Source organism: Lygodium microphyllum, chromosome 11 (assembly GCF_053477565.2).
Source record: "Lygodium microphyllum isolate KBCC chromosome 11, Lygodium_microphyllum_v1.1.10, whole genome shotgun sequence".
Lineage (NCBI taxonomy): Eukaryota > Viridiplantae > Streptophyta > Polypodiopsida > Schizaeales > Lygodiaceae > Lygodium > Lygodium microphyllum.
In genome coordinates, this window is record NC_141145.1 from 153804216 (window position 1) to 153876304 (window position 72089).

The 72089-nt window shown below is 39.5% G+C and overlaps 1 protein-coding gene across 1 annotated transcript; it reads left to right on the top strand.

Moving 5' to 3' along the window:
• The first annotated feature begins 18582 nt into the window (after positions 1-18582).
• Positions 18583-58641, top strand: LOC148029549 (auxin response factor 12-like). The gene is made up of 14 exons (XM_087688408.1): positions 18583-19494; positions 39602-39714; positions 40074-40172; positions 40263-40319; positions 40471-40623; positions 40792-40876; positions 54029-54119; positions 54425-54589; positions 54723-54845; positions 54917-54992; positions 55369-55522; positions 55655-57372; positions 57583-57767; positions 57866-58641. The coding sequence occupies exons 1-14, from the start codon at positions 19434-19436 to the stop codon at positions 58056-58058; spliced, it is 3273 nt and encodes a 1090-aa protein (XP_087544534.1). The 5' UTR covers positions 18583-19433; the 3' UTR covers positions 58059-58641.
• The last annotated feature ends 13448 nt before the right edge of the window (positions 58642-72089 follow it).

The following is a 72089-nucleotide window of genomic DNA, read 5'->3' on the forward strand; positions in this document are numbered from 1 at the left end:
ATACATAGTCTAGTGGGGATCATTGGCTTCACCTTTCTAAGTTATGCTACAATAATACTTATCACTTGAGTATTGGGATGTCACCATTCAAAGTTCTTTATGGATATGAGGTTTGAATATCTTTAGTACTATTTCATGATTATGCCAATCCTCAACAAGCTAAATATGAGCTTAAGTGCATGAAGTAGCAATGTCAAAAAATATTCAAAAGGCCTACGGCATAATGAAGTCTTGTGTGGATGATAAGAGAAGACATGTGGAGTTCCAAGTGGAAGATTGGAATTTTTAAAAGTACCTAAGTCTCATGTGCATCACTCAAGGGAGGTCACAATAAGTTAGCCCACTATTTCCATGGTCCATAATAGCAAGTGTGTCAAAAAGCTAGATATCTTGGTTATAGGCTTCAACTATCCTCTACTAATCTTATACATGATGTCTTTCATGTTTCTCACCTAAAGCCATATGTTAGACCTAAAATGCAAGTGCTTGAGGAGTTGCCACCCATTGATGAGGACAAGCTAATCATTTATGAACCGAAAAAGATTAATGGCAAGTGTGAGAAGGTTCTTCACGACTGTCCTCTTATAGAATATCTCATCAAATGGAAGGATTTTCCAGATTCTACTTAGTAGTCATCCACTTATTTGGATAACTTTCCATGGCTTCTTTAAGAATACTCTTGATAGCAAGATAGGAAAAACAACAATCTGTATTAAATTTTCGCATTGAAAATATTTAGCATAACTTCACAAATTTGGATTTTTATGGTGTAGACAAGTACTACTATGGAGTGTCTTCTATCTTTAGACACCTCATTTGTCTTATTCCGATGAGTATATCCACATTTATAGCTATTTTTCTCTGGCATGCATGTTCTAGTCAGCACTTGGGATTTTTTTTTTTTACAGATTGTTACACTTGACTTTTCTTTTCATGGGAGATACTTCACCATCTATTGATTCCATCCAGTAGAATTCATTGTGTTTCAATTTCTATCGATTCCTTTTCCATCATCCAAGCTTCAAAAACAAAGTCACTTCAAGAGAAAATGGTCTATAATGAAGGAAAAATGAGTACCAAATATTATTTCAAGTGCCCATCATTAAATTGGAAAGATGATAATAGTTTGCAAAGGGAGAATAATTCAAATAATTTTATTAGGAGTATTAAAAAGGCATTGGAGCCACTATAAATACTTTTGGCTCATTTTATAAGAATCCAACAAGAACTCTTAGTCTAGTATTAGCTCTTACATCTTTATACTTTTCTTGTACTTTGCAACAACCATGGATTCCATGGAGCTTAGACTAATGGAAACTTATCATTTTCTTGTTACATTTCATGTTTTCTAGGAATTAAGTGCTAATTTACTTCAATAGAGCTTGCCCTCTTTCCATTGAGCCCACATCTAGATGAATGCAAACAAGACGACTTGCAAATCACATATGAGATCCTCTGAAGCTAGCAGTGAAGGGCATCAATGTGTTGGTGCACACACTATTCCCAAATGGGATTTGCTTACCAACAACAATTGCAAGCATGGCTAGGTCTTTCTCTCAATCTAAGAAGAATAAGCTAAATATCATCATGCAATCAACTTGATCCAAGTCACAATGCTAGGAGCTAGATATCATAGCAATGCAATAGTTTCATCTTAACAATGCACTTCATGTGCTTGTTGGCCAACTAGAGGGGAGGCCAATCTTGTTGTTTGAGTTGTTGGTGAGAGGTGATACCCAATCTCATACCACAAACATTATGCTGATTAGGCCATATATTTAGTGGCTTCAACCATGCCTCATAGGATTACAATAGATATTGGAGACATAAATAGTTATCATCACCACAAGCAATCGATAAGTCAATAGTCACAATAGATCTTATAGTGATGAATCCAAGTTGGAAATTGTGTTACCCTCCCTCTTTTTAATTGAATTCATCAACCAATCAATCTCCAATGTAATTTTCTCTCTTTTTGCTTGGATCGCCAACACCACAAAATGCAACATGAAAGTTACATTACATGGCTAAAAGAAAACAATCTAGTCTACAAATTTGACCCATATATTTTCTTGTGACTTGACATCAACCTATCTCACAAGCTTTGAAATCCAGTACTTGCAATAGACGTGCAACATCCATTGCAATCTGAAGCAAGATGCATACCAATGGGAACAAATATGGGATTTCTACATTTATCATGGCTTCTCAAAGCCATGCTAAATACTTGACCTGGCTTCCCCCAAACAATGACTGCATGTCCAAAAGTCCATGTCTAGATACTTTGCTACTACATCTAGTTCATACATCAAAATACCCTATATAAGAGTAATATTATCCCTTTAAAACATCACAAAACCTTTCCTCCTTGATCTTCGGGTTACCATACATCCAAGAAGACCATGTAATTGTCATAAATTCTTTAAGGTAGTAGTCATATCCTAAGCTTGCCTACAACTTATTTCCACCATAACTTTCACATACAAACTCTAAATAGGGTTGTCCAGATATTCAAAGAAGCAAACACATCTAGTCAATAAGCCAATCAGGCAAATTTATGAAAATCCTTCAAAATTTTACCATAAACACCATTTTTGAAAAATGTGTTAATTTTTTTATATTTTTAGACTTTAACACTTGTAGCACTCAAGATAAGTCCTTGGATATGTTTAGATTCACCCAAACTTCTCATGAAGTTATTTGAACTTAATAATGCAAAACTTAGGCAATTTCAATGGACCAAATTTGATCCTAGAAAAACATGTTAGGAATAAGTATTCTATAAGCATATCTCTAAAATACTTGCATAGATGTCTTTCCCTTGTTTTTCCTTCACTAAACATGTAGCCATATGACAATGTCTCAAGGCATTTGGAGCCATACATTGCCAATGTCATCCTAGGATTCTGGAAGCAGTGGCTCAAAACCATGCTAGAGGAGAGTGCTTACATTTGCTGCAAGCACGAGAGAGAGAGAGAGAGAGAGAGGAGAGTAGTTTATTATCCTCCATGAAGGCCAAATTATGACCCATGGGACCTTTCTAGATATACAATGATTCTCCTCCCCCATAGTAGGAAAGGATAGCTATGGTGAAAGAACGATCTATGCAACATGGTTCTCCCGAAATCATAACATGCGGGTGATGAGAGCCCCTAACTTCAATATAGGAGTAGTGGTCAGAAACTGGTGAAGTGGCCCTTGTAAAGGGATATCAAAGTCAGCCCATATGTGTGCATATTCTAGGCATGTCATAATCATGTGCTCCTCTGATTCTACACTGTGTAGTCCACACAGCTTGCATAACCTCATCTCTCTTGCATGTCCACTCCATGCACTTGTCTTGATCAATAAAGTGTGTGATCGAGTTTGAAGTCATGCAATACTCTGTCTAAATACCAAAGAGAGAGAGAGAGAGAGAGAGAGAGAGAGAGAGAGAGAGAGAGAGAGAGAGAGAGAGAGAGAGAGAGAGAGAGAGAGAGAGAGCTTGGCATGAAGGAAATATGCAATTGGAGGGAGAGAGGGGGAGGGAGGAAGGTACATGTCTAGAATGATTGTACTCTTGCCACATAGGATAGAAAAGCACCTTGGTATTTGTGTTGGTATGTGTGTGTGTGTGTGTGTGTGTGTGTGTGTGTGTGTGTGTGTGTGTGTGTGTGTGTGTGTGTGTGTGTGTGTGTGTGTGTGTGTGTGTGTGTGTGTGTGTGTGTGTGTGTGTGTGTGTGTGTGTGTGTGTGTGTGTGTGTGTGTGTGTGTGTGTGTGTGTGTGTGTGAAGAATCCAATGCATTCATAGGAGATCTATAGAGCTTAGTATATCAATCTTGCACTTTTGTAGCTAATAATAATACTTCATGGTTATCATTAGAAGTGGTATTACTTATGTCCATATACAAAGCTATAGGCAAGACAAAGTATCCCAAAAAGATTAACATTGAACATACTTGCCTATTGCTCCCATAAATAATTCACGGTTATGAATACTTGTTGTAATTGAGTGATCATATCACTATTGACTAATAACAAACATTAGATGGTTTTGTGTGTGTGTGTGTGTGCGCATGTGCGCGCCCACACTCCTTATTGCAAGACACTATACTAACTTCATACATTTATTTTGTTTCATCCACATCATATTAACATAAGCAGACCTTACTTATAGAATTGAATATACAAAATATTAAAGCAAAGTACAAAGAAGAAGCTAGTTTTTTTTTTAAAACAATCATAGTTACTACCCAAAAAAAAAAAACGAATGAGTAGTCACAATACAATTTCTCCAATGAAATGTCCTATGATAGGGGTAAAGGGGTGATCTATTACCTTATTGGCATCCTTGTGTGTGTGCACATGCACACACGTGTGTGTGTGTGTGTGTGTGTGTGTGTGTGTGTGTGTGTGTGTGTGTGTGTGTGTGTGTGTGTGTGTGTGTGTGTGTGTGTGTGTGTGTGTGTGTTTTGTGCAATTTGGGACAAAATTTATGTCGTACTTGTAGTAATGCAAAGAGAGGCCAAAATGAATCCAAATAAAAAATCTAACAATGCCAAGCCTCATGGGTTGTCCTATAGTATTTATCAACTTGATAATGTTCACTAAATCTCATTCCAATTAGAGAAAACCAAGTAAAGGGTGTTGATGACTCTACCCAAGAGATTGAAGTCCGCTCTTATGCCAATTGCTAGATTTAGGGTTGCAAGAATGCACATTCATAACTTGAAGAAAAAGAAGCTTGAGAGAGCACAACAAAAAGTGTACTGATAGAGAATATATATAAGACTAGGTACACCCTAAAATGAATAGGTATAACAAATTGTGTTGATAGAGAATGTATACAAGACTAAGTATGTCCCAAAGTGGATAGGTATATACACAAGGCTAAGGGAACAAACCTCCTAGAGAGGGAAAAAAAGTGCCCATACAATTGTAATTGTAATTGTATTCATACACTTTACTAACAAAATATGGTATAGAGTATTAAGTACAAAAGGGGAATTAAGGAAGGTAGGTGGAGACAAGGTATGGGGCAAAGAGAATCTAAGAGGAAGATATGGCTAAGGAGGTAACAATGGAAGGATTCCTAACATTGTATATTATGACTCAAAAGAAAGGAATGAAAATAGGTGGTGAGCTAATGCTCATTCATATATTTTACTTCTAGCTACTAATAGTTAGGAAGAAGAAACATATGGATGTAGAGTCAAATAATTAATAATGGGTGTTCTTTGGCATTAGTATCAAAAAAGAGGAGAGGAGGACAACCTTTTTGGAAATTGCACCAAGTTTCAAAGAGAACGATGAGGATCCTAAGGTAGCTAATAAAAGTTATGAAGGGTAGATCTAGGTGATAAGTATATTATTGTACAAATGTCCTAAAGGGAGGGATGAGGATATCAATGTGGAATAGATAAATGGACTCAAGGTTAAAAGAAAAAACATTTGGGAATTTAGAAAAGTTTCAATGCCCATTCATCTTTAGATCAAAAACATTTCTAGATTGGTGGGGTTAATGGAAAAAAGTGAGGCTTGACCGATTGATGGATGTGGTCACATAGTATGCACACCATACTACGTTATCGGATTGTAAGAGAAGGCATAACAAGGCTAGCTACTATCCATATGCTTCAATTGGCTTAGCTTTATGGTTCTCTTGGCTCCTCTAGGCATCACAACAAAATTGGAAAGAAGCTTCCATATCTATCTAGTCTAAGTGTTTATCAATGTGCCTAGAACAACCAATAGAACTATAGAGCTAGGTTTAATCATGCATGAGGCAATGGATAGGAGGAGAAGCATATGTAGCTTGGGATGGATCTTGAATTCAAGGGTGATAGGGACACCGATCTTTGATTTCAAGCCCTTAAAGTCCTTGCATGCAAGTTGAAGCTTTTTAGTGTCTTGCTTAGGAGCTCAATGTGGGGGGACATGCAACATGACTAAAGTAAAGAACCTTTTCATATCCAACAAATGTGTGGATGGCATGGTTAACAAGGGCTAAGTGACTAGTGCTTTTGAGGGAGAGGTTGTTCATGTGTTTTTGCTTCTTGTTGAAGGGGCTATTGCTCTTGTGGGTCCTCCTCTAAGTCTTCTTTGGTTAACGTTGGATGTGAAGAAGTGGGATAGGGAGGGTCTCATTCTTGCATTGTGTTGTCCTCTATTGACACCCGAAATCTCATGTGGAATTGGTCCTCTTAAAACTCCCCTCCAAGTAATGCTAGGTGTGAAAGTGGGACAAGAAGGGTCTTGGTCTTACACTATTTTGTCTTCCATGGACACCCAGCAGCTCACGTGGTAGGGATTTAATCTTTCTTTAAAAGAAAGAAGCTAATATCTTGGATGTTGTCATCATTATAGCCTACTTCCCTAAGTTAATTAATAGTAATCTTGTACTCCTCATAAGCACATGGGAATAGAGTAGAGGCAAAGTTACGTTAGAGTGCAACCATAGCTTTGTGTAGCTTGAATCTTGAGGTTGCTTCATCATTGTGCTCAAATAGGAGTGATGTTTCTATGGATTGTGGAAAAAAAATTGTGTTTCTCTAACCATTAGGTGGCCAACAACTATTATTTGCTTTATAAGAGCGTTTTGCTCACATGTTACACAAGTGACATCAATGGCTAACATGCTTGTTGAGTCTTTTTTTGTTCAAGGCTTATGTGAGTGAGGTTAGTGACCAACATGTTGAGTAGGGATTTATTTCTTTCTTCAAGCTTCTTCATCTAGGCCTCAATCGCTTTAGATATGCACTTTCCCTCCTCATCAATACTCTATCACAATCCATTAACATCAAGAGCTTGTACATGCTTTAAAGCAATATTTTAAACTTATAGCAATGCCTTTCTTCTCTTGAGCAATAATTTAAACTTATAGCAATGTCTTTCTTTTCTTAATGTAGATTTTGATTTTAGATCATTGATCTGGCCCCTTGCATCTTGCAGCACCTAAGTGACTGTAATGGAGTCCTACTATATTGTTATTTTTCTACTCAAAGAAGGCTCATGTGAGATGGCTTCAATAGTTTTGAGAGCAAATGCAATGCTCTTGAGCCTACATACTATTTAGGAGAAGAGGAGCTCATGTGGGATGGCTTCAATAGTTTTGAGAGCAAATGAAATGCTCTTGAGCCTACATACTATTTAGGAGATGAGGAGGGTGATAGTCCCTTGTTGCACTATAGGAAATCAAGAGATAATCTTGAGACTTTCGTGGGTCCACTATTCGATGCATGATTCATCCATTGACTCCTTTCCTCTAATTAAGCTATGTGGATTCAACCTCAAATTGGATTTGGGTTACGTGGAGTCATCATCTACAGTCCTCACATAGCTACTCCTCATCATAGGTGCCATTTTTCTCTTCTCACTCAATATTTTATAGGACAACTTTGGGAATTTTCCATATCTACTCTTTCTTGCTACTTAATGCATTATTGCTCTATTCTTTATGCTACCAACTAGAGTTACAAAGCTTCTAGGGCTACTAGGAGTTCTTCCTTCTCTTATCAATCACTAGGTGATGTAAACTTATGATAATCACCTTAATCATGCTCTTCCTCTTCCTACATTATTTTGGCTTATTCCTTTTGCTTCTTCTTCTTCTACAACTCTTACACTTCTTCATGCGCTCTAGTTCTTCTTTTTCCCTATCTTGATGGGCCTTTGTTCTTTTTTGAATCATTAATTGGAAGTTACTTTCCCTTACATCTACTTTGGAAAACTCTATGATCATGGTTAGCACAGGGACAAAATTAATGATGAGGTCTTTTGTGTCTTTCTTTTGGAGCTTCTTGCTCACTTCAACAATTGATATTGAAGTTGGTGGCCTATATTGGTATACTAGGTGTCTCTAAGAAACACTTCATCATGAGTGTGCTAGTTGGGAATTTTCTCAAAAACCTCTAATATATCTTTGCAATTCCCAATGTAGGTTAGGCTTTGGCTTTATAATATTCCAAGGACATTCTCCACAATGCAAGAATCTAGGAGGAGTGCAATATTTTTGGGCTCTCAAGACATATTTACCATGAGTTCTTGTGTGGATTTGGGGGTTGTAAAGGATAGAAACTAGTTGCACTTGGCTACATTGATGGCATGGTTAGAATTGAGGTAGGTTTCCAAGAAACAACGCTTGAGTGGATGGTGAGCATTGACAATGTTATCCAAGTGTTTTGGATATCCAATACTTGATCTCACCATGATTCTTGAAGTACACTAGTAGATTGCATTTGCATTGATCAACTAGACCAAAGCTAGATTTTCATAATTGTCAACACTAATTTATGTGATGTTGCTTCAACTCCAATGCAATCATCATGAGGATCGTGTCATTGGTACATAAAATTCCAATATTGAGCTAGCAAAAATTAGGCATGATTGGGAAGAAGATAGTAAGAAAAGAATGAAAATAGTGCTTTCACTACAACCACAATATAAGGTATGTTTAGTTTGTTGTGTACTATGAAAATAGTACACTACAAATAGTATATAAGGTATGTTTGGTTTGATGTGTACTATGAGCTTGTAGTAAAGCATAGATTTGCATTGTTGAAATTCTCCTTACTTAGGATTTTTCACTTGGTAAAACATAGATTTGCATTGTCGACAACATTTTGCTTAAATCTTTGCACTTGGTAAGCTTGTATTGTTCAAGCATTGTTCCTTGAAGTTGCTTGCCAATCACTTGCTAAGTTTAAAGAGAGATAAAGGTTGTGAGTTGAGAACTTTATTGGTGCTAAGACAAAGGGTTAGTATTGCAAAGACAAACGTATTCTATAAGATCTAAAGAAACATCAATTATTGGATATATAATTGTGAATGAAAGAAATTTTCACATCCAATTCATCTTTACAAACCAATGGCTCAAGTGCATAGTAAATCTATTCCAAAGGAGCTAGAGAAATATCAATTATTGGATATATAATTGTGGATGAAAGAATGTTACACATGGCAAGTCATCTTGACAAATCAACAATTGTATAGTGCATTGTCTTATACCTCAATTCACTACTACTATAATGTTGTAGTGAAACCTTTTATAATATTGTGGTGTTCAGAAAAATTATGACATCATACTAAAAATTCATGCACTTTCATTTCTACATAACTTTTGACTCCAAACTTAGAATAGGGATGTGTACTCAAAAGGATTTAAAAGATGCTAGTTTGGCAAGCATTATAGGTAGAATCACAGAATAGCTTTAAATTGGAAAGCTATTTGGGAATCTCAAGTACAATATACAATTTTTTATATAAACTTTGCTACTCGGGCTTAATCTTAATGAACCCTTGTTGTGTGTGATCGAAATTATCAAGGGCATACTCTATTAGCCTCCTCACATTCTTCATCAACAAATAGCTTTGTGGCATCATCTTCCTCACCACTAGTACCTAAGCCATATAAGTCAAAACACAAAGGAAATTTGGGGCCATCGACTAGACCAAACCCTTGTGGGGCCTTTAGCAAGAAACAAGCTAAGAAACATCATTTGTAGTTTTCCCCTACAAATTCAACATTCAAACTTAAAGACGATATTTTTTTTCTCTATCCCATGGTTTAGTAATTTAACTCATACTATATTCCATGTCCTAACTAAAAAACCTCATAGATCCTAAAAATTATGTACACATTTAAGTGTTGAGCTTCATTGGTTGAAGAGAGAAGATAGAGAGAAAACAAGGGAGATAAAGGAGAGAGAAAAAAGAGAAGATAGAGTGGAGATAGAAAAGAGAAGAGGAGAGAGGAGAGAGTAGAGAGAGAGAGAGAGAGAGAGAGAGAGAGAGAGTTGAGAGAGAAGAGAAAATGCAACAACCACTCGTATCACTCGACCATTACTGCTCCTGTCTGGACCACAATATGTGCCTTCACTCAACCATAGCCATTTTCCACCTTCTTCACTTAACCACTTATGCCATTTTTCCTAATTGACCACTTCATATACACTCAGCCCACCCCCACAAGTTAATTACACTAGTCTCCACTTGCTTTAACTACACCACCCTCACTATAGCACTTGATCATGTGGCTTGCCCTCAACTACCTCCTACATCTACTCAACTACATGTGGGTGCACACAAACTTATTGAGCTAGAAGCACTTGTTTGCATAGAGACAAGGGTATTCCACCACACAAGGAGGCACACCTTTGCATATAGAAGAGTATGTATAGGCACATCACACACTAGTTCATACATAGGCTTAGATTTGACACTAAGATGCTTAGGCTACATAGCTTGCATGCACTCGAGGCACGCTAAGTGCACTCGACCACCTATGACACATAGCATTCAACTACTTCAACACTCTAGAATATTTTACCATGTGGACACATTAGCTCACACACTTACTTTAGGCACCTAGGCAATGCACTCAAGGCATAGAAGAGCAGTAAACTCGTAAAGACCTAGGGTAGGTAGTCCTACATGTCACGCATTATAGGAGATGCATCCAAGAGTTCTTCTTTGATATTGTGCTTCATGCATATGCAATGTGTCATTCCCTAGCATGCTCAAATAGTTTTGATTTAACAATCAACCACGTGTTGTGCAAAGACATTCTTTTCATGCTTTTCCCTAATGTAGTGCGGCGTTGAGAAGACAGAACCGAGCTAACCCGTGCTTTTGCTCCTTAAGATATTCATGAAAAAAGTTAAATACTACACTTCAATGCAAAATCATTCATTTTTATTTATATAAAACTTGGCATTTCAATCTTCATTGCCTATCATTCTTTATAGTATACGACATTTCTCCATAGAAACACCCACTAAACGAGCACTTTAAAATGCAAATGGGTGTAGACTGAGGCTAAACCTCATGCCCTATAACCCACCATACATTAAAACATGTTTTAATAATTTTTTCCATTTTTAGATTTAAAAAACATTTTCTCTAAATTTTTACTATTTATCCTTAAATTTTCTTAATTATTCATCCAAATACAACATTACTTTCCACCAATTCTATCAAATTTTCTCATATTTCTCAATTTTACATGTTTTGCATGTACTAGATAATTAATTTGCATTATGACAGTCACACATTCCAAGATTTTGGGCTTATAGGCCTTAGGCACAACACATATCACTTCCATGTCAAATTCCAATCCATATGCATCTCAAATTCATGACGAAAACAACAATAGAATTGAATTTCCTTTAAAACTACGACTTACTATAGGAAAAGCACTTAATTTTTCATGATTTTGGAGACACATAGACTGCCTATTTTCACACTCCACACAATCGCTACCGACCACCTTCGTGCTCCCTTGCTCAATTATTGCATCTTGTCACAATCTAACATCCCTTCCCTCTCATGCTCTCACCCCACATGAATAGCAATTATGGTGAAAGAGAAAGACTAGATTTGGATTTCTTCAGTGATGGAGAGCGAAGAATTGTTGCATCTCATGCTCGTGAGGTTCATACTAATTCCACTCGTTGCAAAATCTTTCTTTTTTTCCAAAATGAAGAGGCATTCTACCATGGGTATATTTTTCTAGTGAGCTTGCTTAGGCGAGCTTCTCAGCTAGGGAAGTAGGCAGGTGAGCTTTTAGATCAAATGACTCTAAGTCAATGTTAAGTCAAGGTTACTCATGTTGGTGTACTACGCCCTCATGAGCCATAAAAGGCCTATCTCATCCATGACAACTTGGATTATGAAGGTCATAAATCAATACTACTTGTAACTTACACTTGCAAACATAATCAATCACAATTCATAATAACACAATCAAATATGTTTGGTTGTAAAAAGAACCTTATCCCCATGTATTCAGATGAAATTGTGAACTAATGGTGGTGACACATAATAATAAACACAAACCAACCCTCGATCACAAGTGAGTTAGGAACTTGAACACACCCAATTTAAGGCCACATGATGGCTATTTAGGCACTCTATTACAATTCACCTTAGACACTGCAGATACAATACTTAAGAACCATAAATGCACGAGTCTTTAGGGCAATATAAGGCACGAATATGCACATACTTACTTTAGGGCACATTTCTTGCACCTGATGTATAAGCTCATTGTATAGTACACTAAGGCATCATTGAGAGGCACATGGTGCAAGAAACCCTTAGGTGAACTTAGGCACATGATATGAGCACCTTCGATGCATTTGGAATACCCCCTCACACCAACAGTAGTCTAATGCACCACATGCACCATAGGGTAGTCTCCACCCCACACAATTACCATGGCACATTGCATATAGTAATATTAAAGCACCTTACACATGCTTAGGGAACCAACTTGTCCACACGTTGGCAGCACCTCATGCACATTAAACACATTGCACATAGAAAGCACGTAGTCACACATTGCTTTCTACGCACATAAAAAAGCACACAATGGACTCCATGCACTTGGAAGCCACAACCCATAGTGATAGACATCATTAGGTGTATCTAGACAGAATAAGATTGAGTATTCACATAAACACTTAGTACTTAGGTATATGCACACACCTTAGCATTAGGTAATGGAGCTCGCATTGTCTTCCTTGCACAATTTTCTTAGAATATCTCCACACTTTAGGGTACCACACACACATTAGACTTTGCACTCTTGTGTAGCCCTTTTGTCACTAGTAGTGTAGTGCATTTAGGTACATTTGCACCTTTGTAGAGCACCTAAAGTTGTTGGGATTTGGTTTACATTATACACTCAAAACCACCCATCCTAGAAGTACCTATCCCTTGCCTTGAGGCACATTTTTAGACTACACAAACTTTTTGTGAAGATATTACACCTTCTTCGTAAAATATAAGGGACAAGGGTTTAACCCTTGCCATTCCATAGTAGGATATCCTTTACATAAGTTAGACTTTGGCTTTTCTTGCACTCTGATATCCTTTGGAACTGCCTTGAGGTTAGTTGGGGACCCTACTTCTAACTATGTACATTTCGTATGCTTTTCTAAGCATTCTAGGATCCGCACTCCAAGGATAGAATTTTTCTCTTAGAGCATACTCACGTTAGGGCACATAGGGTAGTACTCTTACAATAGGATACCCTGATTCATGTGTAAGGGAGGGTTAGGAAATATCTTAGGTGTGTGTTTAGACACAAACACTATCAAACCCTAACTCACTTGGTTTAGGCATCCCTTGTGTAAGCTCACTAGGTCCTTAACCTTAGCATACTTCTACCATACCTAAGTACAACATGTTTTGACATTAGATCATTCGGAAATAACTCATCTTGTGATTAGGCACAACACACTTAGCCAAGCCACCTAGAATCATTTAGGACCACACTTCACAACACATTAGAGTCTCTCAAGCACTAAACTTAGGACACACTACAAGTTGGGGGGGGGGGGGGGGGGGGGGGAATCATCCAATCAAGTTGCTACATGCTAAATTCCAATCATTGCAAAATCATCACAAGAGAGTAGCTGTTGATTGGGTGGTCAAGAGTGTTGAGTTGAATTCAACTCATTGCCAAGCAACATTTAAGAGTACATAGAGATAGAGGGTTTTGAGGAGAGAAGCCAACATTTGAGTAAACAATTTCAAACATCAATAAAGCCTAAAACCCAAGTACTAAATTGCAAATTCCAAGCGAGACCTAAAAACTACGACTAATGGGAGCAGGAACTTAAGGGGCAAAGTTAGCCAAGCACATGGGCATATCAAGGAAAATCTAAGGGCAATTGCACTTAGTGCAAGATCAAGAGAAAGAAGGTCATAGAATTCACAATTCAAAGAGAAAATTTTGAGAGATAGAATCTTGAAGAGATTCAATTGAGAAACCAAGGAAGAATTGACAAAGCTTAGATATTCAAAGAGAAGCTTACATAAGAGACCACACACAAACTTGATATTGCAAGAAGAGCCTAAGAGTTTCATCTAAATATTAAGAGCTTGATAGACAGTTAACATGCTTAATACCAAACTAGACTAAGAAGTCTAGAAGTCCTAAATTCCAATCCAACTATCCATTAATAAGATGATGGAGTTAGTAGCACAAAGGGCACAACCATAGCTACAAGAATGGATGGAGACAGATAAATCCAAAAAGGCTCACCTAAGCTACATATAGTGCAACATCACTCACATGTATGATGATTTTCTGATACACAAAGTGTTTAGTAGCACCTAAAATTGGTCTACTTAGACTAACATCCGAAAGGTCAAAGCCACAAACTAAAACCTTCATGTATGAGAGTAGACTATTTAGTATTTAGGTCCACTATATTACCTCCTAGGAAAATGTAAGATTCTCATGGTTGTAGAGACCTAAAGCATGTCCATAATTTTCTATGTGCTTACAAATCAAGAGGATATGGGCAAGGATGTCCTACTTAGAAGACATTTCAAGCATGCAACCTAATGAAAACTAGACTATGTAGCACATTGAATACACTTGAGCTTGATAAGCATCAAGTCAATCATTGCTTTAGTGAAGAAAACCTTGTATTTTCTCCATGCAAGAGCAAGCAACCTACCTTAAAGTTTGACAAGAAACCTAGTGAGGATAGTTGGAAAGTTCTAAAGGAGCTACCCAAGGCCAAGATTTGGGAACCACTTAGTAGGAATCCTCTTAGAACTAAAAGAGAGAACACCCAAGTTGCTAGAAACCATACAATAGATTTTCAAGTTATTAAGAAAAGGACTACATTTGGAAGGAAGAGGAGACCTATGGCATACACTTAGAAGTGTCAATGGGGAGTTGGCAGCGAGCCGCGATGGGTTCCCAAAGCATTATTGCATACATGAGCCCACAATTTCGCAAGAGAAACCGCTTGAGGCAGTTGCTAATCCAACAAGGAACCTACTGTATCTAAGAAGTCATCGATCCAAGAGGAGGAAACAAAGTAGCCACTTCCTAGTGACACTACTCAAGCTAAAAGAGAAAGTTAAAGGAAGGACAAAATAGAGCTATCAAGCTTTGACAAGCAATGGCATGAGGCTGTTGTTGTTGGTTCAAGAAAATGGCCAAAGTCTCCTAAAGTCAAAGAACTTTTGTGGCCAAAGCTAAAACAAAAAAAAAACTGATAATGGCAACCTAGTATAGTTGCTCAATTTTAAAAAAAAGGGATTGACAAGAAAACATCCAAAGATCGGTACTAAGGGTGTTGTCAAAAATAAATCTAGAAATTTCAAGACATACACTACTTCCAAGTGCACAATCATATTTGACTGCCAAGATTGACCAATCCACAAAATTAGAAGTTAGTACTTGTAATTCCAAGGTAGAAACCACTTAATCATAGCCCTTGGTTGGGACGACAAACTTATCAATCTTGCTGATGAATAGGCCTCTCATGCTTTTGACTCACAAATGGATGCGAACTCTAACATAGAGAGTACAATGAATGTGTTGATTCGCAAATATTGTCCTTCTCAGCTAAAACCTCTAGAGCATTCGAAGCATAATCCAATCAAGTGATCTATCAAAGAGGAGTTAGAAAAGATGGGTTAACAAGAAGTTCAATTAGTGGGCTAAATGCCCCATGGAACTAGATGTGACACTAACTTCACTTGCTCATTTCACACTGAGATTGGAACCCCTACTAAGGAACATAAGAAGATTTTGGAATTCATTGACATGGGCATAGCAAGAATCCATTTGCGTGTGTTAACCATGATCCATATTATATGTCATGAAGCCCATGTCCAAAGCTGAGCAAAAGGAGCTTTGATTCATTCCCTTATTCTATATTGGGCATTGTGAAACCAACAAGGAGAAACTTGAAGCACTAGCATGGAAGGAAGAAGGACGAGTGTCTTTAAACAAAAATGGTATTCTAGTCATTGTTTGGCAACTAGAATTGGTTGTTGGCTGATGAAAATAGTTGAATAAAGAAGGGTGCTCTGGACTTCAAATGTATGATCCTAAATATGTAGCTCCTGCTTCTCTTAGAGTGCTTGCAATAGTAGAAGATTCAAGCTCCCTAAATCGATCCAAGGCCACCCTCTACTAGATAAACTCCTCATAGAGGAAGAACTATCACAAGGGAGAAAATTCTAGTTCAAGGAGATGACACAAAACGTCTAATAAGGGTGGAAAGAATGTGTTGAAAGTTGATTAGAATAATGAAGACAAAGCTAGGAATCAAAGCCCAATATTTAATGCCAAGAAGTTCACAAGAAAAAGTTTGAGCTTGATGTCTACCATCCATTAAAGGGGATGGAATTTGAGGGACGATTCTTTTCATGATTGGTAATTTACTAGTGTCATTTTGGAACATTATGGGTATTTGCTCACAAGATGGCATTAGGGTTTTTTTTTCCCAAACCATAGAACATGGGAGCTCTAAAAATGATTAAGGATCATAGACTTTGACATTATCAAGGTTCAAGGGTCGAAGATGTAGTGTGGGAATGGCATTGGTCACATACAGAAGATCCATACACACCTTGCTCACAAATGCATCCATTATGGGGATCTAGAGGTGTTCTTTTACTTGGAAAAACATTTTTGAAATCTCTTGATGTTATCCATCAAGGGTACTAGGAAATTGTTTCAACACAACCAAACTATTCTAGAAGTGCACTAGAGGTATTCTCAATCCATGTTTCTATTCCTCAATTGGACAAAAGTGAGTACTAAAGCAACCTCATATAGATTCAAGCATATCCTAATTCCTTGCTTAGTGCACATTCATATTATTAAATATACTATTTTCTCTTGAGGATTTAGGATGATTATCTTTTCCAAAACTAAGTCCCCTAGAGAATATGGTTTTCCTGTAGAGTCTTATCAAGAATTTTGGGAGGTATGTGGCTTAGACTTATGTAATGGTACTGAAGCTAGATGGACTAGAGTTCTTAGTCATGTTTTCAATTTTGGTATCATCAAGATAATCCAGAAATGCCCAAGAAGACATTTATGCAAGGATTGAAGGTAATTAATTATACTTAATGTCTGTTATAAGGTGTTTATGTCTTAGAATTTATGTTTTATTTTGTGTAGGCTAACATAATCCATTCTCATAAGTTTGGCTTTGTTCATAATCGAAAAACTTGTGAAGCGAATTAAAACCTTGCCTTTGCATTGGACCATGCCATCTTCTAGGACAAAAAGTTTGTCGTGTAGAACGTTGACTTAAACAAGGCCTATGATAGGGGGAGAATGGGACTTTATTTTGATTATCCTAAAGAGGATGGGAGTTGAGGATTCCTTTTACGAAATGGTTCAAGGTCTTTTCTCTAATGCCTATGTGAAACTATAGAGAAATGGATACTTGTAGGAATACTTCCTATTAAAAAGATTAATAAGGCAAGGATGTACTTGTGCACTCTTGTTATTTGCTCTTCTTACACATCCTCTAGTTAGGAATCTAGATTACTTTTAGTATTGCCATTAAAGGTCTTGACCTTCGTAATGGCTTTGTTATTAGTGGTCAAATGTTTGTGACACTACAAAATTCAAATGTCCTCCAATAAGACATGGATAATATTGCTAATCTATTAAAACTCCATTATAAATTCTCAAATATCTTAGGTTCAAAAGTAAGTGTTGATAAGATTGAAGTCCTGTGGTTGCAACTAAATGGGAATAATGGTAGTGGCATTGTGGAATAATTTGATTTGAAGGACATTGGGTATGGTAAAGTTATAAAGTGTTCAGGTTAACTTGTTGGAATACTTATCACCTTAAACACATTTTTATGTGGCTCTTTGGAAGGGTAAAGGTTAAAGCAAATGCTTGGAAGTGGTGTATGCTTTCCTTTTTTGGATGGACTAACTATCATCAAACATATGACTCAACCTATGATTGTTGATGTGCCAATTTTTCTTTTTCCCCATTTTTCTAGGCATATGTAGGACAAAGCGCATAAGTTACTTGGTGACTTTTCTTGGTCTAAGAAGGACTTGTTAGTTGTTGGTGTTCCCTTAGTTGGAGGAAACTTAGAGCTAGGACACGCCTAGGTTTATTGACATAATGCATGTGTCTGTGATGCCATGAACTTCTATGATCTCGAGGGCCCATTGTTGGCATATTTTATTACACTACACCTAGTTGATCGAGTACCTCCATTTTTGGTGGTACTTTGTTAACTAGTTAGACTTGAGTTGTGGTAGCTATATATTGGATGTTGCCACACATTATGGCTACTCTCTCCATTTCCAGTGCAAAGCATGTGGCTTCTCTGTCCTTACTCGCCTTGGGTTTCACATCCAGTTAACTTAGATGTGTTTGTAATGCATTCACTTGACAAGGTAGGATGCACAAGCTCATTTGCTTGTGCATGCCCTGGCTCCTAGCATGTGGTTAACTTACGTGTGTGTGTGTGTGTGTGTGTGTGGACGATGCATTCACTTGACAAGGTAGCACACAAGTTCATTAACTTGCACGTACCCCAGATCTTAGCTTGTGGGTTGGGAAATCATTGACTTGTATTTAAGCAATATTCGGAGTCATGTAGAGTAGTTGGGGTGGATTTTGGGCATCCCCTTGGAAGTGTATTGAATCCCTTGATTTGGCAAAGGAGAACTCCTTTTTGAGCAAAGAGCGGAAACTATAAGCGCGTCCGGGGGAACAAACGCTGTGAAGAAGGCTCTCGACTCCCGAGCCGCATCCATGGAGTCCGGTCCACTCCCCCTCGATTTCAGAAGGGCGGTAGCGAGCGTCCCCAGAAGAAAAAACAAATCACAGAAAGTCAAAAAACAAAAGGCACGAATGGGAAAAAGAGGGGCCTTTGGTGCGCAGGCCATCACGCATATTTTTGCAGGGGGGAGGAGGAAGAGATACTCTCCCCTCTCTGGCACGCTGTGCTTCGTCTCCAATTCATGATATCCGTAACCCGTCCTTCGTTCATTGAATACTTCCAGTAGAAGTGGACTGTGGTACCATCAAAACTACTTCCGCACAAAACAGGAAATCTCCTCTCATTACTGACTGCTCTTTCTGCCATTCTCTCTCTGTGTGGCCACACGAAGTACTGGTACGAAGTCGTTTCTCATACACACAGAGTTACAGACTGTGCACACATACAGAGTCCCTCTCCCTCCGTTTCCCAAACACCCACCACACACACACACACACACACACACACACACACACACAGAGTCGGGCACTAGCCATCTCAGATCAAAGCTTCGCACACACACATTCAACCACCCTTCCACCACCATTTGAACTTTTAAGCCGGCCCATTGCAAGGAGAATTGCCAGCAAAGAAGGCGGTGATGCTCTCATGGAAGCGGAATTGAGGAGCGCCCCAGTGATACTGCCTGGCTGCTCCTTGACCCATCTCATCTGCTTCACTCATGATTGCGCACCACGGCTTACACGTCACATGTTCCCAATGCCAGGGACCGGAAGAAGAGATGATGACTCTGGGTCTGCTGCCGCTGGCAGCTGGATCACCAAAATAGACATTAAGCCCTTCTGTCATCATGGCCAGTACCTAATTGAAGCGCCAGGACTACTGTGCATCAGTGCAGCAACTGCTGTGGTCTCGGGACACATTTTGTAGCGATGGTCGATCTCGAACCGATGAAGCTTCCGGCGGCGGCTGCTACACAGCCACGAGCAGAAGGTATTTGATCACTACTGTCCGGATGATCTTTCACCTGACATGACGACGTGCTCTTAGTTCACGTGTTTAATTGTGGTGTGGGCGCTCTTTTCCCCCTTCACTGCCTGAGCGTTTACAGGGCACGTATTCAGCCTCAATTAATCATATGTCATATGTCATGTCTTAAAGCATGATTCCCGATGTGCGCGGCTCATCTGACAGGATTGTAGCGATTTCACTAACCAAAAGAGGAGCCTATTTTTGTTAGCATTGCCTTTTAGGATTCAGGGCATATGCTTATTTAGGTGCCTTGGCAACTTCAGTTAAGTGGTCCATTTAACTTTGAAAATTGTGGATATCTTGTTTTTCTAGAAAGAAGAGTGTATTTTAGAAGATTCAAAAAAAAGGGTGTTTTCTCTCTCCCTCTTTTTCTCTCTCATGTAGAAAAAAATGCTAATACTTTTGAATGAGAAAGTCTCCTATTGTTTTGCTCAAGGTTTGTGATTGTAGAAGCCAATAAGAAAATGATGGTATAACACTAGGATGATAGTCCTTTTATGCTTTGTGCTCCCTTGTGCCACCGTTGCTATAGCTGCACAATATGCATTCTTAACCACAAGGATGATAGTTCTTTTTTTATGCTTTGTACTCCCTTGTGCTACCATTACTCTAGTAGCACAATGTGCATTCTTAACCTTGCACTTGCTCCTCTTAGAGCCACAACATGTGTAGGCAAATTTTACTTCTACAAGTTTATGTAGTTGAGCTTAGTAATGTGTGGATGGTTTACTTAAGCACACGTAGCTTTTCTATCATAACTTTTGGAGTTGGACTCCATGAACTAGCTAGAGTTGAAATGACATGGTGGTCATTCATTGTGGTAGGTTTTGCGCATACACAGACATAGGCACACATGTCTCTCGTTCTCTCTCAAATGACCCTCAGCCAACCCCTATAGCCCTCTCCTAGCCTTACATGGGAAAGTTTGATAAGTGGCATCTTGTTTTGCCACTTGGTAGCTTTCCAAATGTAAATTTTGACTTTAATTAATTAAATTCTAAAATTTATTTTTTTGAAGATTAATTAATTATTCTATTGAGCTTGCCCAAGAACTAGCCAGTGCCCAAAATCCCATCCATAATTAATACGCTAATCCCCAAGAGACATTTAATGTTCCTATTGGCCTTGGACGTAGTATTAATTTAGTCCCTCTAATGTCACCACCGGACCTTCAATGGCCCAATTAATGGCCTAGACCCAAGTTGACACTAGGTACCCACAAATACTTGTTCAGCATTACTTTGTACAACTTTTGCCAATGTCACCCACTGTTTGACTAACTAATGCAGATTACTATTATTTAGGCACATAGTCGCAAGGATCTTGTTTCTATTAAGTCTTATGTTAAGACCCATTGATCGTTGAGGTTACTAAGATCTCACTGTCACTTAATTGACTTGCATTTCACATGTGCACCTTACATGTGCACAAATTAATAATGCTAGCACTAAGCATTAAAAGTACATGCTATTGTGATAGACCTCCCCCTTGAAATCCTTGCAATTGTCCTTGATTGCATTGCTAGGAGACAAATGCAAACTAATATTGAATTAGAAAAAGCATAGACATCATAGTCAAAGAACATCGGCCGTAGCTATTCTATTGTGGTACCGTCCAATTCATGCTCAAATTACGTGCCCACATAACTAAGTCACAAGTGAGCAAACAAAAACTTTGATGGCTGGTAGACCGTTGTGGATGCATCCATTAACTTTACATCGAAAGTGTTCTGACTGAACAACCATAGTAAAGCATAAACTGAGCATAAACCATGGCCCCCTTGAAATCCTTGCAATTGTCCTTGATTGCATTGCTAGGAGACAAAAGCAAACCAATACTGAATTAGAAAAAGCATAGACATCATAGTCAAAGAACATCGACCATAGCTATTCTACTATGGCACTGTCCAATTCATGCTCAAATTACCTGCCCACATACAAGTGAGCAAACAGAAACTCCGTTGTGGATGCATCCATTAACTTTACATCGAAAGTGTTTTAACTGAACAACCATAGTAAAGCATAAACTGAGCATAAACCATGGCAACACTATTAGTGGCATTACTTCACATGCTGCTGTACCACCTAAATACCATTGAAAGTTAATGACCATATGCAGAACTCCAGCAATTGAGAATCAGCCTTTGATGATCATAAATTGAAGTATGAGCCAATCATGATCCAATGATGCATATCCAATCATACTTTGCAATAATTTGATGCAAATGTACTGCTTTAGAAGTGCAGTGAAAACCATATGCATCTTTATGCATATTACAGTGACTAGTACACTAAATAGTGATCTCTTGGCAAACATACTATTAGCAAATAGTACCTTAGATGCATGTTGAATACATTTGAGCTCCACTATACACTAGAGCTGTCTATCACTAGAGAAGTGGAAGTGATATCTGCCCCTTGAGCATTAGGTACTGCTCTAGACCTTTGCTTTGCTCAACTTGAACGAGGCCAAAATTTAAAGTCCACTCAAGCTAAGATACCTCTAGGTAAAGCTACAACAACTAAGAGTGGTCCACTAAGTTACTCTCTTCTATCCATTTGGCATCCATTGGTGAGTAGTTTCGAAACTTCACAAAGTACCTCTTAGAAAGCTTACCTCTAATTTTCCCTTCTTTGTGTGCAAAAATCTACTTTGGCACTAAAATTTCATCCAATTTCTCAACCTTTGGCTGAATTTCAGCAAACATATCCTCAATCACATTACCATGAAAAGACTTCAACAAATTGATATGAAAAGCATTATGTATGTGCCAGTGTGATGGTCGTTTTAGCATGTATGCCACATTAACAATATTTTTCAACACCTGAAAGGGCCCATAACAGCGCATATTCAGCTTTGGATACATATGTTCCTTGCCTTTTATATTTTTTAGTTGCATCTTTTCAAATCATAGTAACACACAATCGCCCTCTACTAACTGTAAAGTTTATCTATGGTGATCACTTGCTCTCATTTACTTTTCTTGTGACCTTTGAAATGCTTGCTTGATCTTTTGATAGGTAATATCCATGCTTTCCACATACCTATCAGCCTTAAAAGTTTTGTCCTTTGTATGTAAGATTGGTGAAACTTTCTTTCCATCCTCCACAATCTCAAAAGGAGCCTTGTGAGTGGAACTATGCACTATATTGTTGTAGGCAAACTCAACCAAGGGCAAAGACTTTCCCACCGAGTCTTAGGGTTTGAAATATAGCACCTCAAAAGATGCAAGATTGTAGAATTAGTTCCTTCGGACTGACCATTTGTTTGCAAATGAAAGGATGAAGAGAATTTCAATGTATTATCCATATTCTCAAATAATCCCTTCCAAAGTAAATCGGTCATCTGAGGATCTTGATCACTCATGATTAACTTAGGCATGCCATGATACGTAAAGTATTGCATAAATAACCATGCCATATGATCAACCTTTATCTTCTTCCTCACTAGAATGAAGTAGACTCTCTTGCAAAACTTGCAAATAATAGTCCATATTCCATTATTCCCTGTAGATGTCCTTGGAAGATTAAAGATAAAGTCCATAGCAATGTTTTGCAAGGTCTATCTGGTATATGCAAGGGCTGCAATAACCTTAGCATCTTTTGCCTATTATACTCGACCTTTTGTCATACCATGCATGTGCGAATATACTGATCTACATTATGTCTTAAAGCTGGCCAATAAAAGAAGTGCTCAAGTGCCTTTATTGTAGCATCAATACCTCTATGTCTTGCATAAGGAGGACCATGACTTTCTATAATCATTTTTGGCCTTAACTATGTTGACATATACTACCCATGTATCATGAGAAAGTTGATTCTCAAGACAATGTTCATGTTTCTGGCCGTTGCAAAGCTAATCATATACATTGCCAAAGTTTGAACCAATAGCATTCAATTCAGTGTGATGTACCATAGTAATTGCTGAAATTTGAGGCTTCCTTGACAGTGCATTAGCCACCGCATTCTTTTTGCGATAAATATGCATAATCTGAAAATGGAACATGGAGAGGAAGTTTTGTCCACCTCATGTGATTTTCATATAAATTGATTTGTGTCAGAAAAGAATTACAATAAGTAATTCGTTTTCATAAACCTGCAAATTTCTTTCAACCCCATGGAGAAAATGACTTTCATTGCCTATCAAATCACCATCTTGCATTGAAATAGCCCCTATGCTATTACCACATGCATCACACTATATTACCAAAGACTTCTTAGCGTCTCGCAATATAAGCACTGGATTTGAAGTTATCTTTTCCTTTAGCTTTCCAAATGCTGAAATTTCCATTACTTTCCACCTAAAGAGAATGCCCTTCTTTTGCAAAGCATGCAATGGAGAAGAAATTTTAGCAAAGTGCCAAACATACCTTTTGTAACAGGAACATAGGCTTAAAAAGTTGCGAACCTCTTGCACATTTTTCAAGTGTGGCCATGATCATATGGCTTCAACCTTTGCAAGATCCATGCACACCCCATCAGCCCATATTATGTGCCCAAAAAGTGGATCTCATGTAAAAAGAACTCACTCTTCTTGTCAATAATAACTAACCGATGCTTACGCAATTCATGAACACAATGTTCAAATACCTACTAAGTTCCGTCTCATTCTTTGAAATGGCAATCATATCATCAAAGAATGTACCCACAAAAGCTCTATGTAGTCTAAATACTTTGTCCATCATCTGATTAAATGTGGTAGGAGCATTTGTAAGCCGAAACAGCTTGACAAGAAAGTCATAAAGCCCAAAAGATATGTTAAATGCTGTCTTTGGTACATTTGCTAGCTTAAGTGAATCTGATGACACCTACTCTTTAAATCAATATGGCTGAAAATGGTTTCCCATGCAACCTATCCATAATGTCATGGCTCTTAGGGATTGGAAAATGATTCTTAATCATAATCTTATTTAGTGCACAGTAGTCAATATATATACGCCATGACCTATCCTTCTTCTGCACTAATGAACAAGGCGACAAGCTGGGCTGAATAGGCCCCTTTTCCAATAGCTCACTAACTTGGCTCACGGGCTGCACTCACCTGATATGGTGGTTTATTAGGAGGGTTGTTGCTTGGAATTAAATCTGTGGCATGATCCTTTGGTCTCTTAGGTGGTAATTGCCCTAGGAGTGACTTTGAAAAGGAACCAACGTACATTTTCAAAAATGAAACACGATCTTGATCCAATTTAGACACATTCTTAACCTTTTCATTCTTATCTTTATCCTTAGTAAAGACCAATTATGCTAAAAGATGATTTTTCATTACTTGGGATATTATAGAAGCTAATACAATAGGGAGAGATTCCCCTTTCAATTTTGCATCCAATGCATCGACTTTGCGTGTATGATAAAGAGTAATAATTTTATCACAAGTATCAACCACTGCATACACAGGCAATGGCACCAAGGCATCCCAAGCAAATTGCAGTACATAACTAACATCCTTTCAAAGCTGCAATAAAAACTCTTTGCTGTCCACATAGCTATGAATGTGCAAGTGAAGCTTTCCAATGATAGGAGCGATTGGCTTTGCATGCACCATGGTCCTTACATGCCATGCCAATCTCACCTATGGGCCTCATCACATCCTCTCTAATACCTATGTGGGCAGCCATGTCATTGGAGATGAAATTTGAAGGTGCACCAGGATCAAAGAAAATCAACGTATATTGATCTCTAATCTTGCCCCATGCTCTGCATAACTTAGTAGCATCATTGGGTTGATCTACCACTACATTAGGGACTAAAACAGCTAAGGTTTTGTGCTTTTTCCCCTTGGTATCCCTTATTTTCAGCTTGCTGTCTATTTGGGCAGGCCTTTGCCATGTGACCCTCTGGTTCATCTGCAAAGCATTTGTTTGAACTTTGCAGCCATCAATTCTTTGTGTTATGCCATAGATATCCAAGTTTTTCCTTCTTGTTTTGCCTCTTTCAGTTCTGTTTTCTGATTTGCCCCTTTTCTCAGCCTTGGGAGACTTTTTAGATGACCAGTCTCTCATCATCATTTTGGAAGTTGGAAGCCTTGCCACACAGCAAAGCATTGGCTGCACTTGTTTCTATAAGCTATGACATGCGAGTCACTGTGGTCTTTATGCAAAAATCTCAGATCCCTTTAGGTAGCCCATAACAATACTTCTCCACTTTCTCATGAAGGGAGACACCTTGATAAGAAGTAACTGGTAGCAATGCATCCCAAAACTTCTTATTATACTTCTCCAAGTTTTTGCACTATGATGCATCTAACTTGTTCCAAGTTGTCATATTGTCCACTTCAAAAGTGCTTGTCAACCAATTTGAAGCAAACATTTGCTTAAATTGTACCCACATTGATGGTGCTCTTCCTTGTATGAAAAGTGTGGACTACCATTGCAATGCATTTCCCTTCAAGAAAGTTGTTGCCTTTTCGAATCTTAGAAGACTTTGTGAAATTGCCTCCCAAATAGGTTGCATCAAATTGTTGAATGAAAGTCAGAGCTTGCAGCCTATCTTTTGTACCACCAAAGGATTCGAATTTGACCTCTTTACCACCTTCATCATAGTCCTTTGTTGGTCCTTTCGGAGTCAAATTATCATAAATTGGCGGTTGTAAAGGGTGAATTTGTTGTATTTGCATTATAACTAGCACCATATGAAGCATTTGCATGATAACATTCATTCCTTGAGCCCCATATGTGCCAGAGGGTGCAGATGCATTTCCATATAGGCCACTTTGTGCCCTAATCATCATGCCAATACTCCCATACATGGGGTGTTGCATTCCACTAGCCACCCCTTGATACATTGGGTTTTGCATTCCATGCAACAATTGTAGCATACCATGAGGAGTTGTGCCATACAATCCAATATGCAGTCCTTGAACCACCATAGCTTGGAATTTTGTGCCACCCCCAAAGTATCTAGGCTGCCCCACATTTGCATGCATGCCTTGTTGTGCAAAGTTCATTGGATCGGTACTTCTAGGATGGCCTTGCATTTGCATATTTTGCCCCATTAACACTACTTGCTTGTGTTGCTCATCAACTTTATGTACATCTTGGGGCTTTGGTGGGCTCTTCTTTGAAGGTGCTTGGCTGTCCAAAAGCTTTAGGAGAAGACATCTTCTTTTTGCCCTTGTTGTCCTTTGTTGGAGCATTCAAGAATCTCGTAAATTGAGGATCCTTGGCCAATTGAACAAAGATGTTTGCTATTGTCCTCAAAGGAGCCTTAAACTGGTCTTCATATTCCTCATCCCCTTGTTGGTCTGATCAGCATTTTGTGGTCTTGAGGGACCCGCTTCTTGCCCCAAGTTGACATTTTTTCCTTGTTGCCATGCTTGTTCCCATTCCTAGATAAGGCATAACATTTCCTCTAGTACTTTGTGTACCTTCAGATGGTGAGACATCATTATAGCTTGAACCACTAAATGAAGACATGCTTGTTGTAGTACAGTTAGCTGATCACAATTTCAGCAATATGCAACTTCATTGACTTGCACACAAGTGTCTTGGCTACAATTATCAGAGGATTAGAGAGGAAGATGCAGAGAGAGATGGTTGATTTCTGTTGCCAGAAAGGAGGGGAATCTGCTGCTACCTTGATCAGGGACAGCATTGAACATCGTTGCCAGCTGCTTGATGCCTCCAGAAGGCCATTGCCTGCCTCATTTCCTGTCGCCTACAGCTGATCCTTCCCCAGCAGTAGTTGCTTGCTGTAGATGGTCTCTTGACTGGCCGGAATTGACCTGCTTCTGCTGGTTCCTACTAAAACAGCCTCTCTATCCCTACCCCCACAATAGGCTAACTACTTGGGATGATCCTCTGTCAGCCCCTATAGCCCTCTCCTAGCCTTGCATGGGAATGTTTGACAAGTGGTCTGTTTTGCCACTCCACAGCTTTCCAAATGTAATTTCCAGCATTAATTAATTAATTTTCAGAGTGTAATTTCTGAAAATTAATTTATTATTCTTTTGACCCTACCCAAGAACTAGCTGCTGCCCATCCCCAATCAGTGTGCCAACCTCCATGGGACATTTGATATCCCAATATTATTTGGCCTTGGACTTAGCATTATTTATTAATTAATGCCTAGTTGCTCTAATGTCACCACAAGAGATTTAATGGCCCATTTGTGTTGGTAGGATTGTTAGCTCATGTATGAGTCTGTGCATGCATGATAAGCTGGGCACATTGTAGTCATTTTAGGGATTTTTATTGGTGTCATTTCATGTGGTTTTTGGCATTTTATGCCAGTCAGCCAGCATGTAATGCTGGCTGACCAGCTGCTGGTTATGGCCTGTTTTGGACCTATTTATTATTCAGCTCCTCCTCCTCTTCAATTATCATCATTCTTCAGGTGGTCTTCCTGTTGGAGAGAGGAGCCGAGGCCAATGCCCACGCAGCCAATGATTCATTGTTGTATGCCACTATCTCATGTTTGGTATTTGGATTCCATTTTGGGAGCACATCTCTGAGTTCTCTTTCTTTGCAGTGTTCTTCTGTTTTCTTCCTCTTCTAACTTGTGTTCAGTAGCTTATTTTAGCAATTGTCTATGCTTCATTGATTAGGCGACCTGTTGCTGATCATTTTCAGCCTGTCAAGGGGTCCATTGCTGCCTGCGTTTTCAGCCTGTGCCAGTATTACAGCTTGCAATCGTCAATTTGCCACATTAAATACTCAACCAGCTTGTGTTTTTCATTTTCTGCCCCTAATCGTGGTTGGGCGACTCTTTTTAATGGCTGTTTTTGGTAGTTTTTAATTGGGTTTTCTTCATTTTGCAGCAATTTGCCCTTTGTGTTTTATTAGATGTTTGGTTTCATTGTATGTGAACTCTCATTTTTTGAAGTTGTTGCTGTTGGTTTGGTTGTTTTCTCTCTCTGTATACCTTTTATCTTCTATATTCTCTTCTTATTCTCTCCAGATGGCTTCTCCGTGCACTTCTATAGATGATAAGTTACATGGATCTTACTATCTTACATGCAGTGTTGTGATGAAAGCGTGGTTTGTGCAGAAGCGGATTTGATACATTGTTAGTGGAGCTATTCCTTGGCCTTAGCGTCCTTTTCCTCTTCCGATGATTTTGATGAGGGCAACCATGAGGAAGTTGTGATTACATGGGATTTGGATGATGTGTGTGCCTATTTTGCACTACTTGCCAGTGGTTACCTTCTGCAGGACATCTCTAGAAGTATGGTCAAAGCATTAGATGTTGTACGAGGCACCTTCCACCATGTGTGTAGTGACCCTTTATGGCCAGCTTTAGTAGATGAAGGTCGAGCCTAAGGACATCATTCAATCGTGTTTGCTCTATGTTACACAGGTATAGGACCAACTTTGATACATGCAATGTGTCCTTCTTGAGACACATCTCATGGAAACTGTACTCTACAAGCTCCCCTCTGAGTTTGATGGAGTGGCAAATGCTTTGAGGGTGCAAACATTATCTACACCTGTGAGCTTCACACATATTTCCTTGATGTTGCTCGAGCATGAGGCATCTTTGTGTTTATAAGGGAGGCATCTATCTCATTATGGAGGTTCCAATGAGGCCTCTATAGCTTTAGAGAAGTGTGAGAGGGTGGTGAGATGGGGCAGTTATGCCTCATCTATATACAAGTATACTAGTGCACAGATTCTAGAGAAGGACAACCTTGATGCATGGACAGAAGTCTACCAAATTCAAACATTGGAGTTGGGATTGACATCTAGGTTCACGATGAGCTAGTTATTTGACAGAGAGCGGGATTGACTCCTAGTCTTGTGCTCACATCAGGGGACACTTTGGGCCAAAGGCCGGAAATCCATGCTCACATATGTTTAGAGGCATTTTTGACAAGATGGTCTTGTATGCTACTACGAGACATTAACATAGAGATATGCTATGGTTTTTCTCTACTTTCAGGAGTTGGTATGATTGACATCGACATTAGGTTCTCTCCTAGACATCTCGGTGGTGGCTTGATCACCCACTGCTTGGGTATTCATGGTTCTACTCTGGTGGTTCTATGTTGTATAGGTTATTGTTTGTATTGTATCAAATCACCCATGATTTGAGAGAGAGTGCTAGCTAGACTGTCTGCTCATGTGTGAGACTATGCATGCTTGATGGGCTAGGCACATTCTAGTTATTTTAGACATTTTTATTGGTGTGATTTCATGTGGTTTTTGGCATTTTATGCTAGTTGGCCAATATTTAATGTTGACCGACCAATTGCTAGTTATAACCTATTTTGGACCTATTTATTATTCATCTTCTCCTCCTCTTTAGTCATCATTATTCTTCAAGTGGTCTTCCTGTTGGAGAGAGGAGCCGGTGTTAGTGCCCACGTAGCTAGTGACTCACTATTGTATGTGACTATATGGTGTTTGGTGTTTGTTATATGGATTACATTGCCCGAGCACATCTTTGAGTTCTCTTTCTTTGCAATGTTCCTTTTTGTTCCTTCTCTTCTATCTTGTGTTTAGCAATTTATTTCAGCACTTGTCTATACTTCCATTGCTGCATCATTTTTGACAATTTGATGGCCTAGACCCAAATTGACATCAGACACCCACAAGTACATGTCCGCTATACTATATAACTTTGACAACTTTTATCAATGTCATCCATTGCTTGTTGCTGAGGTTATAAGGTCTCATTGTTCCTTAATTGACTTGCATTTCATGTGCACAACTTAATAATACAAAAGCTAAGCATTAAAAATGCATGTCCTCATGTCAAAATACATTGTACGACAAAGGAACCTTGTATTTGTCCAAGGTTCCATCAACTTTCAATTGAGTTATGAAGATCCATTTAGTCTTGATGACCTTCTTGTGGCCTAGTTGATCCACCGAAGTTAGGTTCTTTCCATCTAGTCTATCATAAATTCATATGTAGATACACCAATAGAAGTGAGGCTGATAGATCTTTTAGGGCCCTTTGAGACTATATCTTGGGGAAAAATCCTTAATTCCGCTTGGTTGATTGATACTAGGGAGGTAATGTGTTCTTGGGAGGGGGCTTGGGAGTCCAAGACTTTGTAGGTGGGTAAAGAGTGGGGAGAAGGCTAGACTTAGATGGCACTTGCTCAAGAAATGTAGGTTCAGGGATGGGCTCAGAGGTCTGGGCTCAGAGGTCTTTGTTGGTGCAAGAGGTTGCATGATGTCTCTCTTGTCAAATACAACGTCTCTTCTTTGGAGGATACAATTTATTTTAGGAACAAACAATTGATATGCCTTAGCTTTAGAAGACTAGTCTATGAAAATCAATAGCTTTGCTTTGCTTTGGGCATGAGCTTATTCATCTTGTCATCAAGAGCATACGTGTATGCATGACTACCAATGACTCTAGAGATGAGGAATAGAGGGGTGAACACCTGCTGAAAAGGGATCTTATGATGGATCGCCATATTTAGGCATTGGATGAAAAGCCATACCAAAGTGTTGCAATCTCAGACCATAGGTACTCTGGGAGCGTGCCAATGAACAATGTAGAGCGGGCCATCTTCATAACAATCCAATTTCTACGCTCTATGACTCCATTGTGAGAGGGAGAGTTGGTAGAGTTGAGGTGGTGTAGGATGCCATGCTCTTGTATGAACTTAGAAAACTCATTGGAGATAAACTCAATACTATTACGACTCTCAAGTGTCCCAATATGGACATTGAGGTGGCCTACGTGTAGCGAAGATTCGATGTGCAACAATGGTAATGGCGAAGAGAGAGAGAGAGTGAGATGCACGATGTGTGGTTACAAAGAGTCATATGACTCTTAGGTTTTTGTGATAGTTATATGTAAAGTACAAAGTATAGGTGCTAAGGGGTGTGTTCACACCCAAGCACGTATAAAAGGTACAGTGGCCCTTTATTCTCAACAATTTCCTACCTAAAGGCAGCGTGCCTAAATTTTGAGAAAAGAATCAGCTAAGTCTAAGTATATACAAAGCTAAAATATATATACTATCCAACTCTCATCATCTATTAGCAATGAGCAAACTGCTTTGTTGAAAGCCCCTTTATGAGAAGATTCGTAGGATTATCATCTGTATGTACCTTGACAAGCTCAACGCTTTTGTTGTCAAGTACATTCACGATAAAGTGATACTTTACTTGTATGTGCTTCGTCTTTGATGAAAGATGGGATTCCGTGCTAGTATGATAGCACTTTGAATATCACAATGGAGGACAGGAGTCTTACTAATGCCAAGCTCTCCCACCAGACATGAAAGCTATAAAGCCTCCTTATATGCCTCTGTGGGTGGCAGCCACATACTCTGCCTCTTTGTAGCTTGGATATCTAGGAGATTGCTCCCCCTGTGAAGGTGAATACATATCCTAAAGCACACTTCTTGTAGTTAGTATGACCAACATAGTCTGCATTCGTAAAGCCAAAGACAGATGCCTTTTGATTTCCAAAGCAGATGCACAAATCGTTTGTCCCTTAAGATATCTCATGATAACTTTCATTGTTTCCCAATGCTTTCTACCAGGATGTGCCATATATCTGCTAACCACTCCCACTGCAAATGCAATGTTAAGACGTGTAGCAACCATAGCATACATCAAGCTATTCACAGCTGAAGCATACAAGATCTTGGCTATTTCAACCTTTTTATCATTAGATGTAGGGATGTCCTCTGCATTGAGTCTCACATATGGAGGTAGTGGTATAGCAATTGCTTTTCCCTCCTCCATATTGAAACATTGCAAAATCTTGGATACATACTCCTGTTGTGACAGATAAATAAGACCTTTTGATTTGTCCTTGAGTATATGCATACTAAGGATATGATTTTCTTTACCAAGATCCTTATTATCAAAGCTACTATGTAAGTTTTGCTTCAAGGTGTCTAATACATGAACATCTCTACCACTAATCAACATGTCATCCACATACAAAATCAGTATAATAAGGCTGCCATTTTCCACCTTGGTATACAAGCAATAATCCACTTGACTTTTCTTAAATCCTTGAGATTGTATGAATGTATCAAACTTATGATACCATTCATGCAGTGCTTGTTTCAGCCCATACAAGCTTTTGTTGAGTTTACATACCATCTTTTCTTACCCTTTAGCCACAAAACCTTCTGCCTGTTGTATATATATGTTCTCATGCATATCACTATACAAGAAAGCAGTCTTTATATCCATCTGTATGAGTTCTATATCTTCACATGCAACTAAGCCCAATATGGTTCGCAAAGTAGTCATTTTGACCATAAGAGAAAAGATCTCATCGAAATCAACTCCATGTTCTTGCTTGTACCCATTGGCAACAAGCCATGCTTTGTACTTTAGTGAGGAATTAGAGGTGACCTTCATTTTATAAACCCATTTGCATGGTAGGATTTTTTGTCCCTTAAGGCAAATACACCAAATCCTAAGTACCATTTTTCTTTAGAGATTTCATCTTTGATAGCATAGCTTTGTGCCGACAACATGGTGTGGATATTCTCCTAAATAGTCCTATTCATATACTCTGTAACACCATTTTGGGGTGAATTATAAGGAGCAATGGGATTCCTTTTTATCCCTTTGCTGTCACAAAAGGTCCGAAAGGCTTTTATCACATGAACATACAATTTTGAGATGCTTTTATCTTGCTGATAACATTTGATTAGGTTATTAATCAAATGTGCAAGGTTGTTTAGCACATGTGATGCACATGACAGTTATTTCATGGTAACATGTCAAGGACCACGAGGATGCAGTGGGTGTCAAAGGCAAAAGTTGTAATAAGTTATGCTTAACAGGTACTAGGTGGTACCCAATGTCAGATTTTGGCCTAGACTAATTTATTGGCCACTAATGTCAGCGGTGACATTAGAGACCAAACATTAATTAATTAATAAGTGCGAGCCTAAGGGTCAATAACTACTCAAGGATACTTGGAAGACAAATTGGCCTAGCCAACTTAATTATTGGTTGATGGAATTTAATTTTTTACCACTAGAATATTAATTAAATTAATTTTTAGAATTAATATTTTAAAAATTAATTTACTAAGTTGGATAATACTGAAAAATGGGATCAGAAGGATGCTACCTAGCAGAACTTGCCCATGCAAGTGGGAGAAAACGTTTTTAGGGGTTGATGGAGTCATTCGAGCCATTTTGAGAGAGAAGGAGGCTGTTAGAGAGCAAGGAGGAGCTGCTGATATGATTTCGGCCATCATGGACCAGTCCTACAGCAACTGACAACAATTTGGAGCCCTCTTGAAGTAGGTGACAACAGCCCAAGGTCCTTTTGGTGTAGGTGACAACATATAGGAGGGAATATCAATCTTTTTAGTAGTCCTAAGCTATAGGTGGCAGCTTCCATGGCTGTTTGAGCATTGCAACAATAGTTTTTTAATATTTCTCACAATGAAACTCTGAAATTTCTCTCTCTATAGCATTCTCTCTCATCCCCTAGCCATCTCTTAAGTTATTTCAGCAAAATCCAGCCATTTGAGTACTTAGGGATAGAGATATTGGAAAATTTTTACTGTAAATCCTAGAAATTAGAGTTTTGATAGTTGCCTTAGGATGCATGCTTAAAATTGAGAGCCTAGGACTTGAATTCTAGCAGTTGAAATTGAGGAATTTCAAGGAGATTCAAGAGGCCAGCCAACCAATATCCGGTTTGAGACCGAATTTGTCTTTCAAGGAGCAAGGCGAAGACCAATACCTAAGGAAAGCAAGGGACAAATTGGTTTGGAGGCTTGTCAGTCAGTTTTGACAGCAAGAGACACTTGGATTGATAGAGGAGATTAGATGATCTTAGTTGTACTTTTTTCATTTGCGATATAAGATGAAAGAAATACCACAAGGGGCGCCAGTTTTGGGGCTAACTAGGTGTCCAATGTCCAAGATTAAAGTGGTAAAGTGAGCATTTTCAGTTTATGTGAATTCTATACTTACTATAATTAGTACTTTATCAGGTTATTTACCACCCTATCTAAGAAGGAAGGTTGGTTTCATGTTTGGGCACATATTCCCTACCATTGTCAGAGCGAAGATACTTTAATGTCTTGTTGGTCATATTTTCAACAAGTGTCAGGAAACTTTTAAACTTATCCAAAGCCTTGTCTTAACGATGGATTGGATAAGCCCATACTTTGTGTATGGCATTATTAACAAAAGTGATAAAATATTTCTTTCCCCTTAGAGACAACCCTGGCATCTCACATACATTTGGATGTATCAACTTTAAGGGTGAAGATTTTAGTGAAAGAGACTTTTTATGTGATCTTTAAGTAGTCTTGCCAAAAATACAATGATCACAATGGTCAAAGTCAGCATATCTCAAACATGGTAAATAACCCAAATGAGAAAGTGGTTTCTTTCAAGTTTGACTTATGTGCCCCAAGTGGCTATGCTACAAAGACACACTTGGCTACTCAATTATGGCGACAAGATGATTACGCACACTAGATACATGTAATGGATATAAAGTATCACTTTTATAGCCTTTAGCAACAATTCTAGGGCTCTCATGTATCTTTCATTTGCTATCCCCAAAAGTGGTATGATAGATACCCTATCCTTATCAAGCTCTTCTTGAGTTGGAGTACATGGCTCACATTCTGCAAAGTGAACATTGAACCATGCTGAAATGCCAACTGTACATTGCCAATCCCTACAATGTCACATGCATAATTGTCCTCCATGGACAACACCATGTTTATCACCATTGTAGTCAAAGAGCCACTCATGGTGTGGTGTTACATGGAATGAGGCACCTGAATCAAGAATCCAAGTGTGTATGTTATCATTAAAATTTGCAATCAATGACTGTGCACTAAAAGAAGAAGCAAAGAGTACATCATTGCCACTGTCACTCTCGTGACTGACTACATTGACTTTGTCTATCTTCACATTGCTATTCGTTGAATGTTGGTTGTCCTTTTTCTTATCTTTGTTATCATCAGTGTTTTTGCCTTTGCCATTTTCTTTCTTCCACTTGAAGCAACCATGCTTGAAGTGCCTTTTCTTGCCACAATGATGGCACTCCACATTTTTACCGTGAGACTTGCTACGTGCTTTGTTGTTAGAGTTACCCTTGTGTTGGGATTTGCCTCTAGTATGTAGTACATTGGAAGTCTTGTTTGCTGAAATATTTTGCCTATTGAGCTCCTTCATGAGTAAAGAGCTCTTCTCATCTGAATATAACAGCATAGCATTAGAATTACTCATTGCTGTCCTAAATGTGTCCCAACTTTCAGACAAAGTGTATAGCAAAAAGATTGCGTTGAACTCCTCATCAATGTGAAATTCTGAAGCAACTAGCTGGCTGAAAATAGAGTTAAACTCATTCAAATGTATAGACATGGCTATATCTTCCTTCATACGAAGATCCACAAAAATTTTCAACCAATAAACCTTGTTGGTTGCACTTTTCCAAGCATATAACTCCTCAAGTCGTTGCCACATATCGTAAGCAGAATCAGTTTATCTATGTTGAAGCGCAAAGTGTCTGACACTAAAAGCTCTATGGTAGAGTGTGCAAGCTTATCTAACTCATCCCCTATGGTTGCTAGTTTTACCTCTTTTGTCTTTATAAGCTTCACTTGTTTCTTCTACACCAAGACATTATAGCACTGGTTCTGTCATATAGCAAAGTTGTGTGCACCCTCAAGCTTCTTAATGTGCAAAAGATTGCTGTTATCACTGCTCCAGCCATGATTTACAGCTCAAAAGTAACTCAAAAGTCAACAAATATGAGTCCAACTGTCACACAGATAACCAAGGTATGAAGCAAGTGTCAACTAGCAATGAAAGTTCAAGTAATTGCGGAAATTTCAAATTGGCAAATCAATTTTCAGAGGTATAAAATGTGTGCTACAGCAGACCACATGCAATTGCAGCTGTATCACAGGCTAATGCATCAATTTCATGAGAAAGCCCCAAAATTTAGCTGCAATTTTTGCTCCAAATGCATCCATGGGCACAAATTTGACTTCCATGGTCATAAGCCCCAAAATTTCTCTGCTCAAACTGCTCAAATGACATCAAACATATCTCCTGAATGGATTGCACAAGCCAATTTTGCCAAAATTTGACAAATTTTGCAAAAGTCCCAAATTTGGTTGGGGTTCTATGTGCTCAATTTGCATAGAAATTGCATTGCAAGTACATACCAAATTTGACCCAAACTTTGCAAATTTTGCAAAAGCCCCAAATTGTACGGGGTCCAATGTTTCAAAATTTCAAGAATTGTACATGTCCCACTGCAATTCCTGCACATATGTGAAAAGCCCCAATTTTTGAGACCCAAGAGTATGCAAAAATCCACAGATTTTACTCGGTCAAGTAAGATCTTCATGCATATGCCAAAATCCCCAAATTCCGGGAGTAGATGCGTGCCCAAACTCTAAGATTTGTCGAGTTGTGCTTATGCGTGCATGATAGCCCATAGAGCACCAAGGAAAACAGAAAAAAGAATTTTGTTTTAAAAAAAAGCAACCTGTTGGTAGGTTGTGTAGCTTGCGACTTGCACCTCTTGCATGTTGCCTCCTATTGACAAGGAATTGCCACCCTAGAATTGTTCCGTGATTGACTGCCCTGCGCTGCCTGACCTGCTTGTCACCTGGGTTGTGCCTGCCTGTGCTAGACTACAACCTGTTCTTGACTGTTGAATAGTCCTGTGACCTGCCTGTGTTGCAGCTTGGACAAGCTCCAGAGGCTTGGTCGGGATGGCCTTCAGCTTTGATACCAGTTTGAGTTGGCCTACGTGTATTGAAGGTTTGATGTTCAGCAATGGCGATGGCAATGATGAGAGAGAGAGAGAGAGAGAGAGAGAGAGAGAGAGAGAGAGAGAGAGATGCACGATGTGTGGGTACAAAGAGTTGTACCACTCTTAGGTTTTTGTAATAGTAAAATATGTAAAGTACAAAGTACAAGTGCTAAGGGTGTGTTCACATTGGGGCACGTATAAAAGGCATGTTGGCCCTTTATTCCCAAAAGACACGCATCTGATTTCACTAATTGCATCCATGTATAGAGATATGGGAAGGTTTCAGATTTGGCCTTTACAAAATATACCCACACACATCTCGAAAAGTCATCCACTAATAAGAAAAAGTAAAATGCTCCATTTAAGGCAGCAATGGATGTCGGCCCGCTAAGGTCAACATGAATCAACTCAAGGGGCACTTGTGACATCAGCTCTATGCGTGGTCTACTAATTGTATGGTGCATCATGTTGTTTCCTCATTTGGCATGCTTTATAGACCTCCTTGGATAGTTTGAGGCATGGAAGGCCTTCAACCATCTGATGGTGTGACAATTAATGCATCTTTTTAGCTTAATAGAGTTTGTAGGGTAGAGAGGACTACTGAATGTCACAGCCATTGAAATTGTGTTTATAACTGCGAACAAGGGGGCATTGAGGGTCTCAATTTCAGATTTACAGAGTCATGCCAAGTCTTGTTCCCATTAGAAACAAAGATACCCAACTAGATAGAATCTAGATGGGATCAAGGGTAGGGCTTCAAAAAGAGAGAGCAAATGTATGTATCTCCAAAGAGATGGGCATGTGCATGGATATGAGCCTAACTATCCTGATTGTTCATAAAGCTTCTCTGGATCTACTTTTGCAAGCCACTCAATGCTAGGAATCCCTATCTAGGGTATATTTCACTCTAGAAGAAAAACCTATGCATACTATTAAGGTTGTTAATGTTAGTCTTGAAGGGCTTTCATAAAGCATGGAAGAAGAGAAGGTTGTTTAGCTACCAAAGCCTGCCTTCTAAATTATTATATTTTTCTGGCTCATTAAACAGTCCCCAACAGGCATTTTTTGTTTGTTGCACAAAACACAGACTTTTTCTGGATCCAACATGTTCTGTTGAAGGGACTTAATGTGCACACCACTCTTCATTCCTTTCCACCTCATTCCACATTCGGTGCCTAGCTGTCATCATCGCTCCATCATCATTGTTACCTCTTCACCGATTGCCATCACACTGCTGCAGGCTACAGTTATTATGGCAGTGCCTCTAGTGCTGCAGCCTGCCGTCCATTGTCTTGGAGGTGCTACTCCTCTCCAGCCTGCTGACTCACCAACTGCTCCACATCAGTCAGACAACTGTGTTTTTATTATCAGCCTACAGTTGACTATTCAGCTGTCACATGACACTAAGCTGCTACAATTTTCATCAGACAGCTGATTCAGCTGCCGCACATCATTTTCAGATCTGCATTTTTGCTTTTACTGCATCCACGACATCAAATTTCAACATTCTTCGACATCCACTAGCCCTTGGCTGCCATGTTTCATTAGCCTTAGCTGCAGTCTACTTCATCTACATCATTCTTGGTGCTAGGTGGTATTGTTGCACTAGGGATCCATACATGAAGAATGATACTCCAACCTCAGCCTGGTCCAATGAGAGTTAGCGGTTGGGCAGCGTCCTGCTCCCACGAGTGGTTGTTGGGCATCTTTGCTCCTTGAGCACCCACACATTTGTATCATCTTCTTCATTCGATTCTTTTAGCGTTCATTCGTTCATACATACTCTCCCTTTTTGTCTTTTGCATTCTTGTCTGAGTTCACTATGTTTTAGTCGTATTTGTACACTTTGTGTTTTCTCTGTGCAGACTGTAGCATCTCTTTACAAAGGCAAGGTAGTAGATGGAAGAAGGGAAGATAATGTGCTTCAGAACAAGGCAGCTAGACTGGATTAAAAATCTTTCCACTTTGTCCTGAGCTCTCGGTCAGGACCCTGTCATCGGTTCTTGTTACACAGAATGTCCGAGAGTTTGTTCAGTTCATTATACAACGAGGAGCTGTTTACATAATATATTTAGTTAGTTCGGCATTGTACTGGACTTGCCGGAGACCCTTTTTTTTGGGGCCTGGGGGTTGTGTTGGTGTATTCAAAACCCGTACGTAGTAATATTACGTACATGTGTCATGCACGGATGCAGACATACAAATAGTAATGTAATACATGAACCTGTATGTGCTTATTATTTTACATATATGTTTGTACATTTATCAAACACACAAATAATTATTTGACACTGAGACAACGTGTACGTGCTAGTCATTAATTCATAAATGAGAGAGAGAGAGAGAGAGAGAGAGAGAGAGAGAGAGAGAGAGAGATTTTTGGTTGTGCAGGTGAAAGGAAGTGTCTGAATTCAGAGTTGTGGCATGCGTGTGCTGGACCGCTTGTATGTTTGCCTACGGTGGGCAGCCGTGTAGTTTATTTTCCTCAAGGCCACAGCGAGCAGGTGCATATGCATCCAAAAGTTTTGGAATTGAACCATTTCACTAGGTCTATGTTTCCAGGTTTGTTTGTTATATTGTGTTGTCTACAAACTGAAGTTCTGAAAAATGTATTGGTATCTTGAGAAGAAAGTTGCATGTGTTTAATGTGGTCACTGGTCAGTTTCGAGCTTGAAGATGTCACTTACAGACAAAATGATAGGGAAGTGACTACAATCAGACACGTGAAAATCGATTACTGTTTGAGCTGCCTGAAGTTAAAGAGGCTCCGAGCAGATCGAAATATTCATTGTTTGGTAAATTCAACTTTTGGCCTTTTGTTCTTAGTGTTTTGATATACTTGTCTCCAATTTTGGGATTACAGCTAGCTGTGTCAACACAAAAGGAAGCAGATGCACGCATTCCAAATTATTCTAGTCTTCCACCTCAATTGATATGTCAGCTCCATGATGTCATTTTGCATGTAAGTCTATCCTTATTTTGTTAATGTCTAATCCATTGGGGATACTAAACTTCATATAGATGAACTGACTTTACAGCTGCTGCTTATCAGGTCGAGACAGAAACTGATGAGGTGTATTGTCAAATGACATTGCAGCCTGTGAGTGGGGTACGTGCATTATAAAGATTTTCTGGTGTCAATCTGGTTCAAGGGACTTGGTTTCAAGTTGAAGCCAGAATTAGCAGATTCTGACCGGTTTATGCTTAATGAGGCTTGTGAAGAGTAACCATGAAAATTAACTCCATTTGATGTTTTGCAGCAAGAACAGGAGTCTATCCTTGTATCCGACATAGGTTCTCAAAACAGGCAGCCAAACAATTTTTTTTGTAAGACTTTGACAGCGAGTGACACTAGTACACATGGAGGCTTCTCAATACCTCGACGTGCAGCTGAGAAAGTTTTTCCACCTCTTGTATGAGAGTTTCCTTTTCCAACAATTCATTTGTGACACATTTATGAAGATGAGCTGCCTGGAGTATGCTGTTTCTTTGTAAACTGACACCATCAAGAGTTGCTAAGTAAATGGTAAAATCTCTACTGTCTAACTAGTTGTTTTCCTCTCTTTGGTGGTGTCTTGTAGGACTTTTCACAGCAGCCACCTGCACAAGAGCTTATTGCTAGAGATCTGCATGACAATGAGTGGAAATTTCGCCATATTTACAGAGGTATCATGTCAGCTTCTAGAAAATTGAAGGTTTTAATAACCTACCAAAGCTAAAACAAAGTCTTATGTATTGGTGATTCCTAGTTGTGATGCTCTTGTGCACAACCAAGACCCCTGTCCACACTCACCCCCACACAACAAATTCCCCCCCCAAAAGAAAGAAAGAAAGAAAAACACTTCCCCTCTCTTTTTTTTCCGTAAAAGGTAATTGTATTAATTTAAAAAAAAGTACAAGATTACATTGAAGGTATAGGATGGCTCTAGGCCATTGTGCATAAATGTAAGACATCATAGTCAATGTACAAAGAAAGCAGAGTGACTAGAGGGGGGCAAAAGAAATTGCAGCGTGCCAAGCAAGCAAATCCTGTCTAAGGAGAATATATGTTAACTCAATCAAGTTGAGCTGTCAATGAAGAAATCCTTTCAAGTGGACTATATGACTTTGTACTCCTAATGAAGCATCAAAGATGAATGTATTCCTCATGGTCCACGTATGCCAACAACCCCAGAAGCATAAGAAAGGAAAGGGCACTGCCATATCAGTCTGCATGGGGTCCACAAACTTGGGATGTCCAAAGACCTAGTCCTTTGGAAACATCGATAGCCCAACCACACGGAACCAAATGGCCAATACTAGTGACCAAACTTTTTGCATCACTGGGTAAGGGACCAATGGTGGGGGTTTCTACCGATGTCTGACAAAAAAAGCACAACCATTGGAAATCCTTTGCTTAGAGAGTGTAAAGGCAAGAGGGAGTGCACCAATCAACATTTGCCAAATGAAGACCTTGGATCAAAAAGACATTTTGCTAAGCCAGCTTCTCATTACCATAGATTTCCACCATGCTTGGTCTTTCAGGAGACCCCAGGTGGTATTGTCTTTCTGGATAAGCCAATCCTTATTGCATATAAGCAAATGATACATTTAATTGGCTGACACACAACCAAAAGCAGCCAACCGTTAATCATCTAATCGTGCTAAGGGGCCTCTTGGTCCAAAGAGGGAATAGGTTGCATGGCCCTTAAAGAGGTTGAGATGGCATTCCACAAATTGCGATAGCCTTGGGGAACACAAAAGTAGCATCAAATTGATTTGAAGGACATAATAGCCCCATTGACAGGTAGAAGAGCATCAACAACAGTGACGAGTCCCAAGCGTGCCATACTATTCAACCCATACTAAACAACATTGGCCTTTGTTCCTCTTTGCCTTGCCATGAGAGAAGCTTTGAAACTGCTAGCACTTCGCTCTTAGGGAGTTTGCTGCCTTCTGATTTGGAGGTGGGTGTAAGAAGATTTAACAAGGACCAACCTCCAAGAAGGGACCAAATCATTTAATAGCATAGAAGACTTAATATGGAAAGGTTATTCAGCAACTTGGCAATCAAGGACTAGGGTTGCCTACCCTCGCACAAGGCTTGGAGTAGTGACCAACAGAGAGCAATAATATGTGTCTCAAAGTCTAGAACACCCCCACCACCCATTCTTTTGGGAGTGCAAACATGGTGCCACGAGATCTAGGAGATACCCATTTGTGTAGAATCTTTTTTCCAAAGCAAAAACCGGACGAGTTGAGTAATTTTCCATTAATGAGACTTTGGCCAAGGGAGCAAGGGAAGGTAATATAAAACCATTGGTATCATGATTGTTTGTTCTATTTTTAATTTTATGTGGAAAGGCCAAGCTTGTGATCTCCAAAACAAAAATTTATCCATAATACTCCAAGAAATCCAACCCATTAGTGCTTTAGGCTAAACCTACATCCCCAAAGGATAGCCGAAGTGCTTGAAAACAGAGCCTTTAAGCACCACCTTGCTAGCCAGCCCAAGGTCGGTGATCACTCTTAGTGCAACTAATAAGGGCCAATTTAGATGCATTAATGTGTACTCTCGAGGCAAGGGCAAATAAGTCCCATGTGGCCATTGCTCTTTGTATATTATCTAGATCAGCCTTAAGAAACATGAAGGTGTCGTTTGCCAAGGCTTGCCCCACCAACTATTCCTATGAAGGGAGACAGAGTTTGACCACCTCACCATTAGCCGGTAGATGAGACAACATCGTTAGAATGGGGTGAGCGGCCAAGGCAAAGAGCAAATGACTCAGCGGGCAGCCTTGCCTAACTGATCGACAAAGGGGAAAGGATGTCACGGTGCCACCATTGAGCAAAACTCTTGAAGAGGAATCCATGCTGATAGTATTGATAAGTGTAGACATTCTTGGACCAAATCCCATCCCTTGCGTCAACTAACCCAAGGACCATTCCAAATGATTGAAGGCTTTTTCAAGGTCCAACTAAACCATCACCATTTCTTGTTTTCCAAATGATTGAAGGCTTTTTCAAGGTCCAACTAAACCATCACCATTTCTTGTTTCGTGTGTTGAGCATAGTCTATCCCCATTTGGACATTCAAGATGTTGTGCAGAATATTTCGCCCTTTGATGAATCCATATTGGGTTTGGGTGAATAATGTCCGGAAAGTATTCCCCTCCTCTCTCTCTCTCTCTCTCTCTCTCTCTCTCTCTCTCTAATTCACATTGATATGCTGATTCAATAAGGGGCCTAGGCAATTATAGGTCATAATTGCAAATGAGCTCTATATATAGGGGTGAATATTGTTAAAGGATGTGATTGTGTGAGGTTCCATATTGTCATTTAAGATTGTACATACAACTACAACTATTCCAAGTATTATGTACTAGATATATAAGAAGTGCAAGGTATGGTCCTTTATATAGGACATATTGTGGAGTTGTTAATGTACATGGTGCAATGTTTTGTCTAACTAGGACCAGCTAGAGACTTATCGATTCTAGGAGAATTGAACTTGAGTTGCGTTATGGTTGGCTAGTCATTTCTAGGTATGTATTTAAGGCAAGGGGAGACTTTGGGAGGCCATGGGAAATGTGGTAGGCTATCATGTAATTGGATGTTTCTGTTGCTTTTGTTAGAAGGGGTGGCTTTTGAATGGTGAAGGGTCGTGCCTTTGTGCAAGGACCGCTAGTGAAAGTAGGACCACCATGTAGAGTAGTGTGTTGAACATTAGTACTCAAGGAAGACAACATCTTTGCCAATAGTGATGGGCCCCAGAGCAAGATCATAGAGGTGATAACCATGGATAGCTTGATTGTAGCTAATGAAGATGTGGAGCTTCAACTTAGAGTCCAACTTCACCCTCTTCTTCTCAGGAACATGTAAATAAGCATTTCAACCAAAAACTCCAAAATGAGAAATTGATGGCCCTTTTCCAAGGAGAGCTTTGTAGAGTCATGCTTGTAACAATTGTGGTTGGAGAGTACTTGTGTGATGTGAACCACGTCGGCCAAAAACTCAACTCGACGAGGACAAGGTAGCTTGTGATGCTCAAGTAGAATGGGCCATCTCAAACATTGTCGTATTCTATTACTCTACTATATCATTTCTGATGGTGTATCAACTATGGCATACTCCACCTGAATGCTATGAGAAGGACATTGTTGTTGGTATTTGCCAGAGGTGAATTCTCTACCTTAATCTTCTGTCATAGTATGAACTTTGTAGTGGATTGCCTCTCTATCATGTTCCTCCAATTAGAAGTAATGGAATGCCTTTGACTTGGCCTTCCTTCTTGGCAAGGGTAGTGAATGATCTGATTTACCACAAATTACACCAAGCAATAAATACACAAATCTCCAAATGCAAACTTTACATACTACTACTTGGATCAAAAGGAAATGTGTTAGTAGGATCATAAAAGTGTTCTTAGCCAACTTCCTCCATTGAATCTTGGACACCAACACTAGATTGGCCCCAACAATTGGCGCCCCTTGAATTATTTCTTTGCATTATACTTTTAGAAGGTTTAAGTCCATTGAGATACAAACCAATCTCCTTCAATCTTCAATATGATTGCTGTAAAAAATGACTAGCACTTCATAAAATCAATTTGCCCTTGATTGTACTACAATCCAAGTATAGTTGGATCTTCAATCTCTTGCATGCAGGCCACAACATATTGAGAATGGGCTACCTCTTGGATCAAGTGCAAATTTCTTACCTTTAGTTGCTACATCGAGTACAAGGTCTTCAATAATTGGGCACATATCTCGAAGTGGATGTGGAAACCCTAATTTGCTGCTGTAAATTAGGTTTTCAGCAGCAATTTCTTCAATTGCTCTTCACCTAAAGAGGAAATGCTAGAGGATGAGAGAGAAAATCAGTTGAAAAGAGTGTTCTTTGAACGGTAGCTCTAATGGTGTCAATAACTTCAAAAGGGGGTAATATTGTAGTATGAGTGGTATGTCAAAAATAATAGGTGTGCTCTAATACCATGTTAAAATAAGCGACAGTGCAGAGAGATAGTAGGGTTTGTAGGGAGTAACACAGAGTATGTATAGCAAACACAGAGAGAGAAGAGTAACTCGAAAACACAAGAAGAATATGGTGATGATGCACTGAATCATGCTATGAGAAGAAAAGCTAATATAATGAAACCAAAGCTCAAAAGATAACTACATTGTTCTGTTTGAATCAAGTGGCAACACTCGTGGGGATTTTGCACAGTGAAAGGAGCAAAACAGAGTCCTTCGGACAGTGGGCTATCAAAGTAATCATTGGAAGGTGAAAGCATAGATGGCAAGTACGAAAGGTACGATACCGTACGGTACGATAAAAAATGAGTCATGACTAAATGGTATCTTATGATTTTATAAGGTACAGTACGATATTAGTACGAAAAAAAATTAAGATGATTTTTAAAATAACAAAAACCATAAATCATTAAATGATAGAATACATATTTAAAGTGGAAATAGCAATTTCATTAAAAAATAAGATGAATACATGAGGGTGACCATCGTGGTCGCATGGACTGTGCAAAACATGCGATACAACTACAGTTAAGTGTATCATAGTAGCATCATGCATGTGGATACGATGATAGTAGATATCTGATACAAAACAGAGAGAGACCAATGAATCTATGGTGAGGCATCACTATCATCATCATCAGAACCATCTGAGTGCTCATCTCAAGAGAGTCTAAAGATGACTCCTTGGCATCGGATGATGAGACACTCGTACGCATCCTCATTGATGAGGTTACCATCATTATCAAATGATGGCTCCCTAGGTGGTGGCTGTGTTGGCAAGGGGGGGATGTCATCATGAGGCACAGGATGTGAGCTACTAGAGCCCTACCTTACATATGTCTACAAGCCACTAGAACCACCACTCCTTGATGTTGGAGGGCATCGAATGACCATGTCCCTGCTACCACCTACTCGAACTCCTCGCTGATGAGCCCATTGACTGCGAGTGTCATGAGTATCTACTACTATAAGCTCTCTATAGAGCTATGCAAAAATCATCTCCTTCTCGTCCACCTCTTGATGTACACTCGGAAGAGTATTGCCGTCAACTTGAATGTATCAACATTCACCTACACAATGCAATGATGCACGTAAGATTGAAAATGCTAAGGTCTAAATTGTAAAGTATAAACTTCAAATTTCAAAGTTTAAAACAATAAAATTGAAATTTTTATGGTTCAGTGTTTAAACTTTACTTGCTTCCAACTACCCATGCTCATCATAGCCCTCATCATGCGTAAGTTACTGCAGCAATAGACTAGCCGTTGTAATTGTCGTGTGCTAAGCCGCTTGTAAATCTTTGTGTGAATGAGAGAATAGGCTCTCTAGTTTCTCTCACATGCACCTGAAGAGCAATCCCGGGCAAGGACCCTCATGGCTAAGGGCTGAAGGGTCTTCAATGTGTATTCAAAGTTTTGCCACCAAAATAAAGGCCTCACAAGTGATTCTCTTCTCCAACAAGTGGGAGAAGCAAAAGCCACATGTCCTCTTTGATCTGTATAGCATTCTAGCTCCTCTAGCACTACATTGTGGTCATCCACAAGGACCACATGAGTCAAATAAGCAAGCTGGTCCGAACGGAACTCTTTATCATCCATGACCGCTGGCGACTTGTAGGCCAGATGTACTAATGTGGCAAAACCATGGATGGGCTTATGCATCCATGCCCATCTCCTCTCTGCTATCTCTTAAACACGTGCACGCCGTCTCTGTGATCACTGTACTAGCATGTACCTCCACCAATGCCGCTCTAAAGAAGTGAACGAGAAGGTCCATGTTGGGCCCCTCGCAATCACTCGTACGTAACACCCTATAAAAGGAAGTCACGACAATGACAACGACACATACTTTTTGTCAAAACTGCTCACTAAGGCACAAGCGCTGCATGGCTTTGGCCTTCTCTGTTTGATGCTCATTCCACTCATTCCATAGAGTGGACACCACTATTTGGTGCAAGGCGGCGGACCGCACCTCATAAAGGCGCTTCAACAATAACCATATGTAAGCAAATTGAGTTGAAGAAGGTTTCTTCAACTCCAGTGTGCTATGCTCACGATACATCGCAAGCACCTTAACCATGAAGAAGGTGACAATTAATGTAACTTTGCAGACCACCCTCTTCACCCACTTGAGCTTCCCAATGTCCTCCATGAGCAAGTCCAATAAATGACTTGCACATGGAGTCCACACAATCGTGCAAAACTCGGCCTCAAGCAAATGGCCCATGCACTGACAATTCGATGCATTGTCGGTAACAACTTGCACCACATTCGAGGGGCCCACCTACAACCACAAATTACAAATTACAACTTACTAACAATACTTGGAGGTTAGAGAGAGAAAGAGAGAGTTGAGCCTTTTAAGTTTCAACTTTCAAGATTTAAGAATGAAGAGAGATGGGGGTTGGGGGCCTTGGGGCCCGAGGGAAAAGAGAGAATCGAGATAGATATTAGAGAGAAATTAGAATAGGGTGATAGAAAGTGATGCATAAATCAATTATCATAATGAAAAAAAGTGAAACAAATTTCAAAGGCAATGTATATCTCCGTGATAGCTTGTCGAATGTGGTGGTAGGCGAATGCGCTCGTCGTTTTCCTCCCCCTCTTGCCAGTATCTATGGCCTACAAAAAGTAAGTGCCAAGTATATTGATGATGCCTTGTTTCTTATGACCGCTTCATCCGTCAGTGAGAGGACATGAGACTAGTATATTGATAATGCCCTGTTTCTTATGACCACTTCATCCGTCAGTGAGAATGGAGCAACCATATTTTATCCATGCGGCCTGAATAGGATCAAAGGCTCTATCAATCCTCTCCTTCTCTTCATCAATCTTTTTCATCCTCATGTTGTTGTATGTGACACCGGTCCATCCTTCATATGGACCCACATTGGCAATGGCTTTTACCATCTTCTTTCATTGCTCTTGCTTTAGGACATTGAATGCAAAATTGCACTCAATCACCGTGCAGCAATTTCAATGTCCGCAAGTCGTTGCCTTTCCCTAAGAAAGGCAACTAATCCATGCACATGACCAGGAGCTTGAGAGAGAGAGGATTGTCTCTCCGGTACCGCATAAGCCTCCACTCTTTGTCTTTTACTAAAGTTGGATGCGGATGTGGAGCCCCTACCACCAATGATAGAGGCCTCTCCCACATCGGTTGAAGATACGCCCACATTTGATGCTTTTTCGTTAGTATGCATAGGAGTTGGTGCCGATAAGGCACTTCCTCCTCCTCTTGTGGATCCTCCTCTCAACTTGGCGAGAATCTCCTTTGTGATGTTTTGAGGGATCTCCTTGCATGAAGCAACTTGTTCCCCCATGGTGCCGATGACGAATAAAGAGGCGTAGAGGAGAGTGAGAGAGGCAGAGTGAGATACTTGAATCTCGACTCTTGAGAACTTGAGTCTTGAAAGTTGAAAGAGAGGGAGACTCAAGAGGTCCAAGGGTTGGGATAAAGTTGAAAGAGCAAGACTCAAGAGTGAGAGAGAGGGGATGGGAGATAAGAATGGCAAATGCTGTGCAAGTCGTTGCCTTTCTCTAAGAAAGGCAACTAATCCATGCACATGACCAGGAGCTTGAGAGAGAGAGGATTGTCTCTCCGACACCGCATGAGCCTCCACTCTTTGTCTTTTACTAGAGCCGGATGCGGATGTGGAGCCCCTACCACCAATGATAGAGGCCTCTCCCTCATCGGTTGAAGATACGCCCACATTTGATGCTTTCTCATTAGTAGGCATAGGAGTTGGTGCCGATAAGGCACTTCCTCCTACTCTTGTGGATCCTCTTCTCAACTTGGCGAGAATCTCCTCTGTGATGTTTTGAGGGATCTCCTTGCATGAAGCAATCTGTCCCCCCATGGTGCCGATGACGAATAAAGAGGCGTAGGAGAGAGTGAGAGAGGTAGAGTGAGATACTTGAATCTCGACTCTTGAAAACTTGAGTCTTGAAAGTTGAAAGAGAGGGAGACTCGAGAGGCCCAAGGGTTGGGGTAAAGTTGAAAGAGCAAGACTCAAGAGTGAGAGAGAGGGAATGGGAGATAAGAATGGCAAATGCTGTGATAGGGTGCAGGATAGAGGGGATGGGAGATGAGATTTGAGAATGGCAAATGCTTTGATAGGATGCGGGAAAGAGGGGATGGGAGATGAGAATAATAAATCACAAGTCCATTCAAGGTCCAAGAGACGAAGATGAGAATGGTTAATGCTTGCTGAATTGGTGTGGAAACATGGAGGAGAGGAGCACCTTTGTAGATGAGAGAAGAGTCAAAGTTCAAACAGTCAAAGAGGGCTACCAGCTAGATGGAATCCAAGGAGGGCTAGGAAGGGGGGGAGTGCATAGCTGGAAAAGGGGGTGGGATGAGGTATCCAAGGCTCCCTCCCCCCACCCCCCACCCCCAAAAAAAAAGTGCCACGCAAGCAGGTGAAACACGCCGTATTAAAGGCAGGTGGAAGGCGGGACTCAAGATGCATGACACGTAGACGAGGTGGCCAGAAAGGGTCTGTTTCAAGGTACAAATCCATACGGATACATACTGTACAGATCGTGCGGTATGAATAGTACCGTACAACGTATAGAGATAACTATGGGTGAAAGACAGTTGTGGAGGGAGCGGATTGCAATCCTTTGATGTCGTCGGAGATGTGGAAGATTGTCACCAATTGTCGAGAGAGCGAATTGCAATCCTCTGATGCTGGGGAGTGACTTGGGTAACAAAACACAAATCCAAGAGTGTCAGAGCTGTCAAACGCAAGGAGACCAGCCCAAATGTTGACGCTAGTGGATAATGATAACACCAAACTATGGAGGATGAGTTGGGCTGCAAAAACGCAGGTCCTAGCAGCCTCTATGATAGACGAGTGACAGTAAGTGATGGAGGAGAAGCCAGGTTGCAAAAATGTAGGTCCCAATAGCACCTGTGATAGACGAATGATGAAATCATTGATGCTAGGTGGTATAGACTGCCACTAGAGGCTAGGATACTGACGCCAAGTTGGAGATGACAATGGTAGGCAAGGAGAAGACCTCCAGATTGAAAACACAGGTGAAGGTGGAGCCTAAAGGTGAAGGGTGCTGAAGCCAAGTGGAGGATGGCGACACCAAGTGGAAGATGCTCCAAATTCAAGGCCTGATACTAGGACAAGATGCTTGAAGCAGAAGAGGAAGTGGGCAGGTAGCCACGAGCCATGAACTGCAATGCCCTCTTGAAGGGGTGCGAGGGCAGTGGAAGGGGCTAGTGAGAGAAGGGAAGGGTATCTGATGACAAAGGAAGAGGGGTGAAGAATGATTGAAGAGTGGTGGGGTAAAGAATGAATGAAGTGATTGGCTATTTATAGGCATAAGCTGTCTAGTGTGGCGCACCACTGTGTGGATGCCCACTGAAAAAGTGGCCAATATGTGTGCATTAGTCCTTTTCGGGGCCGCCAGTGCGAAACCCTAAATAAAGTGTGTAAGTTGAAAGATTGCTAGATGAAGGAGGAGCCACTAGACTACCAAACACAGCTTATGTGCTGATGCCAAATGGTGGGAAATTGTGCAAAAGGAATGAATGTGTGGGATCACAAATGGGTGGAGTCAGTGCCGTATTTATAGGCATAGTTTGTTGAGTGGTGCCCCAACTCTCTCAAGTGGCACCCACCGAAGTCTCTCGGGTGGCACTTGAGCTCTCTCTCGAGGCACCTAGACACTAACTAATAATACAAATAAAGCCTCTTTTTGGGGTTGTAAATGGAAACCAAAATAGAAATGAAGTAGAGGAAATGTAATCAAGGAATGACTGGGTTTCTCCACACACTCATTCCCATTGGCTTGATTTAGCCACCCCTAGCAATGAGTTTTCTTTCGAGAGGGGGTCATGCTTCTTGGCTAGAATGGATGTCATCAACATGCACGTGGCCCGATCTCTTTATCTTGCCTTCAGTCAAGATTTTAGAGGGGTGTTAGAAGATAGGTTCTACATTGTCTTCTTCTGTAGACATCTACTTGTGAGCATCAATTTGACTTAGACAAGGACTTGGGGAAATCTATCACTATCTTTGTTCGCCATTCATTCTCACATGCCAAACTTGTTCATTTCAGGCACATTAGGTGAAGATTTGAGTGCATTTGCACCAGCCCAGTTGAGCGTGGTTCACATTGATCAGTTCCAATCAGTTTGTGGACATTAGCCAGACTGCTTGTGCATTTGCAGGTTTAGTACGTGGCAGCTTGGGTGACCTAGTATTTGGTAGTATTGTATCCATTCTTGTGCTTTCATTTATGAATTCCATTGCCAGTTCATGAGTTCTCTCTGATTTTGTTCTTTCTTGTCTACAGTTCCTTGAGTTGTGTATTGCACCTCATGTTTATGGGTGGACCTCTTGGGCAACTCAAAAGGTCTTCATCACCCTTGCAATCCTGGTAGACTCTAGGACAGCACTTAGTAGCATTCATGGTTTGATGTCTTGATCACTTTGGAATGGGATCTCTTGGGTTGGGGCACGAAGCTTGCGTTTCCTCTCCCTTAGGGCCTTAGAGAGAGTACTAAGCTACTCCAAATTAGCCTTGGAACTTAAAACTCATTTTATCAGCTAATTTTGTTTGGCTCTCGTAAATCTCAAAAAAAAAACCTCAATTGATTAAACAAGTTTCTAGAAGTTTGTAGGCCAATTGGCTCAGAAAGTTCTAATCATGTGCATCACCACTTTCATCCTTGTCACAATGTCAAGTCTCCTGCTTCTCCTTGCTGTCATCATGATCATCCTCACCATCATTTTCTCATTACTTTCATCCTGGTGCCACCTTGCTGTCCTCTCCTAGGTGCTACCCCCCTGCTGGTGTGAGTGTGAACCCTCTCCTTGCCAGTGCTAGTCTTCCTGTAGCTGTTGCCATCACAGGTTGCTGCATTTTCTCCCACACATGTTGTCTTCTCCCTTTGATGCCATCCAGCTGGCTGTGTTTTCACTTTTGCTGTCTCCACTGCTGGTCATCATCTTTGCTGGCTGTGTGTGCTGGACTGCTCCATGCTGAGCTGGCCTGAGTATCTCTTTGCCATTGCCAACCTTCATATAGCTGTTGCCATCATTGACTGCTGTGTTCTCGCCCCATACACGTCGCATTTCCTCTCTGACATCATCTAGCTGGCTGCATTTTCACTTCTCCTGCCTTCTCCACTGCTTGTTGTTGCCATCTTTAGTTGTGGTATTGTATTGGACTGCTCCACACTGAGGATCTACAGCATTTTTCTGCTATCTGGCATCTCCTCAACCTCAGCATCCCTTTCCACATCAGAAACTACTGCGTTTTGGGTCTTTTGTTACTTCCTTAGCTGCTTGGCATCTTCTCCTCATCATCTTGCATTGAGCATGGGTGGTTTGCTACACTCTGGATCTGTTAAAGTATATCACACTCCTCCATCCCTCAGCCAGCTCCTATGAAAGATCATGGCTGTTGGACAGCTCTCAGCTCCTTGAGCATCTGTTGTGTCACATCAAACATTCACTCATTCATTCTTCTTCATTTGCTTTTTCATCCAAGTTCATTTGTTAGTTGTGGTTGTACGTTGTACTATCTGGACAAATCCTAATGTATCCCCACAAAAGATAACATCTATTTCCAAGGCTGATTTTGATGTAGAATCTCCAGAGATCAGGGTTATTTTTTCTTAAATGGTAATGAATGCTGAGCACAATTTATCCCACCTGCATTTTGGGTGTGTGTAGGCCTGTTCTTCCTTTAACAGCCTTACCTCTTCATGCTTGGATTGCCACTTCGTGATCAGATTTTTCCACCAATAGCATTCCATTGCTTTAGCATGAAGCGATGAATCACTGGACTATGGTAGTAGGGGCAAATGGAAGTGTACGTCAGCCTTGAACATGGAATGCAGGAGGTGTGAAGCCAAAGAGGGTTAATGAAATGCACAATAGTATGAACTTTGCAAATAACAAATGAATGTTCAGAATAAATGATGAAAAATGGAAGGACGAGTACAAGATTTTCTGCAGAAGCAATGCAAGAAACACAATGAATAAATATGGAGTGGTAGGACCACCGTGAATTGCAGGGGTCAAGGCACATGGGTCAGAGGCACGTGGAGAGGTGGTTATGGGCCTGAGCTGTGCACGTTAGAAGACCAATAATGGACAGTCGATTAATGAAAGAGACAATGCCCAAATTGTAAATGGGAACAAGAGACCGCTATGGTAATCAAAGAGTACAACAATTGAGCACCAACTCACTTGCTCCACATGCTCCCTCTCTCCATTGGCAAGTATAAGACAATGAATGTAGCCACACGCCCTCCTTTAGTAGACAAAAAGGGTGGGGCGATCTATGAGAAGTAGGTTCGCAGAGACTCGAGAAAAGCTACCCATCAAAATTTTTGTTGCAATACCTTTGCTCACTTGCATTATACCTTACAGTCCATGTTGCTTTGTCACTTAGCACATAAATTCCTACACAGGCATTTGTAACAAGCAGCATGCATACATGCACACCCCATCAACACACTGATTACTTGAGTTGGCTGGAGAGGGAAAAGCGAGAAGCAAAGCCAGTCAGGAAGGCAGAGACATTTTGACATATAGAAGGGCACCTTCATTAGATAGACAATGATCTCTAGTTTATATATGTAAAATGCAAAGTTCCATTATGCGACATCAGTACTACATGATGGCGATAGTCCTATTTCATGATTGCTAATCAATTTCTGCATCTCAGGAATGATGAAGAGATGCACAATAGAAGATCCTTTGCACACACTAGGAGGTTGTGTGTCTACATACAAAACTATTTTGGTTGATTGAAGATGTTTTTTGAATCTATAGGTCAACCAAAGCGACATCTTCTTACAACAGGGTGGAGTGTCTTTGTGAGTGCTAAGCGACTCACCGCTGGAGACTCTGTAATCTTTATCAGGTGGGCACTTCCATTGGATTTTGTGGTTTATTGTTTTAACTTGTGTGGAGCGTCTGCCATGCCGACGGAATGCTTCTAGCTACTCATATTATCTCATAATACTGTAGACAATTTGTATTGTGATTTTCTTTTGTGTAGCTTGTTGCTTGCAATTCCCTTTGTGGCATACTGTTTTCTTTGAAGTTTCTGCTCTATGTGTTTCCGGTTTTTGATAAATTTTCAATAAGTAAGCCTAGGTTCTGTTTAGTGTTGTAGGATGAACTGTCCATTGGTGTAAGTCTTACTCAGTTTGTAACCTGGATCAGAAATGATAAAGGACAGCTTCTTCTTGGAATCCGGCGAGCGACTAGGCCTCAGACTGTCATGCCATCCTCAGTCCTGTCAAGTGACAGCATGCATATTGGAGTCCTAGCTGCAGCAGCATATGCAGCTGCTACAAACAGGCGCTTCACTGTCTTTTATAATCCCAGGTCAGTCTTTATAATCCCATGCCAATGTCTTTAACAATCCCATGTCTATGCACCAAAGAATTGTGTGAATCTGCTGTTAGCCTGTGCAACGTGTTCAGGGTGTTTGACATTTCTATTTCATTGGCTGTTTCAGAGCAAGCCCCTCAGAATTTGTCATTCCTTTCTCAAAGTATGAGAAAGCCATCTGCCATACACGTGTGTCTGTGGGAATGCGTTTTCGCATGCTATTTGAAACAGAGGAATCGAGCGTAAGAAGGTACTGTGATCCACTTGCACGTGAAAATTGTACGATTTGTTTTTGCTATAACAGAGACTTGACATCCACAGGTACATGGGAACTGTCACCGGTGTTTCGGATCTAGATCCTGTTCGATGGCCAAATTCACAGTGGCGCTCTATCAAGGTTGAAATCGAATTGACATGATGATAAAATGCACTATTTCAGAGTAGACTTACTGATAATATCATGGACAAGTTTTCAACAGCATCTAGGTTGCCTCAACAGTTATGGACACTTCTTCTTCTAGTCATACTGATGCAGATAAGAGAAGTCAATGCTCAGGACTTGTGACAATGCAAACCCATTCAGTGGCCTCATGAAATGAAGTGCTATGGAACCTTCCAATTTAATGTGCATTGCCCAAGGGATGAATGCATACACTTTTGTCCTAATACATATTTTTGCATGAATGTAGTAAGCCTCTAAAATGCGAATTTTATAGAATCACAAGCTTGCTGCATGAACATTAGAATTACTTTGAACATTGGCTCCATTACAGGTTGGATGGGATGAATCTACAGCTGGAGAGCGGCAAAAACGAGTTTCAGTATGGGAGATTGAACCACTTACAACTTTTCTTGTGTACCCTCCACCTTCAACTTGGAGGTTTAAACGGCCATGGCCAGAAGCTATTGATGCTTCATTGCTTGAAGGTAAAATGAAGAAGTCATGGGGAGGATCCCATCACTTTGCTTTGTCTGGCATATTATGTGGGTTGGCAAGGAGTCCAATTGTTGTGGAAAATTGACCTTGATTATCTTTTTGATAATGTTGGACTTTCTCAGGAGACCATGAACTTGAGAGCCTCAAAAGACCCTCAATATTACCTAGTTCACAGAGCAGTGATAGCAGTAAGGCTGCTCAAGGAATGGAATTAAATACCAGTGGCCATATTCCTCCAAAGTTTGAATCCACAGCCGAAACTGATGTTTATGCTGCACTTGGAGCTGCGGCACTAAGAGAAATCTTTCCTTCAAAGCAGCTACAATTTCTGCAGCAGCCTGTACAAGCAGATCACATGCTGTATAATGCACTGTCTCAACCCCAGCAACTGTCTCTCAGCATGTTCGGTCCACATCAGCACATGCAGTCATCTTTACCACAGGCACAGTCACCTCTACTGTCACAAATGGTAGGTCAACAATCACTGCCACATCCTGCCCAGCATGAAAAACAAAGTGGGCTTCACCAGCAGCAGTCACATCTTCTTGGGCTGCCTCTTCAACATCAAATACAACAGACACCCTCGCAACACTCTTCTCTGCCTCGGTCTCAGTGCTTTGCACAATCACTACAGCTGCCACAAGTGCAAGAGCAGGATCAACAGCAACACTGCCACCCTCTACTACAACAATGGCAATGCCAACAAGAACATTACCAAGTACCCAATTATCAACAAGAGCAACAACAAAGAGACCAGCGAGAAGAACAACGGCAACCAGAAGAACAGCACCAACCACCCCAGTATCCACAAGTTCAACAACGACAACAACAGCAGCAGCTGCTGCAGCCACATCAACACCAACAACAACCTCACTATCTACAACAACAGCAGCAACAACAGAAGCTGCAGCCACACCACCACCATCACCATAGACAACAGCAGCAGCAACAACAGCAGTTGCAACAGCAAACACAGCAGCAGCAGCAGCAACAACAGCAGTTGCAACAGCAAACGCAGCAGCAGCAACAGTACCAAGTGCAATTACAGCAACAGCATTACCAATTGCGGCCACCATCTACACATCCTGATCAACAGCATCAAAACAGGTCATCATCCTCATCTAATGCCAGTAGTTCAATCAACCAGGTAGCTATTTCTCAGTCAAAAGTACACTCGAGTAGCTCCTTACTGACACCTCAATCAACAGCGAGTTCAATTGTGAGTTCAGCAGAGACCCATATCCCTTTCCAATTGCAATCCATCTTGAATAGCTTGGCTTCAGATAACTTTTCACAATTAAGTACAGTTCCAATTATTGAGCCTATTCTACAGCAACACATTGCAGCTTCGTCAGGCTCTGAACTTAGGCAAGAGTCTGTCATTCCAGCTTCATGGAATTGTGGAGAGAATCCGCAGTTGTCAGGAGAATCTCACTTGGAGCTGATTTATACAACACGAACGGCCAATCGTTCTCCCCAAATGGACCAACATATGCAGCCTAATTTTCCCAGCATGCCATTGCATGCAAGCCCCTTCAATCTGAAAGACTATTCTCAGGGACAAGCTGCTCTGCGATCTGACTTACAGAGGCAGATTCTAGGTGGTGTCAGTGGTGATCTGTCATCAATGGGCATGCTGGCTTCCATGCCGTCTGAGAACAAATGTTATGGTGACAATGTTGAGGTGCATAGCCCATCTATCAGTCAATTGATTCAGGGTCAATCAATAATGGACTTTCCTATTAGTTCAGAACTCATTGATGGGAGTTTGGATGATGGTTTGCTTCAAGATGTACCAGCTTTGACCCAAGTCAATCCCCCCATGCGGACCTACACTAAGGTAAGGACTTTAGAGAGAGAATTCTTTTGAGAAAGTATAGTTGAGATTAAGTTGAAGGTAGTTAAGTAATAGATACATAAAATTGGCAGTTTCTCAAAGGGATGTCCCCCAACTCAACTGGAAGTTAACAATATAGAGGTAGGGCAGAGACATAGAGGTGCCTTAGCCTTTAGGAACTACATCTTGAGGATAATATTTTCATCTTCTCAGGTTTGCAAAGAAGGCTCGGTTGGTCGATCGCTAGATGTTACGAGATACAAGAGCTATGCTGAGCTTCGTGCAGCACTCGCAAGTATGTTCGGCTTGGAAGTACTTGAGGATCCCACATCAGGCTGGCAGCTTGTATTTCAAGATAAAGAAAATGACTGGTTGCTTCTTGGGGATGATCCATGGGAGTGAGTTTTCTGTTCCTGATATGAATCGATTTATTTTGTCAATTTGTTGCTTTATTTTGTAATTTGATTGAAAAAATATGACCTGTTATGTACGACAGGCAATTTGTGAGGAATGTACGGCACATAAGAATACTGTCGCCTCTAGAAGCTTATCAGAAGGGCATAGGATTACAGACTGGGTATCAACCAATGGAGCGGCAGACGAGCACGAGCTCTGATGGGGGAACCACACAGCAAGATTCTCGAAACCCTAGCTCTGTGATCACGTCGGCCTACTCATTCGACTACTGATGGGCAGCAGCAAAGCAAGACTGCTGAAAATTGTTGGAGATCTTCCCAAAGCCAGGCAATGTGCGTCAGGCCTGTGTGTATCATACTACTCATTTCCTCTTCCGTGCAGGGGCACTTCTTAAGTGACGAAGATCACAGGATTATGTCGAGAGTCACTTTGTGGGCAAAAGATAGCAGTTTTGTCTTATATTTAGGTAGCTACCATCTCAAACTCACCCCGTCACGCTAAGGTGTGCTGTGACAGTCTCACAATTCCGCGTGTCGTTATGGCGAGAAGAATCCATTACTCTCAAAGTGAAGGTATAAGATGAAGATTAATGTTGTCACAATCCCTTGTACGAACAAGAATGGAGGTTGGGACTCCTCCTGGGGTTTCTTTCATCCTAGAGCCCTGCCAGAAGGAAATTTCCCTTCTTCAAAATACAGGTAGGGAGACACATGCAGTCAAGTCTAGTTAAATTGTATTCTTCAACTAAAGAGAGTGTTGTGTTGTACTGTTGAACAACCCGGGTGCGCTATATGTCCTTCATCCCCTGAACGCTTGGTTTGCATTGAATGAAAAACACTTAATATGCTCATGAAATTAGTGAGGCTTGACCATAAACCTCTCTTGTGGCTTGTTATATTGTCTTGATGATAGTACCTTGCAAAAGGTAAAACAAATAAATAGTTAAATTGGTCAGAGCATGTACTGAAAAGACTTATTTGCACAAGAATCACACTATAACTTTGTAAAAACATAGTAGTAACAAATATAGCTACTGCCTAATAGCGTTAGCATAGTTATTTGCCACTTATCTAATGACCAACATCGCTAAACTAGTTACTTGTTAATTATCTAATGACTAATTAAGTAATTATTAACCAAATACTAATTGCCTAAGTACTCATTACTAATTAGCTAATCGCATACCTACACAACACATATTTAAACCCTGCAAATAATTGGTGGTAGCTTGATTCATTGATTGAGGATAGGGTGGAGGGGACGTGGCACCAAATGATCATACTTAGTTAGTTGTTTTGAACTTCATTGTTGGGTTCACGTCCAATGTGGAGCTTTTACAAGATAGGGTAGACAACAAATTCACACTTTGCACCCACCCCTTCTTTCTACGGGTATACACACAACTATGCAACTCATTAAAAGGCTATATGCTTAGTAAAAGATGCCTCTAGGATTTGCTCAAGCTAGTCCTTGAGTAGTGGGAATGCTTGTCAAATTCATTCATAAAAAGCAAGTTGACTTATGATTATGCTGCCAATAGTTTGAGCAAGTGATTCTCTTCATGATTTCCATGCTATTTTTGTGTACTAGCATTGAAGGAACCAAAACCAAGGCATGCTTTTATCAATGTTTATGGATGCTAAACTATGATAATAGCTCATGCTAATGGTGTTATAGTGGGAAGGGAGGAAGAGTACACTTTGCATCAATGAACATAAGTGGTCTCTTATGATGTCTACATCAATGAAAGTGAAAAGTGGCATCTCAAGCAATTCACACTAAACAAATGAATGCAGATAGTGAATAAAATGATTTCTCAATGAAGGTTACTGTGATAATATGGGACGTAAGAAAGGGAAGGTCCCCAAGTTCTATGCCATTGAAGGAAGAGAGAGAGAGAGAGAGAGAGAGAGAGAGAGAGAGAGAGAGGTATCTATATGGAATTTTGAGAAGATATATTTCTAATTAATTATTTATTCAATGAACTACAGTTGATTATAGGGATTGATTGCTTTTGTGATGCATCGACATTCCACTTTGCATTTCTAGTTCTCGCAAGACACTAGACATTGAGTAGAAAAGCTTTTTAAAAAGGAGAAATATGCACTTCTCAATTTCAAAAATAGAAAAGATAGAAGAATAAAGGATCAATGAAATACAAAAAATGTGAAAAAATATCATTTAAAAACCTTCTTAAGTCACATGTAAAGATCATAATTTTCAAGAGCATGAAAGTGTTGTTGGTTGAAATTATCAAAAGCCTCCAAAAATGTATTATGAGAAGGATGCATGTATGGTTTCAAAATATACATTTTCTAATTATTATGAATTCTACATCACATTTACCTTCTTTAAAAAAGTAAATGAAACTCTTGCGCTTGTTATGAATTGATGGTGCTTTTAGATCTCACAAAATGTGTATATTTTGAAGCTTGCTCATATTTTAGGTGGCACAAGGACAACCTAAATCTTCTAGATAATATATTAATTGGGCCTTTAAAGTGTCATGTGACATTAGAGCTAGGCATTAATTAATAAAGCTTTGCTAGTGAAAGGGCATTTAATGTTTGGAACAACTTAGGATTTAAAGGGTTAGCACATTGAATGTGGATGGGCACTAGCCTATTAATTAATGGGAAAGATCAAATGGATAATTAATCAATGTGAAAGTAATCAACAAAATTATCAATTAATGTTGAAAATGGCTCTTAAAAGGCCATCACTTTGCAAACTTGGCCGTTCAAGCTAAATGACTATTGGGTTTAGCTAAGGGTAGTGGTAGCCGCTTTAGAGATAGAGGGTGGAGAGCATTTGAGAGAGAGGAACCAACCATCACGGAACACCTAGATTTAGTTGATACTTGATCACACAACGTGATAAGAAAGGGGTAGCAAGTTTCATTCTTCATCTCAATAAGGGGTGATGATAAAGAGGAGGGCTTATCAATTGCATTAGAGCCTTCCCTTTCGAAGTTATTGGTGCCAATCAACATCAAAGCTATTGTTCAAGAGATTCTCTCTCCAATTGATTTTTTCTCACAATTCCTCACAATTCTCAATAGATTCCAACCATAGGTGAAAAGTATTAGTGAATTTTATAGTTGAAACCCTAATTTACTAAAGCAGTTAGGGTTTGTCAACCAACTCTTGAGATTCTCGCCCCATAATTAAAGACCTTGTACTCAGATTAACAACTATAAATGGAGAATTAACAATTGATTTGAGAGGTGAGTCCATTCTCGTTTGATTTGGCTTGCATACAATAGCCCAAGGATTAATTTGGACTTAATCTCTAGTTACATCAAGAGGAAAATCGATTATTGTTGTTGTTGGCCATTTATGGTAGCCGTTTGTATTGAAGATTGAAAGAAATTAGTTCATATCTTAGGGTTACTTCAATTTAGAGCAATAGAAGATAAAGAACTATTGGAAGGGGCACTAGTTGTTGGGGCTAATTTGGTGTTGACTATACAAGATTGATTGGTGAATTTTAAATTTGAGATTTATTAATTTATTAATTGTTATAATTTGTGTTAAATTAAGTTATCTATCATCTTTTTCAAGAAGGAAGACTAGTTTCATGGTTCCATTATTGGGACACATCAACTCCTTTGAGTGAATGGGCCACACGCACTTGTGTGCAAGTTAAAGAATTTGCACTTTTGTTGAAATTGTGATAAGCTGAGTGCAAAATAACAACCATGTTATCATATACTGATTTGGGTTTAGGTCACAATGATGTCTCACAATCTAAAGGTTCACAAAGCATTGGGGAAAAAGAAACATCTAATCTTGGAACCGGTATACAACATGGATAATAAATAGAGAATGCTATTTTAGACTAATAAGCAGGTCCCTCAAGGCCATAAAGGTTCACAAAGCATTGGGGAAAAAGAAATGTCTAATCTTGGAACCGGTATACAACATGGGTAGTAAATAGAGAATGTTATTTGAGACTAATAAGCAAGTCCGTCAAGGCGATAAAATATTGATGATTAGCAAGGAGATGGAGATGATGATATTTAGTTTGAGGCTTAGCTTAGGAAACTAGTTGATATATTTGCCCAATTGGATAAGGATCCTTGGTTCATGTGATTTTTTCGGCTCCTTGATGAAGGACAAGAAGAAGATGCCATCCTCTAGAGCTTGAGGATTTTAAGAATCTTCCAAAGAAAAGCCACTGCAACCTTGAGATGCACCAAACCGGTGGGGTATGCTATGCAAATGTAAGGTCATCTTAATAGTCCCAATCCAGTGTGTTTTGGATAGCAAGGCATACATACGAATATGGGGTATTTGGGATACTTTGGTGATGAATCTATTTTCCATGCAATGGCTAGTCAGGGACCACATATGGGGATGTATGGTACAATTCCTTATGGTATGCAACAATAAATGCATGGAATGCAAGACCCAATGTATCTGGGTATGGAATACATATTAATATAGGGTATTTGGGGTAATTTGGTGGTGAATCTATTTTCCATGCAATGGCTAGTCAAGGACTGCATATGGGGTTGTATGGCACTACAACAATCGATGCATGGAATACAAAGCCTAATTTATTTAGGTATGGAAAATGGTATGCAACAATTAATGCATGGAATACAAAGCCCAATGTATCTGGGTATGGAAAATGGCATGCAAAACACCATGTATAGTAATGTTGGCATGATGCTTGGGGCACAAAGTAACATGTATGGTAATGTGTCTACACTTCTTAGTTTGTATGGGGCTTAAGGAATGAATGTTGGTCACACAAATGCTTCATATGGTGCTAATCATTATGTAAGTATAGTAAAAGTACATTATTTTTGTAGCTGCAAATTTATGATATTTTAACTCCAAAGGATCCAACAAAGGACTATGATGAGGGTGGTAAAGGAGTGAAGTTTGAGACTTTAAGTGGGTGTGCAAGATAGAGAGAAAGTAATGACTTTCATTCAATATTTTGATGTGGCCTACTCAAGAGGTAGCCTCACTGAATCCTCTAAGATCCAAAAGGGAGCCATAGTTCTAAAAGGAAATGCATTGCAGTGGCGATCCTACACTTTTGATACAAGGTAGATCATCACATTGACATGGTTTCAATTTAAGCAATTGTTTTCTTTCATTTGGTTGTTAACAAGTATATTTGAAGTGGACATTATGATGGCTTGAATAAATTGAATGCAATGCAATGCAAGAGTTTAGAGAAATTATACAAGAAATTTTGGAAGGCATTGTTGTTAGTCACTTCTTATCATGTTATACTGATTTATGAGAAAATTGAGAAGTATTGTTGTGGGCTCCCCAAGGAAATTATGGATTTTTGCATAAAGAGCATTGTGACCAGCATGCCACAACTCATAGAGATGGCATGTACATCTATTGTGTGGAAAGTCTTCGGGCTTCAAGGATAATGATGAACATTTGTCCAAGGTGTCTTTTAAGGTTGAGAAAAGGGAAGGTTTGAAAATAGAATTGACAAGTGACCAAAACAGCAAGGAAGGACTTTGGAAAAAACTATTCAACATAAGAAATTGATGACTACTGCAAATGAATGTTTTCTATGTGAGGAAGAGGAGCACATGGCAAGGGACTATCTGAAGGGCAGCAATTTGGTAATGCTAAAAAGTAAGGGTGATCCTAATGGGAAGAAGCCCAAAACCGTAGTTGATTTGGTTTCCAATATGGTTAACAATCAAGCTAATGATGATGCAACAGAAATTTGTAGACCATGGGGAAAGATTAGATATTAGCACATATTGATCTTCTTTGATAATGGACCACGTACAAAATTTATCTCTATAAACATGGCTGCTCGTCTAGAAATTAGAAAGGATTAGATGGGTCCCATGGGAGAGATTGGTATGGCATGCAAGGGTCACATACAGCTCATCACCCCTCTTATTGGGGAGCTTCAATTGAAGGATGCATTTTGGCCGTGTTATGGCCTATGAGAGCGTGTTCTCCATGGTGTTAAAAATATTTAGCTTAGGAGATGATATCATTTGTTGACAAATAATTAGATATTATGTTACTTCCCTACTCAAACCAAGTTGTTTGAGAAGCATATGAGATGGTCAAACTTTCACTTTATGTTTCATTTTTAAATAGTACATGTTGATAGTAAGAAAAATGTAGTGATTCATGCACTATCAGAAAGGCAATGTGTACGATCAACTTTGCGGTGGCTAAAGGCATTTATGCTTAGAGATGGATTTCTCATGATGCTTTGGGTGGTTATGTGTGAGGACGAAAGTGGTGATAGGGAGTCATGCTCCTTTATTTGCAAGTTATAGAGGCATTGATCTCCATTGATGGATGCCAAATGGATGGTAGAGGGTCTCTTGGTAAGCTAGCCTTAGTTATTGTAGCTTCATCTTGAGGCATTTCAAGTAGAACCGACTTTACAACATGTGCTTTTAGGTTTAACAATGTAGGAGGTTTGGAGCATTGTCTAATGCTTAAGGAGCACTTCCACTCCCCAGTGATGGGAACCTCATGTATATAGTGGATTTCATATGTATTTAGCATGCATCCAAGGTACTAGTTGTTGAAAATATGTTTGCCATGATGTCACTATTTAGTATACTAGTCACTATAGTTGGTATGCATAATTTTTAATTAGTTATTAGTGGTTTTTCAGCTAGGTTTTATTGGATAGTGCTGTTATGTAATGCCACTAACAGTTCAACCATGGTTTCTACTCACTTCATGTTTTACTGTGGCTACATGGTTAGAAACTTTTGGTTCAAAGGTTATAAATGCATCCCATGACATTGTGGTTATGACAACAACCATGATTCATTACTAATGATTGATGAATTTGTTATGTTGGCTAGAAATTTCAGCATGTATTTGTCAATAGCGCATTTGAACAATAGCATCGAGTGTTCTTTGATTATGATACCCATGCTTTTTCCAATTGAGTACGCTCGCTTTTGTCACATTGTAGTGCAATTGAGCATAATTGTTAGGATTTTAAGGGGGAGGTTTGTCATAATAGGAATTCGTATTTTTAATTATTAGCTTTGTCTTTATCAAGTTATCCATAGCGCAAGTCAGTTAAGTCATGGTGATAACCTAAGTACCCTAGATATGCAGTGGGTGACATTGGCGAAAGTTGTCATTATGAAAAATTTGAACTTAGAAATGCCTCTCCCTTAAAACAAGGAAAAGAGGAGAGAAGAATTAGTAAAATAATCATCTTCTCTCTCTACTTTTGCTATCTCATTTTACTTTTTTTATATTATCCACAAAGGACTTTGCTTAGATTCCTTCTCTCTTCTCATTCAAGAACCCTTTTTTAACCAAAATTTATATTTAAAAAGGAGTTAGTTATGGGAATATGGTACTTGATTTTCAATGAAAAATGATTAGTAGATACAAAGTGATTGATAATTCAATCAACAATGACAAAAATGAAAATTTGAAAGTTTCTTTTAAAATATTTTGGGAATTTTTCATAGCTTTTGGTTTTAAAAAACAAACTTGTTGGTCATTTTTTTCATTTTTTGGAGATTTTTTTGGAGGTAAATTTGAATTTTCTAAAATACGAGAACTCTTGAATACCCCTACTCTCTAAGCCATTTCCCCCCTTTTCTTTACTCTCTCATGGCTCTACTATGACCTCTTCTCTCTGATTATGCAACCTTTGATAACACAAAGAACTACTTACATCTCTCTTGCTCACAATCAATCATCCATAACCATTGTATGCAATCTATCTATGATTGTCTATCTATCCTCCCTCACTGCACTAAGCTACCTCCTTCCCCTTGATATCTTTGTGTGCCTCTCTATGCATCTCTACTCTATCTCCTAAGACAACTAAGTGTAGCTGTCCATTTCTATTAATACCTCTATCCATCCCCTCCAACCTATCTCCATATAGATACCAAATTAGCCATTTCCATTAATGTCTTTATATGTCTATCTCAGTGTCTCTACCTGTGCTTCTTTAGTTTATCATGGTAAACTTAATAGCTCTATTCCTATTAACATATAAGTGCATTGTTTGGCTTCTCTCTAGTCTAACTCTCAAAACACTAAACCTCATATTCTCGTTAGCATCTCTATGTCATCAATTTATATACCTACAACTAGGCCACAAGCAATAAGTAAAATGCATACAAGAAAGAAGGAGTGGCATATTGCAGAAGAGGCCAAATATACTCCATTGTTAAAAAGACCTAGCATGCTAGTGACAACCCTCAGGTTCTACAAAGTTATAGGTAGAAGGGATTGAAGCACATGGATTTGTGGGGTTGATGGGGGGAATTTACCCAATTGATCCCCTAATCAATAAATCTCCAACTTTCTTATAAATTACAAGTTTTTTTGAGCTATGTGTGTAAGGGTAATAATGGGTTACTTGATTATACTGAGCGGTTCAATGATCATGTACCCAAATTGTTTACAACCTACAAAGAAACCATTAAAAATTATCATGATGTGATCACTATACATCAACTTCATATATAACAACTTATACAACAAATGACATAGCTAAATGAGACTATAATTTAACAAAATAATCAAATTTTTAAAATGGAGGACCCTACTCATGACATTGGTATCTCATATGGGAAGGCAAAGGCACAATTGGATGACCTTAGAAAGAGTAACAACAAGCTAACATAGAAATGCAAACAAAAGAAGAAGCCAATCAATGAGTTAATTGTGAATAGTGGCCAGTGGGAAGCAATGTATTAAAGCATGTAAGGAACCTGAGAATGAAAACCTAGGTTAGGGTGAGCTTGGATCATCTATTAGAATATTGCTAAAGATAAGTACATTGGAATCCAAAGTTCAAGGTTGTATCAAAACAAGTACTTAGCTATGGATGCACAATCCATTTATGATAGGGTTTGTATTAGTACAACAACTTACTAAAAAATATTAAAGGGTGTGAAGGTTGGGTTTGGTTATGTGCTAAAGAGAAATAGAATCATGCTTCTTCCTAGACCTTCATAGTTAATATAAGCCCAATGGTAACATAATACAAAGGTTTTGGAGTTGATAAAAGATCCCATGCATGTTCAAGGTGTGGAAACACTAAAGGTTGGAGCTAAAAATGCATCTACGGTGAAGTTCATTGAACTCAATAGTTATTATCTAGATCTATACAAGGTATAGACAACAATGATAATGTATTACAATATGTCTGTTGAGGAATGTAATGGTAAACTATAGTTTGTTATAAAATTAGATAAAAGTGAGGTTGTCAAAGGAGTAAATCTTGAAAGAGTTAGTGCTATTAGAAATTGGGCTACATGTAGGAATGTGGAGTGAGTGCTATTAGCTACACAAGCTTCAAATTGGTGATACAAGATCATAGTAGCAGATGAAGCTCAACTCTTGTAGAAGAGAGTAAATGAAAGTATTGATAAATAAGCTGCAAATGTGATTGAATCACTTCGTGTCACTAAAAGAGCATGTTATGATGTATCAAGTGCTAGAGAAAACCATGCCAAGTGGCTAAAAACAAGGCTTTGAGAAGGCAGTAAATGGATTCAAAAATATCTAAGATAGTAAGATGAAGAATGCGTTCTATATGAACGAAATTCATTATTTAAGAGAGAAAGAGAGAGAATGTGTTTATGTAAATGAGTCTTAAAGTTTCAGCACCATATAAGAGGGTTTCACTTTCTATATTATTCATTGAGATTTCGAATCTCTTGCTATGTAGGAAAGATAGCTAGGTTTGAGATAGCCGTAAAGAAGCTTTGTCTCAGAGCCCCATATCATATTCAGCTTTGTAGAGTATCTACTAGCTTAGATACAGTCTTGGACAATGACACTTCACAACCTACCTAACCCAACTTTCTCAAGCCATCCTAAGAGGGGTCCTCCTCAGCATCCCCATAAGAAACACAAGTGGAAGCTAAGTACATTGGCTGTGAGAGAGAAACCAGAAAATATCAACACTCTTTTGATCTTGTCATTCCAAAGGCAAGTTTCTCAAGACTTATTTGTAAGATTGTGCAAGACTTCTACCACACATAAAGAAGAAGGTGGTTTTTGGCACACGGTCAAGATAGACCCGATCGCTTCATAAAAGAATGTCTTCATGCTCTGGAGCGTACTGCAAAGGCCTTTTTGGTAGACTTGATGACTAAAGCTCAACATTGTGCAATACATGTAAAGTTTATTACTGTAACTCCCAAGGACTTTCAACTTGTTAAAAATCTTCAAGTAGTGAAGGATACATTTGTTCCAATGGAATGAATATAGTTTATATTGTTATCTTTTTTGGAATAGTATATTCTCCTTGTGCATTGGACACATGATTATGTCCTAGTGCAAAACTATTGTACTCACCTAAAAATATGAATCTGGTTTTTACTCTCATCCTTCACTCTCAACTTCAATGTGTATCTTCGTTGTAGTTTTTACTAGCACTATTAATTTTTCAACAAGAAAAACATGTGAAAATTTGCCATTTCTCATTACAGACTTTACTTCCAATACCTCTATATAATCTATGTGGTGTGAAGTTTCTAAGAGCTTGCAATCGCAATGTTCATTACTCGATTATCGATCCATCCATAATTTTGGTCTAAGATAATTTTAAAAATACCAAACTATATCGGAATGCGACGAAGCTTCACATGTGCACCCATTAGGTAACCTAGAGCCCCCTTTTTTTTGCAAAAAAAATTTTGCAAGGAGACCTCTTGTCCGAAGTCTGGTATCTAGAGCCACTTTTTTCCATTCACAATCACACGATAGACCATGTATATGAAGGCGTATTAACCTTCTTTTTAGATTTAAATGGGTTAAGAGTTCATTCTTCTTCTCATTTTCACACCTTGCTTTCATTACTTCCTCCATTCTCATATCGCCAACATTTGTCTCCCCTCCATCCCACCCTCTTCGAGCTTACATGGCATGCACTAAGCAAGTTGTTCATTATTTTGCCCCGATGAAGACAAGACGCTATGGCAGCCTACCTAGAGCATTAGGTGAATTCTTCTTTGGTGCAGTAGCATGTGCTCCTCCTTGACTACCAAGACTACTATAAAAGAAGAGGATATGGAGACCATAGACTATTTCCCTTCGAGAGATAAGGAGAACCCAACATGGGCATGAGCTTCTCATTTCAAAAGGTTCCTTCCAAAAGGTCATTCAAGAAATATTGTAGGACATGCATCTAAAAGGGTTGAAAAGGTTTAGGATGTGAGGGACTAATGGCCCATTGCCATATAAGTGAATTGTTGTAGCCATGGAGGCCATGTAAATAGCTGTAAAAGGATTTCTCATCAGCCTCTTCGATGATACACAACTATCGGTCATCCATGGAAAGCATGTCACACTCACAGATATAGACATAAACTTTATCATTCAGCTTCAACATGGCAAAGGGACTCCTTCATAGGTTTTGCCATGAGTGTTACAAAACCATTACACTTGAAAAGCCAAAACATTTTGTATACTATGTAACATCAAAATTTGTTTTAATCATGTGATGTACTCAATTCAATTAGTTTAAGTAAAGTTGTTTTGTTTTGTTTCTTGAAATGCATTATGCTTATTTTTTGTTTAACGTACGCATGCATCAAAAGTAGTAATAGATATGGATACAAGTCACGTTATCATCTACACACACTACGAGTATACATACTATGTGTTGACATAATTAAATGAGATTATATAAACAAATGCGAATGTGTCATTAACGTACCACACATTATCGTCATATTTACACAAACTACACACTTATTGAATGAATATTTATTTATAAGAATAAAGCCAAATGTCTTATATTCATCGAGAAAAATACATGTGATGTGTGATAATGTTAACAAATACAAAGAGCCAATAGCCAACAAGCTTTCGATGAAAATAGAAGTTTCTTCTTTGCTTCAAAAAGGATACACCTCCCCTTTAGCTCTTCCTCCAAGAGAAGTGGATATTAACTTTTGTGAGCTTACCTAATGTGGCGAGCACATACATTGTTCAACCATGCGCTTGGTCAAATAGATAGAGAAACTAAAATCGCTTCATTAGCACCACCTTCTCTAAGTTGGATGTTGGAGATATTGTTCGAAAATGTCTAAATTTGGTCACAGCTCGAATTCATAATGGTTTTCTCTCCTCGTGGTGAGCACTTCTTGTGGAAGACCACTAAGTCAACAACAAGGTTACAAACATACTCCTGAATACTTCTGTTGATCGACCTATTGAGATTCTCCTTACCTTGATGTGAACTCATATATATATATATATATATATATATATATATATATATATATATATATATCTTCAATGGTATAGTCAAATTAAACAACATGATTAGTAATTGATCAAGAGTTATTAACACACGATAGAACTTGATCATAGGGTGCATTGGGTCCCCGAAGTCCATTGGTGAAGTCTTAGCAAAAAATGATACATGCAACTACCTTGTCCAAAGTCTAGTGTCTTCTGAAGAGGATGGCATAATGAGAAACAACCCTTGCTCTGCTACCAGATGTTCCTCTTGAACATTTATTGGCTCTTCAATCAGCTCTTCTCTCATGTATATGCTAGCAATAACTTGTGGCATTCTATCTTCATTGCTCTCCTTCTCTATGGGTGTATCCAATTCAAAGAAGTAAATTGCCAATGCATAATCATGCTCCACGAGCTCTAAAGGTGATGCACTTGGTGCAGTCCCATGGAAATAGTGCATACTCTGTGCGAAGGATCCATGTGGACCAAATACCTATTCACCACTTTTTGGTAGTTTTTCCCTACTTGAAATACCGCGAGCTATTCTAGAGATACCCAAGTCATGTCAAGTCTCTCAATAAATGGAGTATGTGCAGGTAGTGACGCTGGTCACAAAGTCTTCCCAAGACCTAAAGGGGGGATCCATCACTGAGAGCATGCATTCAAGGTTGAAGTTATTTGAGAAGACCTCAAAGATCTCGTCACCCTGGCTGGTTAAGAGACTCATGGATCCATGCGTCAAAATGTATAGGAGCATCTATTGCAGAAATAAGAAGAAGGAATATGGTGAATGTAGAGAGATGAAGATAGAATGTGTGAAATGAATCAATCAAACAAACCATTAAATGACTATTCGCATATGATGTTTACTTATTGCTTTATTTAAAGTATTTGTAAAGTTCACATGCATATATAAATGTGTCAATGTGGCAATTGCACATTATATCAACTATGATATAGAAGGGGCCCCCCTTTCCCCTTGTTATGTAGGTATGCGCATGTATGTTAGATGTCAATAAAAGGATATTATATTTGTTCAAAAATTTCATTGCAAATTACAAGAATATACACACTCTATTAATTACCATAGAAAGGGAGGTGCCTTCTCCTTGCCTCGTGGTGGATGCTTGGATGTATGTTTCTTATCTTGATTGAAGAAATATGTATATGTGTGCAAAAGAATAAAGGTTAGGGTAAGTGTTTCTCCCACCTAGTTTGCAATTCGATGCATGCATCTTATATCAAAATTTATAGTACATATACACATATACTTGTTTGAATACTTTTGTATATAATTACATAAACATACGATAAGCTTCAAACTATAATTACAAGTGTATGATTTTGTAAAGCGATGATATTCCATTAGCCAAAAAATCTCCAAAGTTTACAAGTGTTGGATATTACAACTTTGGAGTCTCAATTTTAAGGAGACTCTACAAATTTCAAAATATGTGGAGTCACACATTTTCTGCTAGGAATAGTACCCTCAGCTTAGCTTCAAATCTTCCCACCATGTAATTTAATATAGAAGATGGAATTTCCACTCCCACGGGCAACACGCACTACACGGAGAGGCAGACACACCCCTTAGGGAGGGCACAACTTTTCTTGTAGGTTATATTCGAGTTTCAAGAACTGGCTACTCAACTGAAGAAGATCACCCACGGTGTCATTGAATGACCAACATCTGTTTCATACGTCGGACATGACACCATTGCTGTTGTTTCAGGAACTTTTCTGCATTGGAGTGGATGGACCAACATGCTTCATGCCGCCAACCCTCTGCCTACTGCTAATGGCTACCATGACTGAACCAAATCAAGCAAAAGGAGTACTCAGTAATAGACTGGCCATTGGCATAGATCTTGGAACCTCATCTTCCAAAGGTGCATGCCCAATGCCTCAAGATCTACGGATCGCTTATTGATTCCACAAGCCTGAAGAATTTCAACGCAAGGTTGAAGATCTTCAACGAAGCACTGAAGACCTTCAACTCAAAGACAAAGCTCTTCAAATCAAAGACATAGATTTTCAATGCGAAGACAAACCATATCATTGTCAAGGCAGCGTTCGAGGGGGCTTCTCCAGGATAAATCCCTC

Excerpts from the sequence above, each read along its gene's own strand:
- LOC148029549 (XM_087688408.1), top strand. The coding sequence starts at position 19,434 with ATGGTCGATCTCGAACCGATGAAGCTTCCGGCGGCGGCTGCTACACAG. Across the intron at positions 39,715-40,073 it reads CTCAAGGCCACAGCGAGCAG|CTAGCTGTGTCAACACAAAA; the intron begins GTGCATATGCAT and ends TTGGGATTACAG. Across the intron at positions 40,624-40,791 it reads AGAAAGTTTTTCCACCTCTT|GACTTTTCACAGCAGCCACC; the intron begins GTATGAGAGTTT and ends GGTGTCTTGTAG.